At 37.9% G+C, this 72,089-nt stretch overlaps 2 pseudogenes across 1 annotated transcript in view; both read left to right on the top strand.

Annotated features, from left to right (window-relative positions):
- LOC104659692 overlaps window positions 1-225 on the top strand; it is an 854-nt pseudogene extending 629 nt beyond the window's left edge. Inside the window, exon 1 of the transcript XR_004056879.1 lies at window positions 1-225. This exon is cut by the window's left edge and continues 629 nt beyond it. The product of XR_004056879.1 is annotated as a peroxiredoxin-2 pseudogene (transcript).
- Window positions 226-26,843: 26,618 nt separating this feature from the next.
- LOC104659693 lies at window positions 26,844-42,332 on the top strand (annotated as a pseudogene).
- Window positions 42,333-72,089: the final 29,757 nt, after the last annotated feature.

Genomic DNA, 72,089 nt, shown 5'->3' with positions numbered 1-72,089 from the left:
CTAGGTGCCTGTGCTGGCTGCCCACCAGTGCTGTCACCTGGGTGCCCTGTGCTGACCCAGGAAAGGCCTGATCTGCCCCTCCAAAGTCCACAGTCTGGGACCCTGGAAGGCTAGGCCAAGGCCTTCTCAGGCCTCCACCTGGGAGCTGGTGAATAATGATGCTCTCCTCCAAACCCACCCAGCTGCACACAGGCCTAGAGTTGACCAATAAAGTATAAGGGACAGAAAAAAAAAAGGTCGATATTCTGTTATGTATGTTTTACTATAATTTTAAATATCTTCCTTGGTCTTTGGTTTCTAATTCCAAGATGCCATGATGCAATAGATACAGTTTGAAAAGTGAAAATGAACCATTTTTTTGTTGTTGTTGTTGAGATGGAGTCTCACTCTGTGCCCATGCTGGAGTGCAGTGGCGGGATCTCGGCTCACTGCAAGCTCCGCCTCCCGGGTTCAAGCAATTCTCCTGCCTCAGCCTCCCGAGTAGCTGAGACTACAGGCACCCACCACCATGAAGGCCTAATTTTTTTGTAATTTGAGTAGAAAAGGGTTTCATCGTGTTAGCCAGGATGGTCTCGATCTCCTGACTTCATGATCCACCCACCTCAGCCTCCCAAAGTGCTGGGATTACAGATGTGAGCCACCACGCTCAGCTCCACAATGAACTTTCTAAGCTACGGTAAAAATATTGTTGTCAGACCTTGATCAAATAGTATAACATTCAATTAATATCCCTGAACATTGACTATATTCAAGGCACTATGTTAGATACTGTTGGGAGAGGGTGCAGGAGTAGAAAACTGTATGGGACAGAATCTCAGGCACAGGAAAATTATAAATCTACTTGAAAGGATAAAATATATACACTAATAACTACACTTTCATGTGGTATACAAAAGAGGAATTACTCATCATGGGAAAGCACAGAGGGAAGAGTTTGGGGCCTAAGTGATGGCTTCATGGAAGAGGTGATGTCTGATCTGAGTCTTAAAGGCTGGGGAGCACATAGACAGGCAGAGATTTTGAACGGCCATTCCAGACAGAAGGAGCAGTAAGTGGAAAAATACTGGCAGTATTATAAGAACAGAGAACTGTCGGTTTAGGCTAGAGAATAAGAGAGACATAGTAGCCTTTTGGAGATAGGCAGGCAAGGTGGGTTTGATCTACTTTGACCTCATTTAAGGCAACAAGAAGCCTTAGTTAAAATAACCACAAAAATAGAGCATTTAAAAATACATTTTAAACATGTAATCTGCAGTGGTTATCTTAGAAGAGATTTGTGCATGCAGGTGGGATATAAGCCAGGAAGCTATTACAAAGCTGTGTGAAACTTAACAACTACTTGGAATACAAAATCAAATGTAGAAATAAAAGTAAGGGGAGAGGGCAAGATGTTGTAGGAGACATTAGAGAGGATATGGAGCATGGAAGGAGCGCTAGATTGGGAGTCGAGGCAGGTTCTAATCTGATTTTACTAGCCCCTTCTTTGTACAATCTTGGAAAATCATTTGCCATTTCAGAGCTTCAGTTCTCTCAACTTTAACATTTGGAAGTTGGACAGGACAATTTCAGTGGCAACTTTTAGCACTAAAGTTCCAGGATTCCACATTGAACTGATGGTTTGGGAGAGTCATCCCAAGACAAGTAGTGGTGAAAGCCTAAATCATCCAGGAGGAGAAAGTCAAGGAGAAGATATAAGCTCTCATAAATGACTCTTATCTTTCTCTTCTGGGTATGGCAAACAGGCTATATCTCATCACCATTGTGTTGACGAAAGGAATTGACAGATAAAAATTTAAGAAGAAGACAAAGAGAACAGTCATGTGCATTAGGGAGTCCCACATGTGCCCCTCTCTAACACTCAGGCTACACTTTTTCTCCCACAGGAAGTTAATGAAGCTGAGTCCAACCTGACCAAATTTACTTGCGCTTCCCCAGAGAATCTGTCTGTCTCCTGCAATGGTCTGCACAGTTGTGCGGCAACCTGGACTGGCCATAGGTTTGGCAGGACGGCAGCACCGGGGAGGCGAGCAGCTGAGCTTGTGAGGGCATGTGTCTGTTTTTATAGTCCCTTCCTCTTGGCCTGAATGACAGCACCATCATCATTCTGGCAGGCCTGGCAGCAGGTGCAGGACCATTGTTTGTGTTTCCCAGCTCTGCAACAATAAAAGCAGGACCAGGGAAATGGCAGCTGCTCAGTTGAGCAAGGCTGTGGTTTGTTTCTAGATGGCTTTGCAGCTGACATGAGACACAAATCATTATTGTTTATGAAGATGCATTCTCCTGTCATTTAGCATTCCACTGCTGAACAAAAAGATTAAAGACTGAATGAATGCAGTATTTGGTTTGGTACTGTTCTTACCTTTGGTCTAGAACTTCGAGAAAGCACAGTCCAAAGCTGCCTAGTTTGTGCTATGCATGGCTGCTTTTAAGCTCTGCTATTAATGAACTAGACTTAAACAGCTACTAAAGAAAATCCAGATGGCCCTCACATTCATTTCATCCCAATGGCAGTAACACCCTACCTTATAATAGTTTTGTTCCACTGTTATTATAATATTAATATAGACCCTATTACATTTCTCAATTGAGACCTCATATCTATTCCAGTTTATGAAAAAATGTCATTCTTACCGGATCTCAATAAAAAGTGGGTTTATTTCTGCTATTCTTTTTTTGTTTGTTTGTTTGTTTGTTTGTTTGAGATGGAGTCTCTCTCTGTCACCCAGACTGGAGTGCGGTGGCACGATCTTGGCTCACTGCAACCTCCGCCTCCTGGGTTCAAGCGATTCTCCTGCCTCAGACTCCCAGAGTAGCTGGGACTACAGGCACGTGCCACCATGCCCAGGTACTTTTTTTGTTTTTTCAGTAGAGACGAAGTTTCACCACGTTGGCCAGGCTGGTCTCAAACTCTTGACCTCAGGTTACCCGCCCCCACCCCCCGGCCTCCCAAAGTGCTGGGATTACCGGTGTGAGCCACCGTGCCCAGCCTTTCTGTATTCTTAACATCCCTTTTGGAATATTAGTCTTAGGAAGCTGTGGAATTTACAGTTTGGATTGAAAAGGATGTATTGTACAGTAAATTCCATATGAACAGAAAATCATTTTCTATTTTGTTTACTGATGCCTAGAATTGGATTTGGTGCACAGTATGTGCCACATAATTATTTGTCAGATGAATTAAAAAGATGGTTCATGGTAGTAGCCAGGCCTTCATTGCAATGATTGCAGGTCAGAAACCTGTTAACATCTGTTAACATCTCTTGGCTAAATATTCTAATTAGGACCTCTTGTCTCACACAGCAGCAAAGTTCTCTATTAGCAACTATAGTTGTGGTCCAATAAAAGTATGTTTCAAAGGAAATACCCCCAGTTGATCTTAGGACTATTTAATGATGATAACAATCATGTAGAAAAACTAAGGGGAGCCCAGAGAGTTCATGATAACATTTCCGTCTGGGACAGTTTTGCTGGTGGCCTTGCAGACACAAAATAGAATGGGGCCTGGTGTACTTGTGTATACTTTGTGTTCAATGATAACAATATTTACATATATTCATACATAAAATAACACCCAATGAGGTCTAATGTCCATGTGTCCTAATGTTGGTTAGCCATTTACATTCCAAACTGAGCTATATATGAAATACAAGCTATAGATATGGTGATTCATTCTGCCAAAAAATAATTTTTATTAGATTGTTTTGATATTTCCTTAATTTAATATTAGTCTATTCATTTGTTTTATTTCTTCCCAGCACCCAGAAATTCATATCCAGAAGGAATATTTTTATCTGTGCATCTTTACCAACTGGTGGAAAACAATTTTTCCAACTTCACTTTTGGGTGGATTAATATAGGATGTATATATCAATTTAAAGAACAGCTTAAACTTTACATTAAGTGGCATTTACACAACACAGAAAATATTGCAGTGGATAAAATGCCTTCAATGCAATAGGTTTTAGTGGTGTATAGGGCCACCTAAAATCTTCAGTAGAAGTGCACAGGTCTCCAGAAAAGAGATAACTGATATGGGATAAATTAGCATACCAGTTTATGCATAGATATTTCAGGGAGGATAGAGAGGATCATAGTCTTAGTGGCCAAAATATATGTGTTCTTTACATTGTGGAGAATCAAAGCACAAGGCATTGCGGACTGTAACATTACATAGACAGCAAGGCAACCCAAGAAGGAAACTTGTTGGAAGCTAATATAATTGATAATCACTAAAGAATCAAATGTGACTATTGGAAAAGTATATGGCGAACAAACAGGGTCCTATCAGTACAACCACTCCAGGATGAGGAGGGATAAATATGGAAATGAATAAAGTCAAAGCACTGGGTGGAGCATTCATGCATCTGAAAGCTGGATCTCAGAGAAAATGTGACATGAAAGCAAACAGATGGGGTAATTGAGGACCAAAAAAAAAAAAAAAAAAAAAAAAAAAAATGCTGAACTGCTTTCCACGATACAAATATCTTCTCTTTAGCTGAGCAGCACCTGATAAATTAGGGCATAATTTCATCTGTATAAAACGATGTAAATCCCTGGAAGGGAAGCATGAGGATTATCTAGTAAATATGAAGATTTCCAATGTAAAGAGTACTTATTTTGTAATAGGCAATAAAAATCAAGCCAGATATTTTTAAGCAAGTTCTCAGTCATCAAATTACCCTTTTAAAATACTTTATTTTTTCTCTGTGTGTGAAACTTCTAAGGTTTGACTTAAATGGTACATTTGGTATTTTACCTTTACCTTACCCTTGAAAAAAATGGGAGGACTCTTAAATTTCAAGGTAATGTACTTCAGTCTAATTAATTAGTTACTAATTATATCAGAAAAACATTGGAGATCCAGATACATTAAAGAAATAAATGTAAAAATAAATAAACACATACATAAATGAACATATAACTGAATACTTTCGTGATTTTGGAATATAAAATTACTTCCTGTACTAGGTTGAATAATCTGATATTATTTCTAAACATTTGTATCTACCTGTACCTATGAATGCGACGTCATTTGGTCTCTGCAGATTACATCAGCAGAGATTAAGATGAGGTTATATTGAATTGAGATGGGTCCTAAATCCAATATGACTGGTGTCCATATAAGAAGAGGGAAATTTGGACACAGAGTCACAGATATACAGGGGAGAAAACCATATAAAAGTGGAGGCAGAAACTGGAGTGATGCATTTACAAGCCAAGCAATGTCAAGAAGGACCGATAGCACCAAGAGCTCTGAGAGAAGCGTGGAAGAGTTTCTCTCTCACAGCCCCCAGAAGGAACCAACCCTACCAAGATCTTGATTTTGGACTTCTAGCTTTAGGAAGCATGAGAGGTAAATTTCTGTTGTTTTAAGTCACCCAGTTTGTGGGAATATGCTATATCAGCCACAGAAAATTAATGCACTTCCTAAATATAAAAAGAAAAAAGAAAAAGAAAACCTGTACATACAGGTGAGTTATTTGATTTAATAACAAACTTAAATGTCTATATGTAAAAAAATAAATAACCAAAATTAAATGACAAAGAACTGAGGGAAATATTTAAAACATTTATGCCAGATATAGAGTTAATATCCTTAGTATATAGAGCACATAAATAATAATCAAACACTTATTAGGAAATTGTGCTAAAGATGTGAATAGACAATTCGTGAAAGAAGAAATAAAAATGTTTAATAAATATATGAAAATACATTCCATATTCTTAATAACTAAAAACAAAATAAAATGAACTGCTTTTACTTACCAAATTTGCAAATAATAATAGCAAAAATATGCATGACATTGCCTTAAGTACTTTATATACTACGAACTTATTTAACACTTGTAACAATCCTGTGAGGAAATAGGGTTATTGCTAGGTATTATTATCTTCGTTGTATGAATGAGGAACCCGAGGTCATATATTAATATCATTAATGTAAGGTAATATTATCTTCATGCAATAAATGAGGAAATGAGACCATAAAATAACAAAGGTGTACTGAAATAGCCATTCATATAAACTACAGATCGGAGGGTAATTGGGCAAAACGTCTCAGGAGTTTTAAACACTTCATATCTTTTGACACAAGAATTTCTCTTTTAGGAATTTGTCCTATAAAAATAAAACTGGAAGGAAACAAAATGTTAACAGGTGTTATTGCTATGTAATTAAGATACAGTTTATGCTCTTCTTATATTCTTTGTAAGAGTTTTTCCAATTTTTATGTTGTGCTTCCTAATTTTTAGAATTTCTAGCATGTAGTCTGTGAATAGTACTCCCTAGAGTTTGGCAGTGCACAACTTGATGGCCCTAATAATTTTTTAAAAGCAGATGAGAATTTCTGTATATAATTGACACTTTCCTCTGTTACTGAGAAATTAGACCGTGAGGATGGGAAGGTCGGTGGTGGTGGGTAGGGGGCAAAGGGGCGGTGGAAAGCAGCAAGAGTCTTTACAATATAAGCCTTTGTCTTTCCTTTAAAGGAGTCATAGCCATTTAAAAATTATTTGATATTATTTCTATTTATCCTAGGTAAGTATCTGGTAAACATTTTTTCTCACCAGTTTTTAGGTGAAAAAAATGAGGTCTACATTGTTTGGCTTACATAGAATTCAAAAACTCAACTTGGAGTCCAATTGTGAGCTGCTTCCAGCAAGAGTGTGTGCACGGATGGCATATATTATCCTATCTGTTTCCAACTTATTTCCCTATGTTCTCTTTGATTTTCCCCCAATTTATTAAAATGTATTTTATGTTACCAAAATGTATGCATCTTTATAGACCTCCTTAAGTCTTTTCTGTGAAATAAGGCAGAGTGTAAATAAAAAGTTAGTTTTTTAAGAACTTGAATCCAATGCTCATTAGTGAAACTGGGGTGGCGGGGAGATAAACCATGTTTTTTTGTTTTTGGTTTTTTTTACACACCTACATTTTTAAAACTGGGAATCAAATAAAATATAAACTAGTAAATGAGATATAGTGAAAACTAGTATAAATGACTTCTAGATCAATGTGAAGCGAACATTTTTAGTAAAGTGATCACCAAGTACCACTGAAAGGTGAATTGTGTCATATTTCGAGAGCCACTCTGTTTTAAGCCCTCTTAAAATCTGGGTCCCTCGGGTTGTTCCTTTCTTTTAACAGTTACACTTTGGAGACAGGTGATTGTGCGTTCAATCTCCATGGCTAAATGTTTGATTTATTATTGGTTTGGGAATATTTCGAGTATGAAGTCAAAAAGGAACAAATGAAACAATGACATTTGGAGAGCAGTAAAATCTGGGGGTAAGAGTTCAGAAGAAATTAAATATGCCCTAATAGCTACTAAAAACAAATAAAAATTAAAAAGCACAAATGCACTTAGAAAAGTTCAAAAAGTAGAGTTTCACATGTCTAAGAGGAAATAAATCATTTTATTCACTATGGCCTCCATCAGGTGGCCCAGGGTATCATGTATAATTTTCTGCTTACTGAAAAGAAACATCAATACCTTGGCTAAAATCCAGCGGGATCCAAAAGAGGGAAACCAAGATGATAAAAGGATAAGAGAAATCAATCTGTGAAGAAACATTAGAGAAAATTAATGTGTGCAACGAAGAGCAAAAGAGGAGGGGGGATTGAGAATTTTTCTTAAATACTTAAGAAAAAGTACTATAAATGAAAAGTTGGTGACTCTGACAGGAATTAGGCAGAGTGGCTGGGAGCAGTGGCTCATGCTTGTAATCCCAGCTCTTTGGGAGGCAGAGGTGGGCGGATCCCGAGGTCAGGAGATCTAGACTGTCCTGGCCAACATGGTGAAACCCTGTCTCCACTAAAATACAAAAAATTAGTCGGGCATGGTGGCACGTGCCTGTAGTCCCAGCTACTCAGGAGGCTGAAGCGGGGGAATTGCTTGAACTCAGGAGGCGGATGTTGCAGTGAGCCCAGATCGTACAACTGCACTCTGACCTGGTGACAGAGCAAGACTCTCTCTCAAAAAATAAAATATAAATAAATAAATAAATATTTTTTAAAACAAGGAATTAGGCACAGTAAGCACCCTGCCTAGGGTCCAATATACATTAGGGGAACACACAAAATTGCTAAGTTCTTTTAAAAATCAGAAGGAAAAATGAATGTTATATAATAAAATATATAAAAATGGATCAAGCCTGAATTATATTTATCTTTATACCAACACATTTACAAAACATAATTTTTAATATTTTTTGGAGGCAGAGGTCTACAAGAGTAAATGTGCCTAGTGTCTGTGGAAAAGGTGGCCCTAGGGCTAACCCTGCACATTTTAGAGAAATATTAGATCAAAGTAGTCGCCATAGAAGCTTGCTCAGTGCTAAGCACAGATGATTTTGGGGGCCGACAGGGAGACACACTGGGTTGAGACTAGAAAGAAGTAGAGGCTCACCAAAAAAACCAATGAGACCCTGACCACTCTGCCTCTGTGAAAATCCAATGGCACTGTCTTAATGTCTTTCCATGTGTAAAACTCTCACATAATTAATGCTCACAGTAATGCCCTCAGGCAGGATTTGTTATTTCCTTTTTACAGATGAGAAAGTTGGAACTTAGAAAGACTACGTAACTCACCAATGTTACAGGTTAGAACTGGAGGTATAGTCAGACCTGGATCTGTTACTATGAGCAGCCAGTCCTTTCTCTTGTCAAGTTAACTTGCATCACAACACACAACTAGAAAAGCAAATAGGTATCATTTTAACTCACCTCACACCACCCTTACCCAACTCCTCATCACCTCACCAAGGCCCTTCTTAGGTTTGTAAGTCAATGCTCGTTTAATTTTGTAAGTCACTTCTTAAACATACAGTGACATCTTTAATAACTACATTTGCAAATCAAAATTTCTTTGATATTGTAAGAAAAGAGCATTTATCTTTGAATAGAAGCTCTTAAATTGGCTGAATCTGTTCTTTTAAATAATTTAGATCCCCTTAATATAAACTTATGAGATTTAAACTTTCTAAGGCTTTTAAATCTAAAAGCTGGATTTACTCTTAGGGGGTATAGTGGAAAAGTGATGATGAATAATTAAAGGTCATTCTCAAACAAAAATATCTATTTAGAATCAGGTCTTCTAGGCTGACCAAAACATATGTGGCAATGTATACTTTGATATTATAATTGCTTGCAGTTTATTTTAGGAGAGAATTCTCCAGAGAGTTGATGGATATCTTTGTGGATTATCCTATTCCTTGGCATTTCTTGCTGTGTAGTTAAAGGATATTGGGATTGTCAATTAGAAAAGTGATTGTATTATTAAAAGAAATGGAGAATATTTTATTCTACAAAATTTCTCCTAGGGAGAACATCATATATTTTTAGAAAAAGAAACCATTGGTACAAACTTCTTAGTATGGAAGATGAGATCCCTATGGGTTAATTAATCATCCTACAAAGCTTGTGGGTCTTGTCCCTAGAAAGCCCTATGGCTCAGGGCCCTATATGCTGGGTTTGAGTGTACCATGTTGGCGTGGAAGATGGGCAGAGTTGAATGGCTCTGCACAAAAGATGGGGGAGTGATTTGAAGTTTCCAGGAGAAGATCCAAAGGAAAGAAGAATAAAAACTAGCCAGAATGATCAGAAAGAGGGAAGAGTTGGGGGTGTCTGAGAAGGGAACTTGGGAGATATTTTATATATATATAATTTTTAAGTTGTTTTCTATGAAGTTTGCAAAGCAAACCTCCTTCTCTCTCCTCAAGGTCTTCAGTAAAGTCTATCTTAATAATGCTTTTGAGAGGAAAGCTTCTTTTAAGGAACTGCAAAAGGTGCTGAATTATGAGTCAGGGTTGATCCAAGGAAAACCCAGAGTCTGCAGACCTGGAGGCAGGAGCTGGAGGGCCAGGAGCAGAAATACCTTGGTCCCATTTAAATTTTACTCCAAAGGCAATACCACATGTTGGGAAAAGCAAAAGCATCCATTTCCTGGCCCAGCACTGGATATAGAAGGAAATTAGTATTTCTGACAGGGAAATTATTTGAAAGGTCAAGGAACATTTTTCTCTAAAATTCTAAGAACAAAAAACTAAAATATACTAAAGAGATTCATTTTCCCTAGTGATTTTTAAGTCAATATTATAATCATATAAAGCCTGTTGGTGCGACTTTATTTTGACATATGTAAGCATTTTAACTACAATAAATTTAATGTTATGATTCAAGTCAACGTTGTAGATGAATACTGATTTTTGTCCAGTGATTTTTATTGTTATTACTATAATAATAAAGATGAAACATATTATTTTATTATCAATCTTTTGGGAGGACAACTACTCTCAACTAAACACTGATATGACTAGGACAGATGATATGATAATTCCCCGCTAAGTGACCTAGGTACAAATCCTTGGTGTGGTGGACAAATGTTTTCTACACTTGCTTCTATTATTTAGCAGTGTACTCTCCATATAAACTATTTCATAAGATTTAAGTTGTTTATTTAGTCCTTTATGTTTTCCTTTGGAACTTAGCAGATTACTCTGAATAGGTCTATGCTGGCAAAGTAAACAATTATTAGAGATATATAATCTTGGTAATACATATGTCCAAAACCTCTTCTTTTTCCCCATATAGCTGGTCTGTATGAGAATTACTGTAGGTCTCCACTTTCTTTATTTTACAAAATAGGCAAGAAGATAGTTGAGTTTTAGCATGTAATCCCTGGAGCTCTGTTTGCTTTCCTGAAATGGCCTGAAACCACTGGGTTACGTCTAATTAATATGTTGTTGGCAGAACACACTAAACAGAAGTTGTCAAAACCAAGTGATTAGAGATTTAGACTTAGGGTTTAATTACGTATGCGACTTCCCAAGAGTTACTACAAATAGAATATAACTGCTTCAAGTCTATAAGATCCAAGGTTATTTTTTAAAGCCTCATTAGTACATTTTAAAAAAATTCATAGAGTATGCTGCCAGCAAATATTTTCGAATGGAATTTCTTTTAATCTTGTCAAGTAGTGAATATTTGGTGTTTCATAAGTTTGAAACCTCGTCCCATAAAAATGAAAGAGAGGTGTGAGATGAAACATTCTCTCAATAGTTTTTGACCTAAAAGTTTTGATAAGGAAAAGCAAACTTTGGGGCCTGTATTATTCAAATTGACTGTCTACATTAATGAAGCTCACTGGGTAAGCTGGGCTTTTTCACTTATCCAATGTAAACACACTCATAACCCAATATCTTTGCAAATTTCACACTATATTTGCCAACCATAAAATCTCTGCAAACATTGGACAGGATCACCTCTTGCTACCTGGTAACGATGTTTATAAATGTATTTACTCAGATAAGATGACAAAGTGCATTTAAAAATATTTCTCAGAAGAGATTTTAGAAATGTTTTTTAGCAATCTGAAATCTCCATTCCCTGTTCTGCATAGATGCTGCCAATGGCTAGATATGCAAAAATGGGGAAGAGTCTGACATAGTTAGCCAAATAATTTTTTACTATCATCGTTATTTTGCAGAATGCTTTTACAAGATACATGAATGTAACTGAGGCAAAGAGTGTGGTTTTTTTAATCATTAACTTTTGTAATACACATATGACCATACTGTCAATGTGACCTGAGAACTCTGTAAGTTCCTTCCATTTATTTAGGGTTCATTTGAAGCAATTTTGTTCTCCACTCTGTGGTGCTAGCTCCATCTAACTTTTTGTCTGCCTCAGCAGTGGAGTTTATCTGGATTCTGTTCAAAGCAATCCCATGAGATTTTACCAGTGACTAAGGTTCAGTTTTTCCATTTGCCTTATCCTTGGCCTTTATCTACTTGCGGTCTGGAGCTGGGGGTCAATCCTATGTGATTTCTAAGAATTGTTCCTTGACTATGTCCTTGTGAGTGTTGCTCCAACCCAGGCCTCTTTCCCAAACAGAGTGGGTGTCTTCCTGTCCTTCCAACATCATGGCCACAAGACTCCAATAGCCTCTACCCTAGAGCTTGGCTCCCTAAAGGTGGTCACTGACTGAGTCCTCGGTTACTGAATGAGGCAGATCCTGTTTAACATTGTTCCACTGTGGCTAACTAAATGCTGCGGAATGCAATGCCTTCTTTTGAAACTGTTAATATCCTTCCCTAATTCAGATATATGTAATTTAATTCTCTGTTTTTATTGGTGTTGAAACAAAAAGAAAACTCCTTGGGGATGTAATTCAAAGGTTTATGATTTGTAAGAAGTATATATTTGGCATCATGGAATTCTGAAGTATAAAAAGAGAAGTGCTTGAAATAATGCAGAAGAAAATGAAGAAATCAGTTATAATTCCTCCTTGACTAATGAAGGGATTAATCTTCATACTTTTTCCAGAAACTGACATCAATTTCTCCTTCACTGAATGATTTGTTTTGATTAAAGAAAGATATTAATAAACAAAATTTGTATTTTTACAAAAGGGAAGTACAAATGAAAAAAATTGTGAAAGTCAAAACTGTTGCTTACGATGCATAACAAATAGCAACTTTTAGGAAATTTGTAATTTTCAATAAATAGTCATAGTAGATTTATAATTTTATTAGTATCTTTTATTAATGTTCATAGTTTGCAGCTAATCTGGTTATATATTCTTTAATCCATAACTCTAAATTTCATGTACCTATACAATAGTATCAAAAGCCAAAAAATCACACTTAGAAGTAATCAGGCAGTAATTCTACATAATATAAAAGAATGATTTTGACAATCATTATAAGCTATATCTTCCTAGATTAGAACATATATGTTTACAGTAGACTACTCATGAAATTTATTGCAAAAGGATAATTCCATTGTATTAGAATAGAAGTAGAAAGCAGGAAAAAGGGGGCTAAAAGTGCCTGCACCAATCAATCAAAATAAGTGCCCAGAGACTCTGCAGAAATTTTTCATGAATTTTTTCTCAGTAAACTATTTTGAAGATTATTTACAAACTTGAAAGTGTTTTCCTTTTAAATGCCTTAATTTGTGAAAGAGGAATTATGTAAATTATTTTACAACATGAAATAGTACATAATATGTTTCTTTGAAATAGAATCTTTTGGTTGGAAGAAATTTAAAAAGCATCCAATTACCTATTTGATGCATCAGTCCCAACTTTGCCTCTCCTGATCTTTCTGATTCCTTTCTTCTGAATATATTCCAGCTTGTTTTTATTGCAAAATATGGCACCCAGAACATAATCCAATGCTCCAGGTGCAAATTGGCAAATGTAGAGAAGATACGGACTCGTCTACTTTCTATTTTATTTCCTCCCTTCTTTCCCATCTTCCTACCATTCTTCCTTTGGCAAATACTTACTGAGAGAGCCTCATCATGTCTGGCACTGTATTATAGGCTGGAGATAAAAACGAACAAAAGACAACATGTCCCCACGTCCTTAGAGCTTATTGTTTAGTGGAGGATACAGAGAGGTATCAAATAATCACACAAATAGATGTAAAATTGCAACTGTGACAAGTCCTAATAAAAAGTATACAGTCTTATGAAAACCTGTTATAGGAAGATTTGAACTAATCAGGAGATCAAAAATGGCTTCTTTTTTGAGCAGAAGCTGAAGGAGAGGTAGACTTGATAGGTTAAGAAGAAAAAGAAATGTCTCAGGACATGTGCAGTGGGAGTCGCAGGGGAAAACCTGATGAAAGTTTGAGGGATGGAAGGAAGTCCAGTATGAATGGAGCAAAGAACCCTGGAGTCTGAAGGAGGTGAGGTGAGCCAGAGACATAGAAGGCGCCAGAATGTGCAGGATCGTCAAAACCATGTTTTACCTTTAGCCTGACACAACAAATGGAAAAACTACTGAGGAACTTTAAATAGGAAAGAGACAAGTTTTTAATTTTTAAATATTACTATGAAGAGGGGATCACGATTGAAGAGACACCAGAGCATATACACATAGATTAGTAAAAAAGGTTATTGTAGGAGCCTGGGTAAGAGATAATGGCAGGGTCATTGGTGGAGCCAGCAGGGAGAGAATGCATTTGATAAATATTTAGGAGGGAAGTTGATAAGACTTGGTAATGGATCATCTAAGATGGGAGAAGAGTGGACAGGGGTGAGGAAGGATTCCTGGACTTTTGGTTTCTGTCTTATGTGACTGGATAGGTGGTGTGCTATTCACTGAGGTGGGAAACATTGAAGAGGGCCAGATTTGGAAGGAAAAATTATGAGTGCATGTTTGTATGAAGAGTCACTGAAAAGTCCATGAGAAAATATCAATAGGAAGTTGGATTATGTGTGTGGAATGCAGAAGAACATTTAAGGTAATGATATAAATTTCCGAGTCTTCTTCTGCATATAGATGGTAATCCAAATCATATGAAAAAAAAAAAAAAAAAAAAGGAAAGAGGAAAGTTCAGAAGACTGAACCGAAAGAAACTCAACAATTAATAGCCCTTTGGAAGAGGATACAAAGAAAGGCAGATAAAGGAGCAGGTAGCAGGATAGGAGGAAAACCTGGAGGATGCTGGGCCACAGAAGCAAAAGGAATTGAATGTTTCTATTAGGAAAGGGGGCTGGCAGTTAAATATTGCTGAGATGTCAAGGATAGAAAGTGTCTTTCTAGTTGATTCATATAAATTTACTGCCAACTAAAATCCTTAAACGTATTTCAGAAGTAAACAAAAAACCTCAAAATCTTAATGGCTTGATAGAATCACGACTTATTCTTGCTCACATCCCAGCTTGTGAGATTTAGGTTGCTCACTTCAAAGAGGTGACTGAGGAATCACGCTGCTTTAAACTTGTGACTCCACCATCTCGCCACTTCACAGTCTCCTGGCATCATCCTGCTGGCAGAAAGGAGGAAGAGAACATGGAGAAAGGCACACCTGATCTTTAACCACCTCATCTCAGAAGTGACACATGTCACTTCCACTCACATTCCACTGTTAGAACCAGTGTGAACTTAACTGCAAGGGAGCCTGGAAAATGTAAAAGAAGAAAAACTTACCAGTGAGCATGTACAGTCTCCATATATCCCTGCTCTGCCTTTATGTAGTTGAAGTCTGGAGCCCAGGTAAAGGATCTGGAATATACAATCAATAGATCTCTCAGTGTTAAATTCAGCTGATCCATTTCAGCCCACAAGACCTTTGCTCTGCTTGCTAGCTGAAGTGACAAGCAGATCAAGTGAAAATAGACTTGCCTGAGTTCGAGACGTCATTCTTACCAGTGCTTACACATGGACCTACTTTTGTAGTCTGGCATAGTGAAGGGCTCTCATACTTCAAGCCAATGATAATTCAAATAATCTAGCTCACTCTTTTTACTTTTGTCATATGTATTTTGACTTCTTGTAAATTTATTCCACACATACAGAATTTATGTCAGTCGAAATAAGAAGACTGCTCCACCTTTATCATTCTCATTATAAATTAATAATATTGGTAATCTGATCTAAACATTATACTTGTCAGTAGGATTATATTTAGTCTGTCTTTGAGAGAACTGTACTTTCAGATGTGCCAGTCATCTGATGTTTCGGGACATAAGAGCTGAGGATCAGGCCAAGGCCCCTGTAAGGGGCTGCTAAGTGTCCAGCTAACCTCCCCAAAGGCTATCGTTGTTCTTTAACTACAACACTTTCCAATCATTGTCTTTCTATCAGTCTACTTGACACTGTTGGCAAATGTTTTCTTGAAGTTTGGACATACCATGTCTCCTAAATTCCTGTAATCTAAGAGTTTGTGACATATACATTTAGAGCAGCTAAATGCTTCCTTACAACCTTTTTATTCTTCTTTGGCTTCAACTGCCTTTTTCTAATCTGTCTACTCTTTGCTCACATTTCCCAAGAGCCTTGTGGTTAGGCAAGGCCAATTGACTATTTTCATCCAATGAAACATGAGTGGAAGTGAAATATGAGACTTCTGTGCTAAGGCATTTTTTAAGAGTTGATGTGCCATTTCCACGTCCTCTCTTCTGCCAAAAAAAAAAAAAAAAAAAAAAAAAAAAACCCTGAGGTACAGACCCACCTTGGACATGTAGTGTTATTGTGCCATTTTATTTCCACAGCTTAGCCAAGCCTATCCTGACCGGTAATACTATTGCTTGGAAAGTTTCTCTTCCAAGGTGACAGTTTTCTCACACTACATAAAATAACAACCTGAAATAGTCTACATTTGTTTTATGAACAATAGTATACAATGTGACAGTTTAGCCAAATGTAGATTCTGGAGTCAGAATGCTGATATTTGAATCTTGGTAACACCATTTATTAGCTATGTGATGTTGGGCAAGTTAATGACCTTTCTAAAATTTGTAAAAGTGAGAATAGCACCTCCTCTTAAAGTAGTTGTGAGGCTCAAATGAGTTTAAAACGTTTAGAGTGAAGCCTGATCCACAAGGTAAGCATTTGGTAAGTGTTTGCTATCATTACTGTGTGTAATAGGATCTTCATGAATATGGCTATGATTAAAGTGTGAAGCATTTTGATAATCTGATATAAGTGAGTGTTTTTGTTGCAAATAACATATATTTTTAAATTATGTTCATGAATGCTTAATTTTATTTACCCCAAAGAAAAATATTAGACCTAATCATGAAGTAGGTTATAAATAATTTCAAAGATAGATTTCCTCTTCTGATATGGATAATGAGCAGCTGTTCCACATCTGTCATCCTATTTGGAGGTATATATGTGTTCAGCGACTGCACACAATAAACAGTTTTCAGTTTTTTCTCTGACTCTTATCTTTGCTAGATCATATTATGGGCAGTCTATTGAGCTTGTGCACACATTTCAAACATGCATGATTCCATTGTGACTTTAAAAGTTGACTTGATTTATAATTTAATCTCTATTGTTTTTCAAGGGATGCACAGCTAGTAACCAGCATCTTGTCGGTAAGATTTCAATGTTCAATTTTATATTTGCTTTATGAAACGATTAATGAGAAAATGTATAAAAGTTGGACTTTAATCATCATGAATATGAATATGTGAATACTTTTACCTCTGGGGTGGAGTAGGGTGGCCATGACTTCTGTGAAGGCTTCCATTCTAAGAATGGAGAAGTGTTATTAAAAAATATAAATGTGCAGTTTTTTTTTCCCCATGGAAAAGGACTAAGAGTTCATGTAATTTAGTTCCCTGAATAGCCAAAAATGGTCTCTGCCAGTTTTTACCGTCCAACACTACAAGGCTATTTTTCATAAAGTAAACATTCAGCAACAGTTTTCCCAGATGGGATCACACAGCTATCACTCTGTCCTCTCCACACATGGCAAAGAGCTCCATGAAGAAGTGACCTTCACATCCAATGTGGAAAGCAGGTGGGGCATGAATGTGCAAAAGCTCTCCCATGGGCCTAGTGACCAGGATAGTATGTCCTGCCAATGGAAAGCAGTGGCAGGAAAGGGCCAAAGACAATTCAGATAACAATGATGAGCAGCAGAATTTCTGGTTGGTTTTCTCCCAAGATTAGTATTCAGAAACTACCTTATTTCTACGTGTCTATTGTGCTTGGAAATGTGAGCATAATACTAGCCAGCTGCTGTCTACAAATCTTGGCTCTTGGATGTCAAAAACTCTCCAACTTCGCTTTTGCAAACTCACCAACTTACCATAAAAAATAACTCTTGCCCTAACTATGTTTCTCATGTTCAAAAGTTTCCCAAATTGGATCTACAAAATTATATGCATTTTAAAAATTCATCCTTTTTGGTTTTGCTTTCCTTTTTGTAAAGTGTTGAGTTCATTTTAACAAGTATTTTGTGGTATGTATTTCTGGCTTGTTCCAAGCCCTGAAAACTAAAAAATAGTTACTCAAGCCTAGGTTATACTAAACAAATTTTTCTATAAAATTGTCTATCATGAGATTAAACTATTTTGCAAAATGAAGTAATCAAAGATGAGAATCTGCAACATACATTTATTATGTGCCTGATTCTTTCTTTTATATCTCTGATCAGACTCAAGGATATATGTTGACAGAGTTTGTTCTCCCTAGAGAGATCTGTCCACCAGAATTATCCATACCCTTAAATGTGTGTGTTGGGAGCTGGGGAAAAACAAGATACATTCATTTAGTGCCTTCTATGTATAGTTACTATGGTTTACCTATGTAATCGTATTTAGTACCCTCAACTAATTACCGAGATAGCTATAAGTATTCTCCTCTTACAGATGAGGAAATTGACATTTAGAAAGCTGAAGTAATTTCCTGAAGTTTGTGTTCAGTTTGGTGTGAATAAAAGCCTAAGAACTTTTTAACTGCTCCACACTCTAAGCCTTTTACCATTTCATTTTATTATCTCTTTTAGACACTGCAGCTACATGAAGTTACCAGAATATTTATAATGCAAGTATAATACAATAATATAACTACTTTAATTGGGGTAGAGAGTACCAAAAAGTGCAATGGGTTCTTGGGGCATAAGGAGGAATGCCTAAACTCTGCGTGAGAGTTTTCCAATCTAAGATGCAATAGTCTGGGAAACAAATTATAGAATGAGATAGTCTTTGGGCAACACCCCTGCTTTGCCATTTACTTCTCAGCTTGCAAATTTAGGCAAAGTACTTTATCTATTTAACTTTCAGTTTGATATCAGTGCAATAAGCACAATAAAACAAAATTAAATATAGTAAAAGAGTTGATATTCAAAATGTATGAAGACTGGTGCAGAATAAGGCATCCAATGATCAGAACCAGCCAAAATCACCAGAATAGCCCTATATATGTATATAGGAACCACTTTGCCCACTGCCCACAGGCTCTCTCCTACTGCTGATAGCAGTGTGTAAAGTCAGAGGTGCAGCTGATACTGAGATAGATTACTTTCTAGGAATGCCGTGGTTGCAGCCTAAAGCATTTGAGAGGAGACATAGTTGAAAGCTATGTTAGCCTACTTTGACACTATCAATTTCCAAATGGTAAATATAACATAGTCATAAAGTGAATGTCTTCACGTGTTCTGGTATATCCTAGGTAAGACTTGTTCAATTAGACACAGGATGAAGAATCTTCACAGGGCCAAGTGAGATCCAGTGATTTGTCAATGAAGATTTAATTATGGTAGAGAAAAGGAACTTACGTATTTGTGTATTGCCCAAGCAGTATAAAAGACTTCATCCTTTCTCTGACTGAGAGTCAGCCACAATAACCATGTGAGCCTCATTCTTATAACCCAGTCTCATATCCTTTTATGAAAGAATTCTGCTTCAGCCAGCGGGAGGACTCAGTTTATCAGGGCGGACCACTGGAACCAGGGTGGCTACCAGCCCTTGGGATGACTGATATGAGTTCCAGAGCTTCCCAAGGCATATGGTCAATACCACACAAAGGGTAGAGGTCAAAGAGTACCCTAAATAAAAGAAACAAGAACCGGGGCCTACATGATTCTAATTAGGGCTTGGAGTACTCTGTCTGGGTGGCATTGCCAGCCCTGGTTGATCCTAAGCCCCACAGAAGGCCTTATAAACTATATTAGCCTTAGCCAGGTATGGTGACACTGTCCCAGCTACTCAGGAGGCTGAGGCAGGAGAATCGCTTGAACCTGGGAGGCAGAGGTTGCAGTGAGCCAAGATCATGCCACTGCACTCCAGCCTGGGAGACAGAGCAAGACTCCATCTCAAGAAAAAAAAAAAAAAAAAGGAAAAGAAATTATGTTAGCCAGGGTTCTCTAGAGAAACAGAACCAATATGGTAGATAGATAGATAGATAGGATAAGATAATTTACTACGGCAATTGGCTCACCTGATTATTGAGGCCACGACGTTCCATGATGTGCCACCTGCAAGCCAAAGAACCAGGAAAGCATGATTTTGCCTTTGTTCAAGGGCCTGAAAACCAGAGGAACCAGTGGTATAACTCTCAGTTTGAAGTTAAAGGCCTTAGAACTGGGGGAGTGCTGATGTCCAAAAGCAGAAGAATACGGATATCTCAGCTCCAGAAGAGGGAATTAATTTGCTATTCCTTCACCATTTTGTTCTACTTGGGCCCTCAATGGATTGGATACTGCCTGCCCACGTTGGTGTGGGTGGATTTTCTTTACTCAGTCTGCTGATTCAAATGCTGATGGCTTCCAGAAACACCCTCATAGACATACGCAGAAACTGTGTTATACTGGGCATCTCTTAACCCAGTCAAGTTGACACATAAAAAGTAACCACTACAGAAATGGTTCAAGTAGGCATTTCCAAAGTGCAAGACCCCTTGAGCTTGGGACTCTGTGTGAGAGTCTCATGTGCCTGGATCTAAGAGCACATATAAATGGTGTGCCCTGAAAATTAAAAAAAAAAAAAAAAAAAAAAAAAAAAAAAAAAAACAGTATACCTATTGCAGCACTATCATAATAACAAAGATATGGAATCATTCTAAGTGTCAATAAAGAAAATGTAGTATATATACACAATGGAATACTATTTAGCCATAAAAAAGAATTATATCACATCTTTTGCAGCAATGTGGCTGAAACTGGAGTCCATTATCTTAAGTGAAACAATTCAGAAACAGAAAGTCAAATACTACATATTCTCACTTATAAGTGGGAGTGAAACAAGAGGTACATGTAGACATAGAGTGTGGAATAATAGACATTGGAGAACCAGAAGGGTGGAAGAGAGGATAGTGATGAGTAATTAACAGATATAGCGTATGTTATTTGGGTAATGCATACGCTAAAAGCCAAGACTTCACCATTATATGCATGTAACAATTGCATTCGTACCCCTTAAATTTATACAAAACAACAACAAAGTAAGAACTATTATGCATTTGACTATTATGATCATCACCATCATGATCATTCTATCAATATTGTGTTTTCCATTGGAAATGTGTTCCAACAATAAAAGAAGTGAGGTGCTGAAGCAAAAAGTATTCAAAAACAGTTCAGAGTTTGAATTAAAGATGATGGGTTGACCTATTCATTTCTCTTCATCCCTTCTCACTAAAACAAACGCAAGAGGATTTTTAAAAAATCTGAACTCATCAGGACTAATAGAACTGGTGAGGAGCCAACAAAAATAAAATCTTGGAAGCTATAAAGCAGATGAATGAATGGTTAATCACTTAGGAGACTTAAAAATATGGAATCCCGGCCGGGCGCGGTGGCTCAAGCCTGTAATCCCAGCACTTTGGAAGGCCGAGGCGGGCGGATCACAAGGTCAGGAGGTCGAGACCATCCTGGCTAACACAGTGAAACCCCGTCTCCACATAAAAAAAAAAAAACACAAAAAATTAGCCGGGCGAGATGGCGGCGCCTGTAGTCCCAGCTACTCGGGAGGCTGAGGCAGGAGAATGGCGTGGACCCGGGAGGCGGAGCTTGCAGTGAGCTGAGATCCGGCCACTGCACTCCAGCCTGGGCGACAGAGCGAGACTCCGTCTCAAAAAAAAAAAAAAAAAAAAAAAAAAAAAAAAAAAAAAAAAAAAAAAAAAAAAAAATATGGAATCCCAAGTCAAGGAGTGGGAAACTCTGAGAAGCAATCCAATTTCTACTGTCCTTAGGAATTAGGAGCAACTACTTCTGGAACTAGGATGGACTGAATACTGGTCCATCCTGAATATGGTCAAGGACTGGTTGAATATTAGATTCTCAGACCTCCTCCCCACTCCAGAAACATCACTGTTCAACATTTCCATCAACTTGCTCTCCACTCCCAACAGAAAACCGAGTTACAGCTGGGCATGATGGCTCATGCCTGTAATCCCAGCATTTTGGGAGGCCGAGGTGGGTGGATCATGAGGTCAGGAGATCGAGACCATCCTGGCTAACATGGTGAAACCCCATATCTACTAAAAAAAAAAAAAAAAAAAAAAAAAAAAAAAAAAAAAAAAAAAAAAATTAGCTGGGCATGGTGGGGAGCGCCTGTAGTCCCAGCTACTCAGGAGGCTGAGGCAGGAGAATAGCATGAACCCGGGAGCCAGAACTTGCAGTGAGCAGAGACTGTGAGCCACTGCACTCCAGCCTGGGCAACAGAGCAAGACTCCGTCTCAAAAAAAAAAGAAAGAAAAAAAGGGGGAAAAAAAAGAAAACTGAGTTATTTCTGGAGAGCTAGTCTTTGGACTAGAGAATACATGGCATGATAAAGTAAAAGTATTCAAGTAAACAATGAAACACAGTCCCCACTATTAGCACTACCACTAATTCAGCTTTTTTGTCCCATTTAATTCCCAGAATTCTGGCATTCAGACTTATAGCTGTCCAGGCAGGGTTTTGGAAGAATATTTTCTGGGGGATGTAACCAGACTGAGAGAAATCCCCTAAAGGTGTGACTCAGAGTTTTCTAGGTGTCTCCGAATATCTATTTTTCCCTTCTTCTACAATCATATAATTTATTATTAAGCATATGACTACATGCATATTGTAAAAAAAAAATTGACACATTTCCCAACCTCCCTTGCCATGACCTGTGGCCAGTATTTCTGGCCAATGGGATGTAAGCAAATGCTGTATGTATAACTTCAAAAGGTGGGATATATATCCTTCCTTCCTTCTTCTTATTAGCTAGAGTGTAGACATGGTGCGAAGGCTTCTTGGAACACAGAATGCACAGAAACATCCTAGAGACGGTGGAGCAGCAAGACAAAAGATGTCTGAATCCTGGACACTCTATAGCACTCTACTAGCCCAGATTTACATTGAATGGAAATAAGCGTCTTTCTTGTTTAAGCTTCTTTTCTTTCAATCCTCTGTTACCCAAAATTGAACACACATTTTAACCAGTACAGTAATGTAAGATGTTTTCCACATGAAACAGCATAGCCTAATAACCGTACAAAGAGGCATAAGTTGAAGAACTTTGGCCAAGCACATGGAGTTAACAAACAGCTTTTTGGTGCCTCACTCTTAAAGTTAAGAAGTCAACCAAGGATTCCCAAAAACCTGAGGGATTCTTGAACTATCATAAGGACAGAGACCACAACAACTGTAATGATAACAACAGAAGAGAATATCTTTTATAAAAAAGATAACAACAAGAAAGCAATTAGGAGAAAATAGAAACTATGCAAGAAAAAAATCCAAGAATTATTAAATCTTTAAATAAATAAGATAAAATATTGGGCCCATGAAACAAGATAAAGATACCATAAAAATGGAACTGAGATAATTTTTGGTTTTAAAAAGTTTATATAAATTTTTGTGGAGTGGATCATGCCTATAATCCCAGCACTTTGGGAGGCCAAGGTGGGTGGATCATGAGGTCAGGAGTTCAAAACCAGTCTGGCCAACATGGTGAAACCCTGTCTATACTAAAAATACAAAAATTAGCTGGGCATGGTAGGGGGTGCATGTAATCCCAGCTACTCAGGAGGTTGAGGTAGGAGAATCACTTGAACCTGGGAGGCGGAGGTTGCAGTGAGCTGACATAGCACCATTGCACTCCAGCCTGAACAACAAGAGCAAAACTCCATCTCAAAAAATATATATATTAATTTTTGTGTGTTGTTAAAGGTTAAAAATATGCTTACAGAAATGAAAAATGTAGTGAGGATTAGAGAATAAAATGGAAAAATATCTTCCAGAAAGTAGAGTAAAACACAAAGAAGTGATAAATCAGAGAAAAATATTTTTAAAAATAATTAATTCAAGAATTCCAACATCCAAACAATAGGGATTATAAAAACAGAGAACAGACAAAACTAAGGGTGGAAAGTCTTCAAAGAAATAATTTCTTAAAATTTCCCAGAATTGAAGTACATAAGTTGCCAGATTCAAGCCCATTTTGTGCTCAATGCAATAAATCAAAATAGGCTCATATCAATCCATATAACTGATAAATTTCAGAACACTAGAGAAGAAAACAGACCCTAAGAATGTATAGTGGGGGGAAAAATGATAACACAAAGTTCAGGAGTCAGAAATTCATTAGACTTCTCAACAACAGCAATGAATACTTGAAGTAATGAAGTCCTATCTCCAAAATTTTGATGCAAAATTATTTCCAACATAAAATTCTACACAAAGCAAAATGATTTATCCTGTATGAGGGTAGAATAAAAATGCTTTATACCATTTACTAACTAAAATTTTAATTTCCCACCTGCTCAGGAAGTTACAAAAGGTGTCTTTTACCCAGGAAAATACACCAAGAAAGAGGAAGACCTAGATCCAGAAAAAGAGAGAGTCAATTCAAAAGATGTGAAAATGAACCTTAGGGTCGTGGTTGTCTTAGGTCAGGTATCCTAGAAGCAGAGACTGAAACAGGAATTCATGTGCTTGTAATTTACAGAGGGATCACTTTCAGCAGAGAGAGAGAGACAATGGGGAGCAGAATAGGAAAGGGGAAGGAAGCAAGCAAAGATGTCAAGTCAGCTGGAGGATATTTCAGCCTGGTCCCAAGGGCAGCTTTGGTGCATAAATTGCACCACAGAGGTGGTACCACCTAGAGGCAAAGAGACCCAACTTTTGTATTTTTGTGTCAATCCACCATCGACTGTGGAGAGGTTCCAGTGGGAAAGGTGTAACCTTTTGGTTAAGGTTATTCTCATTGGGCTGAAAGTCATTCCTGAAGAAGAAGGGATCTTTGAGGCATTAGCATTCACATCAGTGGGAGGTCATGTGCCCCAGTCCTATAAGGGGATCTAGGTAGGTTACCAAGAGAAGCCACTTCAACAGTGAGAAAGCAGAGTGCAAGTGTGCAACAGCCATTGAGGGCAAGATATTCAGACAGAGCGGTTCTGAAGACTCTGGAAAAGGTATTTCAGGAAAATAAAACTGTGGGAATGCTTAATGTGTTTGAACATATTAAGAAGAGGTCTGTGTAATTGAGAGAGAGTGTGTATAAATTAGTGACAGGTACATAGAGAACTTTGCAAACATAAAACAATAAAATAATTCCAGGAGAAATAAAAAGTTGTGCTGAAGGATAAATTAATCAAAGGATACTATATGGTTCAACCATGAATAGCATTTCAAGTGGTCATAGTACTGAGCAACTGAATACTAATCTAATCAAACGTAACAAAAAACAAACAAACAAACAAAACAAACTCTACTTGGAGGATAGGGCATTGGAAGTGGGGGCAGTAGAGTGAAAGAGTGCTAGAGGATTGCCCACTGGTGAGCCAGCACTTCTCTTCTCTGGTTACCTGGTAACATGCCAATGGGACCAGTGCTCCTCTCCCCACAGGGTCTATCAGAACTGGTTTGCTACTCCCCTAGGCAGCTGGTATCAAGCTGCAAGGTGTTGGTCTCCACTGGCAACAGCACTCTTATGTATGTAAAAGCCCTATTGTCACATTGCCTGCCTTCCCCAATCCCATATGCAAAGAAAGCAACAGAGCTTACAGAGGCATTCCTCTCCTAGAGTACAAACCTGGCCCAAGTATACCTCTCCATGTGATGCCAAGGGTCTGCAGACTGAGGTCTCCATGTATTCTGCCAGTTCTTTTGCCTGTGAGTTCCAGCCTGCAGTGCTTGATGCTTGTGACATTGCCTGAGCCCTTCTCCAAATGGAAGTCAATATATAGTGCCTAAAGCAAAAAAAAGTGGGAGTATAAACAATTGTTTACAGCTATTTAGAGGCATTGAAATAAATGACAACAGAATCAATCAGTGCCTTGGGGAAGAAAGAAATGAGAAGCTGGGGTAAAGGACTGCTATTTTTCATAACACATATTGTAGAACTATTGTGTATACAAAACCTTCATAAAGATAAAAATATGTTTTCAAAAAGGTTAAGAAAGTTGCTTTACTGTTGTACTTCTCAAATACTTAGTTAAATAGAAAAATTCTAAGGGTGGATAGTGTAATCAGCATTCACCAATCTTATTTGATTCTAGAATCTTTAAAAAATGTATTTCTTAAAACAATTACTTGTTAACATCTACAAAGGCAGAAATGTTACCATTTGGTAAACTATCACCGTACAGTAAAGTACACAATTTTATAGAAAGCAGAAAATACCAAGGTCTATAGGAAAAACATCATCTAGCACTTGCTGTGTGCCCACCTGTTCTTGTCCTGGGCATTGTGCTAGAGGTCATAGTGTGTGCTTGCTCATTTAATTGGCTTCTGATCAGATCTGATGCTTTAATTTTGAGTCAGCCTCACAGTTCATTCATTCAAGGGAAATTGAGTGAGTGTCTACTATGTGCCAGGCACTTCTAGGGGAAATTACACAAAATACATGTGGTCCCTGACCTCACCAGAGAGATTCCACTGTACTGAAGAAGAAAAGGAGAATGGATATATACATATTCAGACGATCCATCACCGTGCATCATTTTGCATTTCATTTATGCAATCCATTTTTGTAGGCTCTGAAGTAACTTTTACATTAGCTTTCAGCTACTGCATGATTTGCTATAAGCCAGCTCAGCCCAGGTAGGTTAGAGCCAAACACTATTCTCTTAATTCAACAGGCATGCCCTTTTGCATCCTCCATTCATAGCTTCAAAGATGGAGGGCATCTACAACTTAAGTTGTATTCTCCTTCTTTAGTTCTCTGAAGTATATAAACCACTGCTATACAGTAACGTGACTGAGTTGATTTTACCATGAAAGCTCACAAAGCTAACAATGAGATATCTTCAGGACATTTCAGCTTTAGCTTTTCTCAGTGATGTGCCTGAGTCCTGTTTTCCTTAGACTTTGGTAATAGCTTAAGCTATAAACTCAGATTCTACTGAACTCCTGAAACCTACTGAAAGGCAAGGACTCAAATTATAAAAACATCAACATTCCTTTTTCTTTGTTAGATAAAGTTTACTCAATTATTTTACCTACAGAAGTTATATTTCTTTACTTGAACATATTTTTAAAATTATAGCAAATACAATTAAAATAATCAACTATAGTGCCTCATCTAAAAATATCCATCTTCATGCATTTTCTTGCAAGATTTAAAAAAAAAGTCTTTTCCATGTAGATACTTGTCTTAATTTCTAACAAATTAAGAGAACAATGGCTGTGTGGGAAGCTACTGGTGGAAAAGCTGCAGGTACACACTGGGCCACTTTTCCAGGCCATGACTTACACTGCACTTGATTTCCAGGGAGCAATGCATGCCTCATCACTGTGTTGTTAGAGGCTATGGACCACTTTATGACTGTGAGCATCTTCCTTTTGGATGTAAGTACTGGAGAGAAACAAATCATTAGAGAAAGAGAGAAGCAGATGTGAGTTTTGATTGCTAAAACACACGAAAGACATAGACTGCTGGAGCTGTGCTTTGCTGCATGGAGAGCTGCTCTACCCCAAGAGTTAATAGAGTACAGGGGCAGAGGCGTGCCTAGGACATCAGCTGTCTGTCAGGTGGGGGAAGGGTGCAGAGCTATATGGATTCCTCGGCTAGGGGTCACTAGGCGCCCTTCATATGCTACAGGAGAAGAACGTTTAGCAATTGAAAACAGCTATGCTGGAAAACATGCCTTTCAATATAGTTCTTTGGTTTTTCTCCTTTGTTTAATGCTTCTAACATGTCATTTAATGTATTGATTTTCTTATTCAAACTACAGGTTAAGCATGTTCATCACAATCTGTGTCCATTTCTTCTTGGCGAAAATAACTCACTATATTTTTAAAATAATAAATAAAGGTGATGTTTTGGGGGTTTTTTTTTCACCTTTCACATTTCAAATCATTACAAATGGCTTGTGCCTTTTTCTAGATTACATTTTAAAATAATCATAGATAGCCAGGGTTGGGAATAAAATTATTGTTCTGGGAACTGCTTTACCATTTTTAAAACGTCAGCACCAATGTTAATCTGACTGCTTGCTAAACAATTGTAGTTTATACTATCATTATAGCTCTAGTATAATATCATTCAGTGAAATCTTACTCTTCCAACAGGCATCACTACACCTATAGTGTAGTGATTACACCTATAAAGGTGGTAAGAAAGCCAAGACTGAGAAAGGACAAATAATTTCACCTTGATTGCCATAGAAGGATACCTAGGAAATCCCTTTTGGGATACTATGCAGGGGGCCCTAAAACAAATGCCTCTTTGTTATAAAACTTATTTATTTGGTCAGTGAACTGTGCCTTAAATTAGACGAAGCCAGCAGGCCTTAAATATAATCCAGCTAATGTAACTCGATTACAATGCAGCAGTTTGAATGTAGTCATCAATGCCATGCTTAAAAGATTAGTGGCTTCCATCAGCATAATATAAAAGGATTACCTCTTCCTCAGTGGTCCAGTTCCAGAAAGCATGGCCACATTTCCTACACCAATTTGACACCATAAACAAAAAAAGACCCAAAGGCCATGTCTCCAGTGAAGCTCAAGACAACAGGACAAACACTGGGACAGTGCTGCTATTACCGGACATACCAAGAGCTGCTGGCAAAAGTGATGTTCTACTATCCTGATGAGGCAACAGTTTCCACAGGGACCACAGGTTGCTGGAACAATGCTGACACCTCTTTTCTAAGGGAAGTGGATCGAGTCCTTCTCAGGTAGAATTGCCAGTTAAAATACAGGACATCCAAATATTTCATAGGACATTCTTATACTAAAAAATTATTCATTCTTTATCTAAAATTCAAATGTAAATGGGTGTCCTGTATTTTTCTTTGCTAAATCTGGCAATCTTATTCCTGTGGTAGGGAGAAATTACTTTCCTTTTTGGATACAAATCCTCCATTTTTCTCTTTGCTGAGTTAAGGGAAGACAGGAAGGGATATAAAAATTTTGCTCACAAGTCTGTGTTCTCCACTTGAAGACCCACTTATTCAGAGGAAAAAGAACTTAGAAAAATAGAGTTTAGTCAAACTTGTCCAGAAGTCTAAGAACTTAAAGTGATTGTATAGTCTGAAATCTGAGAATTACATATTCTCAGCATCTACTCTCATCCATAAAATCTAACATTAAATAAATCAGCATAATGGGTCATGCAAATGGGAATTAGAAAGGTTCCATGTTAGCTTTTATTTTATTGTTGGAAAATAACTTCTCCATGCTTCCATTTTATCTCCAGGGATTCGAATAAGGGAAAGACCACCATACTGGATAACAGTCTAAGATGGAGTTGGGTTTTTAAAAAATCAGACCATGGTGGGGCATCTCAAAAGTGGGTAGTCTTTAAGCAAATGTATAATATTATTCATATTGTAAATGTTCTTTAGAAAAAAATATTACCTTTTAAGGGTCAGGCATATTTATAAACAGGTGTAAAAGTTAGTTTTTACATAATCTGAATTGAAGAATCCTAGAAAACTCCTCTTAGGCCAAACTTTTTCCTCTCCCTAAATGCTACAGTGCTTAAAAGATCAGCATCCAGTATTCAGTTTATCAGTTTCTTTGAATCTCTAGGAAGGAATTATTATAGCACTAATACTTTTAAATGAATGATTTTATAGGGAGATTGGAGTTCAGACAGCATAAACATAATTAATTTTAATTCAGGTCACCAGATAATGCAAAAAAAAGAAGAGAAGGTAATGGTAGGAGGTGAGGATCATACCCAAGAAAAACATCAGTTGCCCCATAAATGTGCCTGCAGTGGTCCTGACTCATGCTCTTTATTCCACTCCCAAATGTGTCACGCTTTTAGTTGAAGAGACAATCATTTTTATTTAACCATTCTCCTTTTGTCCCGCTCTCTGAGTACAATTCATTCACTCCTGGCCCTACTCTTGTCCAGTGTAGGCTGCCAGACTGGCCCAATTCAGATAACATAGTAGGGTTCAAAAGAGCTTTCCCTATTCATCACCAACTAGCTGTGTGACTCCATGCAAATTGCTTAACATCTCTGGACCTTGGTTTCAGCATCATACACTGATGAAATGTCATTAGATGGTCTGTCAGTCTTACCAAGAAAGGAAAGAGAAAAACTTACATCCTTGAAATCTTGTAATTGGTTCAGCAGAGGAGATACATTATCTCACCCCACCATTGCTTGACCCCTTACTAGCCATATGTTCTGGGGAAATTTACTTCATCTTTCTTTGCCTCTGTTTTTGTCTTGTTTTATCTGTAAAAACAGGGAAAAAGAATGCCTACTAGACTATGATGTCATGATAATAAAAGGAGTTAAATCAGTTGACATATAAAAGATGCTTAATAAATTTTAGCTATTATCATAACTAATAATAGCTATTACTTTCTCCAAGAATGATTTTTCTTTCAAAGAAGAAAATTAGTTATATCAACAACCCTGAGATATTGTCATCTCTAGAGTGAGTTAGTTTTAACTGGCATTTCAAGAAGATGTAGTTATCTTTGTTTCCAATTAATAATTTTCAATAACAGCTTTGTTTTAATAAGAATTTTTAAAAAGTAAAAATTCATATTATCATCACTAACTGCTCAGGACAAATACTTTTTTTTTAACATATAAGGAATTCAACAAACTGAAAAAATAATCTTAATTTCTGTTCCCAAGTAATTCGCATATTTTAGTACCTAGCCATAACACAGTCCTTATACTATTGAGCAATATACAAATGAAAATCACACCTTTAATTTTTTTTTGTTTTTTTGAGATGGAGTCCTGCTGTGTCACCCAGGCTGGAGTGCAGTGGTGTGATCTTGGCTCACTGCAAGCTCCACCTCCTGGGTTCATGCCATTTTCCTGCCTCAGTCTCCTGAGTAGCTGGAACTACAGGCGTCCGCCACCACACCTGGCTAATTTTTTGTATTTTCAGTAGAGACGGGGTTTCACCGTGTTAGCCAGGATGTTCTGGATCTCCTGACCTCGTGATCTGCCCACCTCGGCCTCCCAAAGTGCTGGTATTATCGGCATGAGCCACCGCACCCGGCCCACACATTTAATTTTAAATTAAATTTTGAAATGACAAATTAAAGTTGTTACCTTCCTAGACTGACATAATAAAAACACATCATTACTTAATGGAGTAGATTGTAGATAGATTGTAAATATCTGTGACATAAACAAAGATTTCAACCACACTTCATTCTTTTCTTCTTTCAACTTCTTTAAGAAGTCTACTGTTTGCTGAGGAGTACTTTTCCCTCTCTGGTTGCGCTTATCTCCACCACCACATTCCTGGTGCTGCTTCTGAATTTATCACTTACCCAAACCATTGTTATTAACCTGAGCTTCACCGGCAGTGTATTAAAACGTTGAAGTATTTTTCTTAATAGAGAATGAAGAAATCATTTATGGTACAAATACTGCTTTGTGTTGTCATGAATTTTCAGTTGTCTGGCATATATCTAATTGTTGCAACTGCATTATTTCATGTTATCATCTTTTTTCTTTTCTTTTTGGAATGTAGAAAATGTTAACCCTGGAAGTGGTTAATGTGACGAAAAGCACATTAGAAAAAAAAAAAATCCACCTCAATCCAAAGTGATGGCATTAAGTGGAATCCAGTGTATTGTGGAGCACCTAATGCACACAAGATGTGGAGCATGTTCCCTGGTCAGAACTTTTAAATACTAAGTAGCAGTGAATGGGAGAAATAAATCAAATGGGAGGATAGCTGGAATAATAAACAGTGAAGATGCTTCATACTCACACTCCAGCAAAGCAAGATGAAAAAATGATCCTGGCTGTCATGAGCTATTACTGACTGAAGAACTTCGTTTCAGCTCTTCTAACTTGAAAAATGGAAAAAAAGAAAGAAAGAAATGAAAAGAAAAAGAAAGAATGCTGGAGGAAAATAGCTTTTTTTCCCTTGAGTCTCTCAAACTCGTCAGTAAAACAAACTGCTATGTATCATCTGTTTAGTGACAGAAAATATATATATTGAGATCAAAGATAATCAAGGTACACCTGGTTATTATTTGTAAAGACTTAACTGTAAGTTTTTAATGATTAATTTATCTGCCACATAACGCTTTAATAGATCATGTGAAACATCAAGGGAGGAATGTGGTACTGCATTTCTAAAGCCTCCTTCTCTGTCTCTGAATGATAATAGGCATGGGAGTCATCATTAGTCTTGTTAGACGATGGTTCCTTTAGGAATCTCTATGTGTTACCTTTTAGAGGGAAGGTCAAAGAAGCCACCCCTGGGGACTCCCCTGCAGGATACAACTAACACAAGCATAAACTGTATGGAAATGGCTAAATTGTCTTTACTGAGACCTTGGTCTTTCGCATCAATCAAGTCCTTCTGAACTAGTAAAACAGATAAGCACCCTGCTGGCAAAAGTGTTACTATCCTTATGCTTGTCATGACTGGCACTACAAATTTAACAATAAACAGGCAGTTATTTGTCTTACTTCTTTAAAAAGCAAAATAAGTGTGCCAAAAGACATACAATTGCAAGGAAAACTCATTTTAATGGTGAACAGAGCGACAAAAAAATTGCTAAGTGGTTTTGGTGTCACTCTCTTTCAGTCCTTCCTCAAAAGACCCTGTATTCAGGAATCCAATTGTAACTGCTGTCAGTGCACATGGAGAAGGTAATATGAATCCGACAAGCCAAAACAAAGCAAACCAGGACCCCATGGCTGCCATGTGGGAGGGGGCAGATTTATCCGCCCTCACGTCTCAGCTTCCTGAGAGTGGAGCCTGTGTCAATGCCTCATCCTGACACCTAACTCATGGGGGAATTATAAGTCATCAATACCAATGACTGTAAAACACTTTGTAAATAAAAATGGCTTAGAAGTTCCAATTAACAACAGAAAGTAACCCTCTGGGGTGTACCAGAGAGAAATAACTACAGCCATAAATAAGCAATGGTGAGTTTAGGTTCACTTCTTATTTCAATGCCGTTAAAAATGGACCTCCTTCCAATCTCCAATCTGAAGACTCAAATTTTTTTTTTTCTCATTTACACTATACAGTGTTATGCTCATGAGTGGGAAGCATTGAGGAAATACAGGATTGGGCATTCCCTGCTATTTTAATATGAGTATTACCAACTTACATACTCTTATCTACCTTCATGTCAACAACAACAACAACAACAACAAACAGCCAGAAGTAGTATAACTTAACTTAGCTAACTGTATGGCCACCACAGATGTGCCATTAACAGGGAGCATAGCAAGCCCAAGAAGTGGCTACAGTGCCCACCCTTAGTGTACTTCATGCTTGCCCCATTTAGAACTTTCACAGGCTCACACAATGGATCATCAATCTGACCCAGGAAGTATCCACTGAGCCTGTAGTATGTCCCAGGCACTGTGCTAATCACCGCCAACATATCTCACTTATACCTGTGAGGAAAAGAGGCTTGGGGAGCAATTTGATATGACCAAATTATAATTAAATTAATAGCCATATAATACTAAATGTCATGAATTATTCTAAATGCATCATAGAAAAATCAACCCATTATTACTCAGAATAGCCCTGCGAAGCAAGTACTACTGTTATCCACATTTTAAGATAAAGAAACCCAGAACGATTGAATAATTTGCCCAAGGTCACAGAGAACCGAGACTTGAGCCTTGGCAGTTGGACTCCAGAATCCATGCTTTTCCACTTCTCAACGTGGAAAAAGAGCCCAAGTTTTTGGTTCCACACTTAGTGTCTAGGGTCTCTGCTTGATTTTAAAAATTAAAAAATAAATAAATATGGTAAGATATGGCAGCTTATCCTTCAGGTCCTCACAAGCCTGTGCAATGACAGACAAACGACTATAGGGTGATAGAAGTCGCAGGAATGTGCAGAATAGTCAGGAAATGTAAATAAGGGAGCATTTAGCTCAGACTGGGGTCTTCAAAGAAATCTTAGAAGAAGATAATGAATCGGCCGGGCGCGGTGGCTCAAGCCTGTAATCTCAGCACTTTGGGAGGCCGAGACGGGCGGATCAGGAGGTCAGGAGATCGAGACCATCCCGGCAAACATGGTGAAACCCCGTCTCCACTAAAAAATACAAAAAACTAGCCGGGTGAGGTGGTGGGCGCCTGTAGTCCCAGCTACTCGGGAGGCTGAGGCAGGAGAATGACGTAAACCCGGGAGGCGGAGCTTGCAGTGAGCTCAGATCCGGTCACTGCACTCCAGCCTGGGTAACAGAGCGAGACTCTGTCTCAAAAAAAAAAAAAAAAAAAAAAAAAAGAAGATAATGAATCGTGGTTTCCATTTCCCTAGAAAATCTAGTTATATGTGCCCCTATTTTTTGGCAGGCATTCTTGCAAACTTTGGCCTAAGTATGCACAGCATGTTCACAGGAATAATTTCAAATATAATATGAAAAAAAAATTAGCACCACCCGTAGCTTCTGTTAGGTCTATTGTAAGATCAGGGTCCATAGTAGCAAAACTCAGGCTGCCATAGCTTGACCAGAATCCAGGGTACTCAGCTGCCCCTCTGAAAACATGTTGGCCATGGGGCATCTCTAGAGCAGCTTTAGCTGTCTGGTGAGTTTGGCTGACTCTCCAATCACCACAGAGGTCCTGATGGGCAGAGGTTCTGACTATCCTTCCCAGATTAAGCATGAGGGGTGGGCAACAGTTGTTCTACCCTGCAGGGACCATCTCTACAGCAAACATCACCTCCAAATCAGAGCTCCCAACCTTGCAGAAAGACCCCACTTACAGGAAGACAACTCAGTGGGGAGACGGTGTTTGGGGAAGATGAATTGTAGGAGGAGGAAGGGAGAAGGGAGTGGCAGATGCAGGCAGCATCCTCAGCTTCTGCTTGGTCCTTGACTTATCTCTGTAGAGGAGACTGACCTCCAGGAAGAACAGACCTCCCTTCCCCCTCCACCCCTTCAGCACAGCAGTGATGCCTGCACAGGGCCTGTCCCTGCCATACACCTATCAAGAATACACCAAAGCCATTAAACATACCAATCTTTACTGACTAAAAGACTGCCATATTTTTAACCTTTTAAAATATATGGCACATGCATACAATGAAAAGCAATGATGTTATAGATTTATTGACATGGAAACATATTCACTATGTATCACCGAGTGAAAATAAATAGGTTATGAGAAATAAATACCAAATCCAATTTTGTAAATGGTTATATACATATAAAAAGACTGGAAAAGTATGCATCTGGATGTTTACAATGAAGGGATTATTACAAGTATTTTTTTTCCTTGTGCTATCTGTTTTCTTTATGAAGACAATGTATTATTTATTTGTTTATTTACTTTTTTGAAAGAGCTATTTTATCTTTTCCTCAGGAAGAGGGAGATTTTTATTTCTTATTTTTTATTTTTTGGAGATGTAGTCTCAGTCTGTCTCCCAGGATGAAGTGCAGTTTTCTGAACACAGCTCATTATAACCCTGACCTCCTGGGCTCAAGCAACCCTCCCACCTCTGCCTTCCAAGTAAAAGGGACCATAAGTGCGCACTGGGACCACAGGTGCACACTGGGACTATAGGTGCACACTGGAACCATAGGTGTGCACCACCATGTCTGGCTAATTTTCTTTTTTCTTTTTTGTAGGGACAGGGTCTCGTTATGTTGACTAGGCTGGTCTCAAACTCCTGGCCTCAAGCAATCCTCCCATCTTGGCCTCTGAAAGTGATGGGATTTCAGGTGTGAGCCACTGCACCCAGCCAGGAAGGGGGAGATTCTTAAATAGGTGGCTGTAGTATCAGTTATTATCAGTCTTAGTGGTTTGATTTGATTGAAATAGCTCAGGCTAAGGAACAAGACTTTAATCGCAGGGAGAGAAGTATGTTGATGAGCTGGATTTGTCAGCTCTTTCCTGATGACTAAAATAAAATGTGAAGTGGTTATTGCCATTTAGCATATCCTCAGAATTCAGACTTTATGACTTCCCTGTCACTCACTAAATCAAAATCAGAGTATCCCAAAGTAGATATGTTAGAAAAAGAAAAACCAAAAGATTGGGTAACTCAATCAATTTGGGAAATGTTGAGCTAACTAGTGTTAAATAGTCATCTTTCTTGCAGTACTTCTAAGAGCCTCGTTATGCTAATGTACGTTGTATATTTCCACAAAATAACAGTCTTTCCAATTTTATATTTATCCATGGAATTCATTTTTGCCAAAGCATCACATGGGACCAGTGACAAGTGAATGCTGCATTGCTTGGCAACACTGTTCTAAGTAGTAATCTAGAAACACCTGTAAAAACATATAGTAACTCCCTCAGGAGAATTTTTAAATAGTTTAGCAAATATAAATCTATTATTTTCATCAATGATGCTCTAATTTCAGAAGTTATGAGATTAGTCATATTAAGTCAGTTCCACCAGGTCGCTTCACCAGCACTAAAAAGTTTCATATCCGTGAAAAAATGTATGAACTCAAAATCTGTGACATCACTTTCAAGTAAAGGGGACCAGTCTCTAAACAAAATAAAATGTACACCTGTCACTGCCATTCTTTTGAGTCATTACAGTTTATAAATTTAGACACCATGAAAAGCTTTGTTTATGTTTGTATGGTGTGAAAATTGCAAGAAAAACTTTAAATTAATTACCTTTTTTAAAAGAAAGCAATTGAAATTTATCACAGACAGTAAGGGAATTTATTTACATGCCATAAAGCTTCTGAAAATACAGTCATGAAATATGAGTTAGGAAAAGTAGCTCATGCCCTCACATGTCCTCAAGATGGAAAAGCAAATTAGCGGGCCATAACTGCAAACCACAGTCTTGTGGTTTTCGTCTCTCTCCCCAGCTTAGATTTTGCAAGATCTCAAAGGCAGACTTGACTCAACAATATGATCTTTTCTTTTGGGTTTACTCAAAAATTTTCCCCAGAATCTACATGATCTGCTCTTAAAACAAGAAGCTGGCCAGTTAAGACAGTTTATCATAGTTTCCCCTCACACCTCAGGAATAGACACCAGTTGAACCACATCTCAGAATCCATTTAGCTGGGGGTGAGGAGGGGTGCTTCTAGGACTGGGTCTTTTTTTCTCTCTCTCTTAGAAGTATCATTTTATTTCACTGTGAAATAAGCTGATTAGTATGTAGAAAAGCAACAGTCCCTTGATTTCCACAAATGCGTTTTGATTTTTTATTCTGGGCTTCAAGCCTTTCCTGCATACGTTTAACCGCAGCCTACTCCGTCAAAGGTACATTTACTGGGCTGAGGGTTTGGGGGGTGGGCTCCTCCCTGGAATCTTGCTTACATTTGCATGTGAAAAGAAAGAAATGCTTTTGAGTAATTAGTCATCTGAAATTCTGCACCATGAGGAAAAAAAAATTGCTTTTGGATATTTATGGAGAGAAAAATCCATATGGACAATGAATACCCTATTAATGCATTGGGGGGAAGGGACAGGGATGTAGCACATTGTGTTGAATTTCATCCAAACAATGATAAAAATAATATTGCCACTTTCTTATAAATAGTAGCTACAATAGAAAGCAGCACAAAGCTGTCTTATTTACAACTTAAATTTCTTATATTTATTCTATTATCTTAAAAAGTCCTTTCTTTTTGACCTAATATGTTCATGCCATATTGAAGAAACTCATGATCAATATGTATTGATTTGATCACTAATTGCATTAATTTTGCTTTAGAAATTAGAAAGGCTCTAATGAAAATGTGAAGTCACTTCAAGATAGTACATTATGGGCAGGCTAATTTAGCTGGGTTCTGTGCATCAGATTATTTCATTATGAACCTTCAATTACCATACAAACGAATGAGATAAATAGCCTTTTCTGAGCAGATTTACATTTTTGAATTCGTCTATAAATTTCAAGAGCTTAAGTTAATTTATAACCTAACATCATATTTAATATACAAATAGTTCAATCATGAATGCATTATCTGCATAAACCCTTACTCTGGCCCTTCACATTATGCTTTGAACAACATTTGAAACAATCACTGTTTTTTAAATACTTGCTTGTACTACATTTAATCTCTTAAAGAAAAATGTGAAATGAATATTTTTGTTAAAATCTTGCATATTACTGCTTAGCAATTGGCGCGATGAAACCAAGTGATGAAGAGGTATGCTGTTCAAGATTTATAAAACCCTATAAATGTAAAATAGTCAAGCTGATTTTGAAATTGAGTGCAGATGCTAAAATAACACCCCAAGAAACAAGAGAACATAGAGCCTTTTACATTCTTAATGTATTTCTGCTGTTTAAAAAAAACCTACCTGTACAATTGATTTAAATAAAAAAGACACCAGAAGTAGATATTTTTACCTTGGGGTGGAGTGGTATTGTGGTAGATGGCAGAAATGTGGCCAGAAGGCAAAAGTAAAGATAATTTTAAGGGGGTGCCAATAATTCTGAGATATCTTGAAGAAAAGCAATGCATCAAAATAAAATGTAGGTAATATTTTGCAAATAAATATTTGAAAGTTCATTCTTTTCCCAGGCTGTGTATTTATATACACTGAAGAAAATGAAATAGCTAGCACTAATGGATATTTCATGTGGTCCTATAAAGTTTTGAAGTAATGCTGATAATAATAATGGACAGAATATGCCATCTACTTTTGCTGTTTAGTATTTCATGATAAAAATCATGAACACACAGTCTTGGCATCTAATTCCTGCAGTTATTATTATTGTACACTTAGGAATTTTAAAACCTCTAAAATAGTCCAATGGTTCAATTTATACCTTCATTCATTATTCTTGTTGAGTGATGTTATAAGACCCTCATAGCATGATAATCAAAAATCAATGAATTATCACATAATTTAGGATAAAGTATATTTCACAAGCAAAGGCCTTAGGAGAGAATATCAGGGCTGAGGGCTCAATAGAGATCAACTAGCCCCTTGGCACTCAACATGCAGTCTTGGATGAGCACCTGGGAACCACTGTGGACTCTCTGGCTCCACCACAGACCTTTGAATCCAAATCTAAATTTAGTATGATGCCCAGGAAATTCATGTGCATGTTAGAGTTTGAGAAGCACTTATTTAGTCTTTTATTATCTTTGTATACACATGGCAACTAAGGCAAAGAAACCTTGAGAACGCTGTTCAAAGTGGCAAAAATTAACTCTTATCTATGGCTGAAAGTTATGGTGGTTCAAGCGTGGTGCTATGTAGATCCCAGTCAAGGGTCAGGTCTACAAAGGTTAACTCTGCTGAACTCCCAGCCAGCTTTGGGAATTGCTTGTAATGCTTATAAAGAACATGTTTGAGAGTATGTTGATGAATGAATACTAGTTCAGCACCATTCCAAGAACAATCATTCTGAATTTCGATTTTTCAGAATCATTTAATCAGGCCAGTCCATGAGCAAGTGCCAACATCCATCTACCCTGAACTACCTTCTAGACAGAAAATTCAAAATAAGAGAGAATAGTTCTATCCTCAATTTACCCATTCATAGGAAAAGTGTGAGAGTCAAGCATGACATGTTTGTCAATATTTCACCGGAAAAATTAAAACAGCAAGGGGTGATAACAAGTGGAGGAATTTTTAGTGTGGCTACCTGCAGCTGAGTATGTATAAAGCAAGTAAACAGTGGCCCAGTATAGACACAGCTGAGGGCACTTAATTAGTGACAATTACTACATTGTTCTAAGCTGCCTGCAACCTTGCTCTGTCCCTTTAGATAAACTCATTTAAGTAAATACAATGTCAAGAAAATGGACAAGCCCTTTGACTTGCTAGAGAACCATGAAAGTGCTGTATTCTACCAATTAAACATGATTATTTCTTTTTACTAAGGGGAATTAGATCTAACATTTGCTTCAAAATTTCATACAGCTATCCACACATGTATATTAGTTCTTTAGTGTTAAATGTGTAGCAAATAGATTTTTCTTTTCAAAAATTTATACTAATAATGATCACACACTAAATCTTAATGGTTGGAGCCTTTCAGAAACTACTTACCTAGAAATACGTTTTAAGAAATAGTTTTGCAACTCACTGTTATAAAATATTTTTAAAAGGGTAAACAATTTGGATGCTTTTCTAATTCATCACGTTAGGTAAGAATGGTGTCCAGGAAATAGTTTGGAAATGCTTTGGAAAAGTCACAAATGAATTACCTTTTAAAAGTTTTTCACTTAACAAACATGTATTCAGAACCTAGTATATAAATCTTTATTTAACAAACCTCTTTTTAGCAACTAGTACATGCTAGATACTGTAAGCAGTAAGACATTGTATCAGCCTTTAATGATCTTATAATCAAAAAAGGCAAAAAGAATAGTGCATAAATAACTGTCATACAAAAAGGAAGGACAAACTACAAGTCCAACTTCTTCAGTCCTACAGCCACAGCATTCTCAAGAGACAAGTTCCAGGCATGTTGTTCTCCTCTAACATCTGCACCAAATAACTCCTATGTGATCTGTGAGTCAGAGGATGGTGACAGCAGCTCCTCCAGCTCCCTGCCTCCTGCAAAAATGAGCAGAACCTTGTGCATTCACCCTGACAGATAAACGTCTTGTATTTGCTGCTTTTTTTCTGGGAAATGTGGTGCATGTAAAGTGAATATACTTTTATTTGGGGCATTAGTCATGGAATGTGGGGGAGTAGGAGATGTTTGACCTACTTAAATATACTTAAGTATACGAGTTAATTTCTTCACAAACGATTTCCAAACTTCTTTTGTTTGACTTGGCATAGACCCCAGGTGACACCAGGCACGCACAGGAGCACGGGAAACAACACTTTGTTGGTGGTGGATTCCCACATGGTTTCACAAAGGAAAGCCATTACAACTCAAGGAAGGTTTTAAGACTCAGTGTTTAATTTATTAAACCACATTTTAAAAATCCAAGCAGAGTAGTCATTTAATGAGTTCAGAGAGTAAGCTGTAACAACTTTAAGCTGGAATTTTACTGTTCTTCTATCACATAAAAAAATGAACATTTTCTGTCTGTTAAGGGTTTGAGATAAGCGCCTTCCACCAGTTGATACTGACACTTGCAATCAGCTCACAAGCAAAGGGTGCTGCATCTAAAGTTAGGTTAACTCTTCATTAACAGCTCAATCTCACTTATCCATGAAGTTCTGCCCATGAAGTTTACAAACACTAGGAATATTTCTCCAATTTACACATGAGAGTTCTGGCCCTGAACCCTAAGTCACATGTGGATCTGGAGCTGAGGAAGGCCTTGAATCTCTGGAATTCACCTTCCTCATCTGCACAGTAGGGGCTGCAGTGCATGACCCCTCACAGCTCCATCATGGCCAGGGCAGAGAGTGAGATGCCCCTGTGTCAGTGGTTACGGATAGTGCTCACTGCTTGCTTGACTTCATTCCTTCTCTAGATTAACCATAAACGATCTCAGGTTGCTGTCTAAGTCCTGGCAGGGCAATGTATTGTGGTTTTCCACAGTCCTCACAACCAGCAGAGGGAGCGAAAGTGCACAGTAAGTAAACTTTAATGAAGCATAAAATCTTTTTTAAAATTCTATTTCATTAAAATAAAATCTGCTAAATGTGTCTGGGTTGAGAAATTTGACATGCCTGGTATATTTGCCTGCTGTCTGTTAGTGTTTGTGCGTGGGAAGTCAGAATTTAAAAGTTACGGCAACTATAGTTAATAACAATATATTGTCTTCTTGAAAATTGCTGAGACTGGAAGCTTCCAGCTGTACTGAGCTCTGCATCTGCCCCAGTGGTTCCTCACACTGCCAATCAAGTTCCTAAGGAACTTGTCTCCTCCAGACTCAAGTGCATTCTGTCCTGAAGAAGTCTGGCTTTGATAGGAGCCCTGTTCTTGTAGGGACAGAAAAGAAAAGGAGTAGAATACGGTCCAGCTGCCAGAAGAAAAGTTGGATTGATAAAAAGGGTCTCCAGTTTTGGCTGCTGCCTAAAAGACTTTGGAAATTGTAGTTTTGCTCCAGTCCCCACAGATGAGCTCTTCAACAACCCAACAGTGAATCTGTGCTCAGTGGCCCAGCCAACCAGCAACTGGCTCTGCTGGTTAGCCTGGCAATTAGTACCATTAGTGGTCATGCCTGGAACTGCCCAGGCCTTTGTGCCACTTGGGTTGATGCCCAGCAGACATTAGTACACCTCTTACCATTTCATCAGGAAATCTCCATGGACTATCAGTTTCATTTCTCCTCAGAGAACTACAGGGAAAGGTACCAGAACTTCTAGGATTTCCCTGGACAAACCTTGTATCTCTTCCCCAAGTGTAGTGTATTCTGGTCTAGGAGATGTGGACCCTCTGGAATATTTTTTTAAAAGAACAATGATATCTAGTATTTTTCCATGAGAGACATTGATCCATTTGGTACCCAGAAGGTCATGCAACAGAAATTTGATCTGCTGATTGGGAAAGACAAAGGTCTGTCCATCTGAGTTTTGATATTGATGTATTTGACTCCACACTGGCTCCAGTCACAGGAATCCCTATTGTAGGGGGACTGACCTTTCAAGAAGGCATCTATATTACTGAGGAAATACATAGTACAAGGTTGCTGTCAGCGCTGGATCTTGTTGAAGTCAATCCTCAACTGGGCACTTCAGAGGAAGGGGCAAAGGCCACAGCTAGCCTGCCAGTAGATGTAACTGCTTTACGTTTGGGTCAGACAAGATGTAACTGCTTTACGTTTGGGTCAGACATTGCCTATGGCCAGATTTTCAGTTTCCCAGTCAAGTCAGAAAATGAAGCGTGTGTGAGAATTTAGGAAAGACTGTGCACCGTTTTGTTTCACAACGGACATTCCAGAACTGTAAGGCATTTGAGAGGACAGGTATTAAGTATTTATCTGGGTTAATATTGCCTTAATGGGAACATTTGCACATTCTCACAATTGTAAAGTTTCCCCTCTCCATTTTGGTAACTAATAATACTACTGTAAATGTGTGTGTGTGTATACACACACACACACATATATTTTGCACTTCACTGGGTATTAATGCATTGTAGTGTTGTGTACATTTAAAGACGCACAGCAGCATTTGCTACCTTGGTATATCAAAAAATGCTAAGAGAGGAGATTTTCAAGTGTTTTCACCACACACACAAAAAAAATGATAATTATGTGAGGTCATGCATATGGTAATTGGCTTGATTTAGCCATTCCACAATGTGTACATATTTCAAAACAATATGTTGTGCCTGATAAATATATACAATTTTTATTTGTCAACTTAAAAATTACTTAACTGGAAAAAAAAAGTAACAAGAGGAAGGAGATTAAGTCCACCCACACCTACTATTCTGCTGTCTAAAGATAAAGGAGGAGCCAGAGAATGCTGGGCCTGCAGGGAAGGAGGAGACGCATATCAGCGTCCTGGTTGGGAAGAGAACTCAAGCCTCTCCACTGGACCCTGCTTTACTTTTTTCACTCACTTACATGAAAATGGGCTTGGGATCAATAAGAATAATTCTGCTCAAGCTTTCCAACAGAAGAAAAACAGAGTAACCAGCCATGTTCTGCAGCCCTCACAGCAATCCTTCCCTCCAGCTAACTTGCTTCTCATCTGCTACTTTTCATAAAGATAATGTGCTCCCGCATCTCATGATGAAAGGTAAAGTCTTTAAAGTAGTCCGCCAGTCACTAGACCTCATGGCCTCCCTTTGCCCCGCGTACCTCTGGGTCTCCTCAATTCTCCCGCAGCACCAATGGCCAGTGTGTCTTTCCTGAAGCATGTCAGGCTGCTTCACACCAAAAGCCTTTGAACTCACGGTCCCCAGAACACTTTTCCCCTAGAAGTCTGCATAGCTTAGTCCTTCTTTGTCTACTGAATGTCAACCTTCTTGATGCCCTATTTTAATTGTAAACTATCTGCTTTTCATTTTTCCTCCTGCCTTATTTTTCTTTACCTGACATTAGATACATATTATATGTCTTACTATTTTCCTTATAAGTTCAGGGGTTTCTATCATTTTGCTCACTGTCATTCAACAAATGAATAAATGAATGAGTGAATGAATTTTAAACTTAATTACATATTCAGTGTTTGAAAGAAAGAAAAGCAAGTTTCCTTTAATGAAGGTATCATTATGTGCATATTACGGTTCTTTCGGCCTTACTCCCAAATAATTTTTTAATCGGTAGCTTCAAGATTGCTACATTGATTGAAATTCTAATTACTTGGCTGTGAGCACAAGTGTGCTCATAACTTTATCGTGTTGCCATAAATATCAGTTATTTGGTAAGATAATGCTGCAGTCACCTCCTCCTACTATAATGTGTAATTATCTTTCTTGGGCTCTCACATTCCATTGTGAAAAACTAACATTAGCTCATATATAATAGTCATTCATAGTCTTTGCATGTTTGGTATGTGTGACCAAATGCCCTTTAATAGGTTCCATACTAATATTATATGAATATTAGTGAATCATCTAGTATAAATTTCTACAGGGCCTCTTAAGTAAATATGTATTTAGTTGGTTATGTTTTATGCATATTTAGAATTTGTTTGCATTATCCAACTTCACATGTATTATTTACCCAGTGGGAATATTTCGCTTTCTGCTGCTCTACTTTATCCTATGTTCAAATTCACATATGTTTTATAATATTCATAACACTAATCCACCAAACAATCTTCATATCTGGTACATTATCATTTTCTTAATGAGGTGTTATCTACAGCAAAGTAGTTGCTTAATCACTCACGTTTTGTTTGCTTGGTTTTGACCATTCCTCACTCAAGACAAGTATCTGTTGGAAAAAAAGGATGTCTCCAGAAAGTCAATGAGTCCTATAAAGAAAATTGTAGCAGACATTTTCTGAAGAAAAACTAATGTGTCAAAGGTAAGTAAACCATAATTAATTTCTTGGAAGTTGTTTAAAATTTTTTTCCCCAGCTTATAAAAAGAAACCTCTCTGGTATGTTGGTCAGGTTGAAACCTAATTGCATAATCTACATTATTTCATTCTCAATTACAGTTGAAACAACTCAAATTGATAAGTGTTTGCTTTCTGTTTTCACATTTTTAAAATCTAATTTTTGTTTAAAAAGTTGAGTCTAAAGGACTAAAATTTGGGACAATTTAGAAGCTAAAGGGAGTGGATTAATATTGGTTACATTTTGCTGTGCAATCAGCATCTCATGGGAGTTTAAAAATAATTTTAGTTATTTGCTTTTAGCCCTTCTTATGTAAGGCTAACACAGTGGACGTGTCATAGACCATTATTCCAACTAGTCTGATGGTTTGTTTGCAGACTATTTCATTATGTTCTTCATTTTTTTCATTAAAATCTTTATGAAAGCTAAGTGGCAATTTCATGTTGGAGAAATGAAGCAGTGAAAATGGCTATCATATATCCATCGTTTAAACAGAGTACTTGGGGTGCCATGTTCCAGCACCGCAGCTTAGTGCACCAATACTGTCTAGTATAAACATCTCTTAATAGGTGCCTGGGGCTGGAGTTTCTCTACTGTGTTTAACCTAAATGAGTACATGGGATTGCTATTGAAAGTGTGTTTATATCTGTGTGGAATACAAATAAGTTTATTGCTATGGAGTCTCTGTCTTAGAAAACAGATATTTAGGGTCTCTAAACTTTTATTTTGAAATATCTATAGACTGACAAACAGTAGCTAAAATAGTACAGAGAGATTCTGTGTACCCAGCTGCTCCCATATAAAAAATCCTACGCAACTATAGTGCTTTATTAGATTTTTAAAAAGGTATTCTTTTATTAGAACCGTTTCAGATTCATAGCAAAATTAAGAGGAAGGTATGGAGATTTCCCATACACTTCTTGTCCTCCTCCCACATGCATAGCCTTCCCCGTATCAACATCCTCCACCAGGGTCATACATTTGTTAAAATTGATAACCCTGCACATCATAATTGCCCAAAGTCCATAAGTTACATTAGGGTTCACTCCTGGTGTTGTGCATTCTATAGCTTTGGGCAAATGTATAATGACTGGTATCCACCATTACCTGACTATTCAGAGTGGTTTCACTGCCCTAAAACTCCTCTGCATTTTGCTTATGCATCCTTTTCTGCTACCTTCAACCCTTGGCAATCACTGATCTTTTGTTGTCTCCATAGTTTTGCCACTTTCAGAATGATTTGTAAAGTGAGGAGACTTGATGGGCCTATTCCTTCTGAAGCAGGATAGCTATAAAGATAAAAAACCAAGCCCCACTGATTATCTCTTAAAACTAGCAACTAAACCCCATGATTCCTTGGGCAGTTCCAAGATTTCAGGTGCAGTATTCTTTATTTATATTTGCTTTGCTTAAATATTATCCAGCCTATAATTTAACAAATCAGCAAAAAGGAAAAGCAGAGAGAAATTAGCAGAGATATCTTCCCCCAATTCCCTCCCCATCTCTTTATTCCTCACCCAAAACAGCACTTCTGGAGAGATGTTTATGGGATCTGTAATTTCTGGGCCTATCAAAAGTATTAATTTGTGAGTTTCTGGGTCTTTGTTTTCACTGTTCTTCAGAATGGGCACCCCAGGAGCATGAAGGCCAAGTCTGTCTCAGTTCTATCATCTAACGAGTGTCTTGAATTTTATAGTCAAGTATTATATAACTGTTTCTGTATTAAAGATTGTGGGTTTTTAAAAGTTGATTTGTATTTTTTTTTTCTTGAATGGAATAGAGAGAGTTATTCTCTCTGAGAAGATGGGTTCTCCCTTGTCTGATGGACTTCAGAGCTTAAAAATAAGGCTGATTTGAAAGTAAATTTGCTCTCCTCTTTTATTTTTATTTTTTTGGTCCCGAGTCCAGGAACCTTTACCCTTTCTCTTCTCTTCCCTCATAACGAACCTGGTCTCTTGTCTCATTCTGTATGTAATCCCCTGGCTGACTCCTAGCTTCAGCTCCAGACTTGATACCAAAACCTGTGAACAGGGGAATTAAAAGCAAGCTGTACTCTCTCACCAACTTTCTCTGATTTCTAGGCCTCCTTCAGATTTGACCCCAGGCTTCTTCTACTTCCTGTCCACGTGGAGCAATTGCACTTCAGCTGGTTCCTGAGTTGCTACTGTCCAGCCCCCATGTCCACGTGCTGGTCTAAGAAGAGGGCAGGGATATTGAGAAAGCAACAGGGAAGGGGCAACAGTGACCATCTCTGCCCAAGTGTGAAGGCCTCCCTGGCCCTCCAAAGAGATGTACAGGCTTCATGAGGAGATGCAAAGGTCCTTCTTGGTGCAGGACTTCAATTATGATCTCTGAGAATCTGCTTCAAAATAAAGTCCCCCATATTGAAAATAACTGATCTCACTTCAAAGGATAAAAGTAATCTTTACTAGAAGAGTCACACACACACACACACACACACACACACACACACACACACACACATACTGCTTCCCTGCCACACACACACAGTGGTAACTATGAGTAGTGATATATGTGTTAATTAATTTTGTTGTAGTCATAATTATACAATGTATATGTAATTAATTCATCCCATTGTATACCTTGAATATATGCAATTTTTATTTATTAAATATTTTCTTAAGGTCTCCTAAAGTATGTCTTTTAACTTTTTAACTATTTCAGCAATATCATCTTTTCTTTCCTTCATGTTCTTATTCTTTCTCATTTAATTTTATTTTTAAGATAATTTTTCTGTCTTTTCAGGAATAAAGGTTCTCCCTTTTTCCTTTAAAAGCAGTGATTGCAGATAAAGAAGCTGAAATTTTTGCTCTTATGATACAAAACAGCATGGCTTGTAAAGAATTTTCCAGTGTCATTTGCCCGGGAGGTGCCCTGTCCCCTCCAATTTTGCTCCAGCTCTGTATTTTTTCTCTGTGACCTTGACAACAATTCTTCACATATTCATTCAATACCTCTTAACTTTCCTGGGTGTCAGATAAGGCACTCAGGACACAGTGGTGACAAAATAGATAATTAAGGGAAGCTTACATCATAGTTGGGGGAAACAGTCCATAAATAAGTAATTGAACAATAAGCAAGATAATGTCAGAATGAAACCAGGATCAGGAAGAAAATGAATCAGAATGATTTCAAAGAGCATTTGAGGGCAGGGGAAGATGGGACTCTTTTAGATGGGTGCATCTAAAAGAGGGAAGGCCTCTCGAACATGTAATGTCTGAGTTGAGTCCTAGATGATAAGACAAAGCAACCATGAGAAGATTTTCTCTGAGAGCATGAGAAACAGGCTACAGAGAACATCAAGCAGCTGCCTTCTTCAGACATCTGTTTCCCCACAAATAGCAATCTATTTTACCTGCAGAGAATTTTGCAGTTGCTCTCCTTCCCTCTCCCTCTGCCTCTCCCTCTCTCTCTGACTTTCCCTCTCCTTCTTCATCCCTCCCTCTCTCTCTCTCTCAGTGTGTGTGTGTGTGTGTGTGTGTGTGTGTGTATGTGTGTAAATCTATGAGAAACAATTCATCTGAGAAGTCAACATACAAGTTAAATTTAAGGCAAATATAGAGGAGAATAAGATTTGAGGGAGTAACAGAGGTAAAATAACCTTATTTGATTAACATTTTATTTCTACCTTAAATAAAAAGAAAAATGTTTCTATTTACAATTATTTGATATGTTTCTGTAAGTGCATAAAAGTTCATTCTATTAACTAAGGAGAACTCTTAAGAGCTATATCTGGATAATAAAACAAATTCATAAATTAGCAATTTATAATTCCCCATTGTAAATGATCACTCAGAGGATCCACATGTCCGCATGGGGACATCTGGCAATCAAATTAAATATTCCCATTTCCAGATGCAAGATGTAACTAACTGGTTAATTGCCTTAAAAATTTTGGCTTTATGGTTTATTTTTTAAAAAATCATTAGAAAATAGATAATGAAAAAAATGTGGTTCCAAAAGTTTTTCATTTTTCTGAAAAATACTTCCGTTATCACTATTTTTAGGAAATTTGATTTAAAAATCTGTTTTTTTTTTTCTAAGCTTTGAGTTAGGGAAAATTTTTAAAGACTATAGGAGTTGGGGAAATTTTAATATCAGCCAAAATGGTTTGAAGCAGAGAACTAGGATAAGAAAGGAAGTGAGGGGTGAGCAAAGGTCTCAAGCCAAATGGGGCAGAAGAAAGAGCCCAAATAGTTGTGACAAATAGAGGGAGAGCAGCTGCTGACCAGCCTCATGACCTTATTTATTACATGGGAAGGAGAGTTGGCCAGTGATGGAAAAGGAGGAAAACCATATCCTCCCTTGGGGACAAGGTATAAAGATCAAGGGATCTGTGAAGTCTAGCATGTCCCACAATGATGATGATGGTGATAATGACCACAGCAGTCCCTAGAGTGTGACACCAAAGTGAAGGGGAGGACAAACACTCACACAGAAATGAGGAGCACTGTGCAGCAGACGGAAAGCCTTCATTTGATTTCAAGCTTTTTTGACAGGAGACCTGTACTTATTGCAGATTGAATTGTCTCTCTTCTCATCACATACTTTGGAGAGAGCAAAAGTTAGGGAATGTCCATGGGGTTTTTGTGAAGATTCTTTGTACTGGGGATGGGAGGTACCAATGCATTGGCAGCTCTTAACTTCCCCCACGAAAATATACTATATCCCTCTCAATAAAAAAAAAAAAAAAGCAGGGAGAAGAAAGTTGTGGTAGAGGTTATTATCATAATGCCAAAATTATTCTGAGGAAAAGAAAAAGCCACTTCAGAAGTATTCTCTCCCTTAACTGTACAAGGTGTCAGAGGAAGCAGATGTTTTGGCTGTTACTCAATCTCCTACTCTCTCTTTCTCTCCTTGTCATCTTCTCCATCACTTCTCCATCATAAATTAATAACAGCACTGACTAATTTTATCATGTTCTGAATCAATTTTCATAGATCCATCTGTTTATTTGAATAAATGTCTCTGATATACATCATCTTTTTTTTTTTTTTTTTTTTTTTTTTTTTTTTTTTTTTTTAGACAGAGTCTTGCTCTGTCGCCCAGGCTGGAGTGCAGTGGCCGGATCTCAGCTCACTGCAAGCTCCGCCTCCCGGGTTTAAGCCATTCTCCTGCCTCAGCCTCCCGAGTAGCTGGGGCTACAGGCGCCCGCCACCTCTCCCGGCTAGTTTTTTGTATTTTTTAGTAGAGACGAGGTTTCACCGTGTTAGCCAGGAGGGTCTCGATCTCCTGACCTCGTGATCCACCCGTCTCGGCCTCCCAAAGTGCTGGGATTACAGGCTTGAGCCACCGCGCCCGGCTGATATACATCATCTTATAAACACCCCAAAATGTAAAACCTTAAGCACAAGAAGAAAGGCACATGGAGAATTTGTGTTCCAGGACTAATTCTATTACCGTGGATTTTTTTCCAGAAGAGGCTGAGCTGTGCACACCTCAAGATAGACTCGGGGATAGGGCTTTATTTATTTTTATTTTTTGGTTATTGCAAGGAAATTAATTATGAAACTGGGTAAAAATTTTTTCTCTTATTTTACAAACAATAATACCCATAAAGCATGCTAAGTGTGAGTAACAGGAAGCCAGTCATGCACCGATGTTTAATAGGGAATGAGGACCCCACAATTCACGCTTCCTATATAAGAGCATACTTGATGGCTGCAAAGGTTTTAAGATCCGAGATACAACTGAGACGAAGAGTTTAAGGAAGGCAGTCACAGCCAGTGTTATAATGGGCCTAGCAGCTGCCACTGCGTCTCTACTTGTGAAAGGTGTGAAAGCAAAACTAAGATTTTAGTTCCCTCAGCCACAGTCTCCCTGAAGGGCAGTAGTTGGCATCAAGAGTCACTTTTGCAAATGAAGTGACTCACACTGAGTAGAAACAGCCAGCCAGGGCAGGAAGGGCTGTAACTCTTCATCAGTATCTCAGGGACCTTGGTCTCCTTCCTTCCTCTCCTAAGGTAAACCATTTGGAAAAGTCTAGATGTTTTCTCAGTATGATAAACTATGAAAATAAGCACTTAACTTATATTTCTCCTAGCATCATTCCACTTACTCTTACAGACTCTTAAATTGGATGTTACATTACTGAAGCAACAAAGAGTCCCTAAACAGAAAATGCCTTTGAAATAAGGCAAAAGTTAATAAATACCAATTTAATTCAATACTAGTCAAATTTTGCTGTCTTCCCTGCAAGATCATTGGATTAGAGAAGTCAGAAAACATTGGTTTTATTTTAGGATCCCTTATTAGACAAGTGACCTTGAACAATCACTTTAACCTAAGTCTCTGCTTCTCATTTGTGATATAAAATTAGTCACATTATCTCTGATTACCCAACAAGGCTATTGTCAGTATCGTATCAAATAATGTGTGGAAAAATCACTCATTATTAATAAAATACTATTTAAATCCAAGGCCCTGTTTTTAAAACAAGTTCTCAAGCCAAACCTCACTTTTCTTGCAAATCCTTTGTGGACCTCTCTTTTGCCCAGGGTGGTAGAGGTTCACCTCTCCTTTAGTAGCACTATCCTGAGCTGGGCACATCACCACTCCACTGAAGATGACACCGCTCAGCCTCTCCAGTATGGCTGTGTAATGAAGTTCTTGCCAGTGGTACGTGATCACAGGTGCTGTACACCACTTTCAGGTCATTTAAAGGATGGCTCTAGTCCTCCCCTTCCCCACCTCCCCTCTTGCTCACCGGATTATAGTCATTGTAGAGGGAGCTAAACAGCCATCTCACACCACAAAAATAGAAGCAACAGATGAGGCTGGCAAAGCAGTAGGACTCAAAGAACCTGAGTCACCCACACTGTGGAGTGGTTATTAACAGCCTCAGGGTGTCTTGTTCAGTGAGAGAATAAACTTCTATTTGTTTAAGCTACTGTATTTTGGACTTTATTATAAAAATGTCTTAATGGATGTGTTCCAATTAATTTTGTCTATCTGTACTGTAGTACTCATCACTGTATATTATTTTACTATTATCTTCTTAGCTTACTTGTTAAGTCCTTTAGCTGAACTCTGAGAGCAGGGACCATCCATTCTTGTGTGCCCAGCACCGAGAACAACATCTAACTCAGAATAGACTCTATAACATTTAAATGAATTAAAAATCATTTAAAAAAAATTAAGGATGAACAAATAAGGCTTTTGAAGGAAATCTACAACTTTGCATTCTAGTTAAAATAGTAATGAAAAAATTTCAGGACTTCAATGCTGTTCATTTTCTGCCATTTAATTTTCATAATAATGCTACAGTTTGATGCTTCTTGAAACCCAGTCAACTGTTTCATATTATATTTCCCTATTTCACTAATTTTAATTTTGACAAAATTTAGTAGTTATCTAAGAATAATATTTCCAGGAGAGTGATAGGAACTCAGTTCTCAGTGGGGTAGGGAGACAAGTTTGTATAGGGTAGTACATAATATAATATATTGTGAAAATGCTGCAGTAAAGTTAGGTATAAATTAGTTAGGATTTATCAGTTAAGATACTACTATAAGAAAGGTCAAAATAATAGCATCTTAAACAAAAAGAACGCGTAACTACAGTGATATGACATTGGTAAAAACCCAACTATTATCAGTGTTTAGGGAATAGGATGTAAACGTTCATTTTCTACTTATAACTAGATATATTCATACAATAATTACCTGTAATAGTGAAAGAAATAAGGGAGACTGGGAAAGAGGGGGAGAGAGAAAGAAAGAGAGAGAAGGAAGGAAGGAAGGAAGGAAGGAAGGAAGGAAGGGAGGGAGGGAGGGAGGGAGGGAGGGAGGGAGGGAGGGAGGGAGGAAGGAAGGAAGGAAGGAAGGAAGGAAGGAAGGAGAGAATGGAGGCAGGGACAGAGGGAGGGAGGGAGGAAGGAAGGGAGGGAGGGAAGGAAGATTCATTTAATAATAGAGAAATGGTAGTGTATCTATTCAATGGAATATTACTCTGTCATTTAAATCTAGCCGTAGAGGAGCTGTTCTTCCTCCTGAAGCCAGTTCCTTCACTTTTGCTTTAGATTTGGCCCCTTTTCCTCTCTCAGAAGTCATGCATTACCAACTATACCCTTTCTCCTTAAGTTGCCCACTTCCTCTAAAATGGATTCTTTCTTTGGCATTTCAAGTCTTATTATCCTAAAAACAGCCCCTCTGCCCAAGAGCCTCCTCTAGCTCTGCCCTACCTCCTTAACCTTAGCCAACCTTACTGAAGGTGCTCCACACTCATGGTCACCATTTTCCCATCAAGTATATGCTTCCAAGTGACCTAGGAAATGAAGCCTTCAGAAATCATGAGCTCTGCACCTGCTTTAAGAGGTTCTTCCCAGGCTCAGCCATAAATTTCTTCAGTTGTAAAATAAGGCAATTCAGAGTTAAAGCTGAAAGGGCTTTCAAAGAGTCTACCCCTCAGTATTACTCAGTGGGATGATGAAGGTGATTAGTTCAGTACTAGCCACATATTCTGAGTTTCTTGTATGTTTGATCCTTGGAACCACACTTTGACGTGATTGCATCCAGTCCCATGGCTTTAAATACCATCTACATGATGATCTATATGATCATCAACCACTCTCCTTAACTCTGGAAGTGTGTATTCAGTTTACACCTCTTCTTTGTTGCTCCAGGCTTCTGAAACATAACATGTCTAAAACTGAACTCTTAATTTTCTTCCTGAAACCTGCTTCTCCTGCAGTAAATGGTAACTCCATCCTTCGAATTGATCCACCCCGAAATCTCGGCATCACTCTTGATCATTTCTCATGATTTCACTACTATTGACCTTGTCTAAGCCAATATCATCTATCTTGTCTACACTATTGCAATAACCTTTTAACTGGTGCTCCTGTTTCTGTTCTTACTTTCATCCCTTTCAGTATCTTCATAGCAACAATTAAAAAAAAAAAAAAAGTCATGTCACAGCACTGTTCTGCACAAAGTCTTTCAATGTTTTTTTTTTTTTTTTCACATGGAATAAACTCTAAAGTTATTTCCTAAAGGACCCTCCATCACATTGGACAGTGTTTGATTTTATCTCTCATCTACTCTGCTTTGGTCACTTGGATATGGCTATTCTTTGAAAACAGCCTCACACTCCTCTGACTCAGAGCCTTTGTATCTGTTATTTCCACTTCCTGGAATCTCTCCCCAGATATTGGCATGGCTTACAGCTTTACTTTCTTCAAGACTTTGCTGAACGCTGTGTAAAACATCATACCTATATCCTGTTTACTCTGTAGGCACCATCTTATTTTTTTCATAGCACATATCACCACCTGACATATTCTCTATATTGATTTATTTATGTGATTTTTGCTTGTCTTCTTCCACTGGAATGTAAAGTCCCTGACAGCAAGGAATTTCTCTGCTTTTTAGTTTTTAAATAACTGAGCACATAAATATTCTTGACTGAATAAATACATTTCTATTCATCTAGGGTTCTACTAGAACTGATATGTACATCACCTCATCTGACAGTCTGTTTTACACTTAATCGTCTTAATATATAAATATGTTCATCTTATTTCAAACTGTAGCAAAGTAAAAAAATAATAATACCTTGAAATAGTTGGTGTTAGAATTCCTTTGAAGAAAATAACTGTCTTTTGTTTGGGAAAATACTTGATAAACTGGTTGTGTTGAAAAGTGAAATCATGACAGCAAGGTTTGGCAGAAGGCAAGCAAAAAAGGGATTAAGTTGCTATGCAATTGCAATTTGGAGTGATGAAAAGACAAACAAATAGAGTGGGGAGAAATAGTAGAGTATAAATAAGGAACAGTTGGGTGAATTGGGAGGCATGGCAAAGGGTTTATGACATCTAATTGTTAAGTTTACATGGCTTGAGTTCTTCTGGTATAAACCATTATCTCCCCCCAAACCTTCTACAAAGTCTGCTGCTTCCAAAAGAGTCTTTCATTAATGGCGTGTGTGTGTGTGTGTGTGTCTGTGTGTATGTGTGTAAATAATGAAACAGATTGCACTGTGCTTGGGCCATGCCAGGGTGAGAGTAGAGGAAGGACAGGGTATGGTGGGAGAACAGAAAGCAGTGTGGGCAGGACATAAATGCCATAGATGACCCTGAGTGATTGAGCCCTGCTGGAATCAGCAATTATTTTCATGAGAACATTGGGGTCTGAGCCAATCTTCCATCATACTTAGGGGGCAGAAATGCCTGAGAAGCCCTCTGTGTTCCTTGATGAAAGTTTCCTTGCATTTAAAGACTCTCCTTTTATTTATGCTACTCTTTATAGAAATGTAGTGTCCTCAGCCTGGGGACTATAATTAAGAGATAGCATAATAATAATATTGATTTTAAAAATTATAATAGTATCTCTCTTGACAAGACCTGCAAGACAAATTACCAAAACTCCAGACGGTTCTTATTTTCCCTTTCTTCTGAGTAGATTTGATCATGAAGATCACTCACCCATTATCAACTCTCCATCTCTTAGAAGCTTCAGGAACATGCAGTGTGGCTTTCCTGGCCACCACCTCTTCAGCAGTGTTCTCTTTATGCTGTGACATAGCCAATTGTTCCCGTTGCTAATCCATCTTTCCAGGAATGGTTCTAGAGATGCTTCCTCTCCATTGGGCGCTATCCTTTGGTGCGGATAAGATTCTTTCTTCAACCAGAGGTGAAATTCTCTGCACCAGAGGAAAACATGGAGCTGACTTAGGGGTCCCAGCCTCCAGCAGAAGCCCCAGCATTAAAGTCCTTTTTTTTTGAGTCATTATTTCCATGTTTTTTTACAACAACCCATCCCCCTAAAAATATATATAGTCTTCTGCAAGGGTTATATGAAAGTAACATTGATTTGTTCATTATTTCTTCATTATACAACGTTGATTTAGAACCTACTCTGTCCCTAACTCCTTCTCACATCATCGATCAAAACAATAAGCTCTCCAAAAGCTTATTTTCTAATGAAGGGAAGCTGGTAGGAAAAAAATTAAATGTATTAAGTGATCCAAATAGTGACATATCCAATGTAGGAAATTAAGTATGGAAGGAGAACTTTCAAGGGAGTAGACATGCAGTGTCTTAGAATAGGTGGACAGGGAAAGCATCTCTGAGGCCCACTGGTGCTGAGGCCTGGGGAAGGGCAGGTGGCAGCATGCTTGCTGCTTTCCTTTGAGTAGCAGAAGGTAGGTTAGTGTGGCTGGAAAACAGTGAGGCAGAGAAGGTCAAAGGAGGTCAAAGCAGTCCAGACCAGGGCTTAGGAGGCCATAGCAGGGAATTTGATTCTTGGTTAGCAGTAGTGTGAAAGAAGAATAACCATATCGGCTAAATCAATGATTATATGACTAAGTCATTTGAAAAGAGAATTTGCCAATAGGTTTACATATCAATGCATGGATGGAGCTAATCCCACATCTGAGCAATTGTCCACCTTAGCAAATGCCACACCTTAACATTTCTTATAAAATGTATATAGAAAGAGTTTCAGGCACAGGTCAGCTGATGTTCCTATTAAAAAAAAAAGAGCAAGAAAAAATAGAAATAAAATTATATCCTTTTTCAATACATAGGGCAAAAAGATAATATAATTTCATTTTTCAAGAGCAAGGTTACATGCATCAGTCTATGAATTGATATAAGAAAGTATAGTTTCTACAAAATGTGTCACATACAGTAAAAATTTTCATTCATTTACGCAATGCATGTCAGTATCACTGAAAAACACGTGCCAATGTGCAATGCCATGATGTACCCTAACCAAGAAAGCCCTAGGTTAAGCTATCTTCACAAAGGAATAAGTCACAGTTTTGACTAACAAAAAGAACGTTTTTAAATAGAGCATGTCATTGGGCAAATTTTGTTCCATTAACTACTACTTCTGCCTATGAATGACTGCTTATACAAAAGCTGTTCTTCCAACAGTTTGTGGTGATTGGGGAAAGGGATCTAAATTTTGAATTTTTTTTTTTTTTTTTTTTAAAGATGGAGTCTCTCTCTGTTGCCAGGCTGGAGTGCAGTGGTGTGATCCCGGCTCACTGCAACCTCTGACTCCCCGGTTCAAGTGATTCTCCTGCCTCAGCCTCCCAAGTAGCTAGGATTACAGGCATACACCACCAAGTCCAGTTAATTTTTGTATTTTTAGTAGAGCCGGGGTTTCACCATGTTGGCCAGGATAGTCTCGATCTACTGACCTCATGATCCCCCCGCCTCGGCCTCCCAAAGTGCTGGGATTACAGGTGTGAGCCACAGTGCCTGGCCCGAAATTTTACTTTCTCCATCACTTCATTACTATTTGGAAAGCCGAGTAACAACAAATATTCTGAAGCACTCTAGGAGCTTGCTTGCAATGTTAAACTAATGAGTATTTAGGGAGAGAAATATAATCCACATGTTCCTGATTGACTTATAATTAAATCATTCGTAAGAGCCATTTGATGTCCAAAATGCCTTGTAAAATTTTTTATAAGCTTTGTTTCCTTGAAGCGAAAAGATCTATTATTGTCAAGAGTACGCAAAGCTTAAAGGCACATCTACTTTAACAACAACAACAGCAACAAAGCCTAAAAAACAAATAACCAAGCAACCAAACAAAAATCAACAAAAACAAAAGCCATTCAATAGCATGATGAAAATGCACTGTACCTCAAAAGGAGACAATATTCCGGCTCCAGAGCCATGCACATTGACAATCCTCTAAATTTTGACCCAGATATAAATTGCTGGCCAATCTCATCTCATTTACCCTTTTATGATTGGATGGGTAGGACATGGAACAGAAACTTAACTTTAAATGCAAACAGCTGCTACAACTGACCTAACCCCAAACAACTCCAGAACGCCTACTCTCAGACCTTGCCTTGATCTTGGACCATTAACAATAAGACTAAGAAATTTTTGACAGTGAGACAAACTGAAATTTTCCCACATATGTAATAAAAGCAGAGTTCTTTTTTTTTAACTATACTTTTTTTTTTTTTTTTTTTACTTTGTTCCATGTAGGAACAAAGTAGGAAGGAAGTATTTATTTCACTCCGTATGGAACTTCAGAGTAGATTGTCCTAAGCAACCCTAAAATTTAATAATCTTCTTGTGACCAGCTTGCCAATAGAAAAAGCATCTTATAGTTTGGCCTGTAAGTGAACTTGGGCAAAGAAACAAATACAGGGACAAAGATTCAGCAAGAAAGTTGAATCTTTTTAAAAAATAAAGAATATGATTGCCAAATATTTAAAGACTCCACATTTAGAATCGAATCATTGAATATGTTTTTGGTAGAGGGTATATGTAAAACTTAACACTAAATGTCCCATGTTTTTAAAATAATGTATACAAAAACACATTTTTAAAACTAAGTTGTTTACTATTCATGCTCAAAGTATTTGCAATTCACTAGAAACCTAAAAATACTATTTTCAAAAAGTATTACATAACAAATTCCTATTCATTGTAGAAAATTAGGAGATACAAATAAATTTAAAGAAATAAATTCAGATCACCTGTATTTCCACCATCCTGTAGTAACTATTATTAACGTGTATATGTATGTGTGTGTTTATACGTATGTGTGTATATATACACATATACGTATATATGTACACATGTGCATATATAAAGACTTTTTTCCACCCACACTTATAAATGTAGTTTTTCTTAACAAAAATAAGATGCCACTATAAACGTTTTTGTAATTTAATTTTTTTCCTTCAGTCCATAGCCTGTCAACAAATATTAAACTTTCCCTTATTTATAAGATGGTGTCTGAGTACAGGGGTAGCTAATGTATTCAGATAGCTCTACAACCCATAGAGACCATCTTTCTGGTCTCTTGTACAAGTTTGAAGTCATGCATCCCCACTTGCCAAGTCTGCAGATGATAAACCCTTGATCTATTTTCTGGCATGGGCCACTCCCAGGGGTAGGTCTTGTGGCTTGATGATGCCCTACCCTTGGCACACTGATGCTTACCTCTGAGTCCAGCTTTGGGCTGCCTGTTTGCCTGGTATCACCTCTACTCCTTTGAAGATACAAAGTCTTTAAAATTAAGACTTTAATTCTCAGTTGTGTCCACTGTTCTTCCCTGGGCCTATGACAATCTCTGACTCTTTGTCAACCACATACAGCCTATGGAGCCCTGACCCTTTTTGCTTTAAACTAGCCATGTTGCCATTTCTACTCTCCTCTTGGTGCGGGACACTCTGCAATTCTCCTGAAGGGGTAGCAAATGAGAATCAAAGCACATGTTTTTGGCTTCCCATTCAAAACTGTGCTCTTTCTGTGGTGTTCAACCCATAAGGGTGGAAAAAAGGACATTCACATTTGACTCCTTGCCACCCCTCCCTTTGTCTCTGGGTCCTCCTCTCTGGCCCCAGGGAAGTCTTATATAATTTTCCAGATTTTTTTCTGCTTTGTCATCTACTCTGTGGTCAGTCCTTTAAGCTCTGACTCATTGAAACGTGCAATTTTTCCCATTTCTCATTAAAGCATGGCTTTTGAAAATCAAAAGTATTTGCTTTTAAGTTATTAACTCTCTATGGATTTAATAACCTCTGTTTTGAAACTTAAAGTCAAGCAATGATTCCTTTATTCTTGGCAGTCCCCCACCCACTTACACATGGCAATGAATTCATCTGATCCATTCGGTAGGGCAGCTGCCAAACAACTCTAAAAGGGAATTATCACAAAACACATTGGTTTGATATCTCAAAAATGGCATCCCTTATATCATTGGAAGTGAAATTGTTGAGTCAAATAAAACGTATATTTTAAAGACTTTAAGTAGATGTTAATTATCCTCCAGTAGACTATTATGAGTGGCCTTTTAAACCTAAAAAAGTTAATATAAAAAATGAGTATTAGCATATTTTCATATTTGTCAAATAAAAATGATAAATAGTATCTTATTATTTTAATTGCTAAAAGCATGAACAAATTTGATAGACAACTTGGTAGTTATATTAACTCAATCATTTGATAAATATATATAGGTTCCATATGTGTGTTAGGTAATGGGAAAAAAATCTACAAGACATATTCCAAGACTCACATTCAAGAAGCTCACAGGCTAATGGGAACACAGCTATAAATAAGTAATTTCCTCTGAACATCAAAATGAAGAGTGATAGGAATAAGCTTTAACACATTCAATGTTTTAAAAAATTCCATGAGTCATTGGGCATGGTGGCTCGTGCCTGTAATACCAGCACTTTGGGAGGCCAAAGCAGGCTGATTGCTGGAGCCCAAAAGTTCGAGACCACCCTGGGCAACATGGCAAAACCTCATCTCTACTAAAAATACAAAAAATTAGTTGGGCTTGGTGGCACGAGCCTGTGGTCCCACATATTCAGGAAGCTGAGGTGGGAGGAGCACCTGAGCCCCGGAAGTCAAGGCTGCAGTGAATCTAGAGCATGCCACTGTACTCTAGCCTGGGCGACAGAGTGAAACCCTGTCTAAAGAAAGAAAGAAAAAGATATTCCATGAGTCCACATTGATACTTATAAAGGGTTTTTTCTTTTCCTTTGTTTTTAGGGAGGGAGAAAAGGAAAAGTTTTCTTTATTCTTGTAAAATGTCAACTAATAAATGTAGAGGGAATTAAAGAAACAGGAAGCAATTCATTTAATAGCATTTAGCATCATAACAATAATTGATTCAGTTAGGAATCATCTTTAGATGCTCTAGTTATGGGATGGAAACGTTGAGGCAGTATATGGAAAAATTGAGTTGAGGGACACTCCATTATTAAATTACTAAATTTAACATCAACAGTAATGGGAAAAACCTGACATTATGTACCTTTGATGTGATGTGATAAAGAGCATAAAATATCATGTATGTATATTCTTGCCAAAAATGTTTAACCTAAATTAACCATAAAGAAACATTCAAGTCACACAAATTCAAATGGAGGCACATTCTGTAAACAACTGCCCAGAATTCTTTAAAAATGTCAACACCACAAAACCTACTCTGTGTCAGTCCATTTGAATTACTATAAAGGAATACCTGAGACTGAGTGGTTTATAAAGAAAAGAGATATATTTTGGCTCAAGGTTCTGCAGGCTGTACAAGCATGGCACCAACATCTGCTCAGCTTCTGGTGAGACCTCAGGAAGCTTACAATCATGGCAGAAGGCCAAGGGAAGCAGGCATATCACAAGGCAAAAAGGAAACAAGAAAGAGAAGGGGAAGCTCCTAGACTCTTTTAAACAACCAAATCTCGTGTGAACTAAATGAGAACTCGCTCATTACTATGGGGAGGGCACCAAGCTATTCATGAGGGATCTACCTCCATGGCCCAAACACTTCCCACTAGGTCCCACCTCCAACATTTGGAATCACCTTTCAAGATGAGATTTGGAGGGGAGAAATATCCAAACTATATCACACTTCCATTATGACCCCTCCCAAAAGGCTATGAAACTGTTCTAGATCAAATAAGACAAAAGATATATACCAACAAAATACAACAAGTGACTATTGATTGGATCCTGAATCCAAAAACAACTTTAAAAGAAAGTATTGGGCAATGGAGGAATATTTAAATAGGAACAAGTATATTAGATAATAGTTTTGTTTCAATATTAAATATTCTGAATGTGGCTGTGAAGGAAAATGTCCTTGTTATTAAGAGATGCACTCTGAAGTATCTAGGGGTGAAATAGAGTGATATTTACAAATAACTTTCAAATGGTGGAGAGAGAAAAAGAGGAGATGGAGGGAGAGAGAAAGCAAATATAGCAAACTATGTGGATCTAGGTGAAGAGTATATCCAATATACTATTTGGTCACGTCCCATACTTCTGAATTACTTTGAAATAAATCCTTGGGGAAAAAATTAAATGATTGTAAAAAAAGTAATTCCCGTACACCATGAAAATGGCATCAGAAAGGCAGTAATTACAAACAGAGATGGCATAAACCTTTCTCCTCTTTTCTTCTCCGGGTACCTCTACTTCTTGGTGACAGTACACTATCCTGTGCCTGAAACACCATCTGATGCCAATGACTGCCAAAGTGATATCTCTAGTTCTGTCTTGTCTTCTGAAGTTTTTACTGCCAAATCCCCATTGCCTGGCACCTAGTAGGTCAAATGCTTGAGAATGAATGAATACATTCTGCTTGGAGGAGAGAAGGGCAATGTCGTTGAGTAAGAGATTCTTTATCTTGATCTTTAAAAGTGAGTAGATGTTAGTAGTAAGGTGAATGGGAAGATGACCTGTACATCCTTAGTTGACTCTTTCTCCAATGCCTTGGTTTAGACAATAAATGATCAACACAAGCTAAGCCAGAGAGGTGGGGCAGGGGACGAAGTGGAGCGTGCCCATCCTGCATGATAGTAATGACAGATCCTCAGCTAGTTGTTTTCTGTGGTAGAGTAGACCAAGAATTTCCAACTGATTTTAAGAAGAAACTGAAAGTCTACAGATTTCTGGGAATTTTCTCAATAATTAAAAGTCTTCTTTTTAAATTTATTTTAAGTTCTGGGGTATATGTGCAGGATGTGCAGGTTTGTTATATAGGTAAACGCGTGCCATGGTGGTTTGCTGGACCTATCAATCCATCACATAGGTATTAAGCCCCTCAGACTCAAAAAGAATAAGTATTCTGGATGAATGACATAGTTTGTAGTCCCAGATCTGAAACATGATTAGTAGCAAAAGATATGTAGGACCAGCAGAAAGAATAAATCTTTGAGACTCTTGTGAAAGATATGCTATAAGAGATAGAATCAGGTTTTAGTGGAAGATTAAGTATGTTTGATGAGAAAGACAGAAAAAAAATGGTCACCAGTCCAATCAGAAGAAGGGAGACAAGTCCTAAATAAGACTTTTTAAAAAAACCTGTTAGTCATTGGGGCACACACAAAAAAACATAACCTCAAAAGAGGGTCACACACACATACACAGCAAGATAGCATCACCTTTAAAAGTGAGCCCAGTTTAAGTGTTAGCTTCCCAGAGTCCCTCTGCTCTGAAGGGACCTGGGAGTGCAGTGGAGTCTGGCAGAAGGGGTGTTTGTAATAGGAATTGGAGAGTGGGGCCTGTCCAACTGGAGCTGGAGCAAAAACTTCATGTTGAATCTCCCTGGGTTCACACAGATCGTTCCAGGAGTCCTGCTTCCACTGGAGAAGGCAAGAACTGAAAAGCAGTGGGCACGGGCACTGGAGCTTGACAGCACATTCCCAACTCTGTAATCGTTCCTCAATCACCCCCTCACTAATTTTGCCTTTTGTTTTCCCTAAGAAACATAGAAATGTTTGTCTAACTGAAGGAAACATTGATAGCATATGTAATTTACATTATTTTGCTTTTTTGGTCTCCATATTTGCAACTATTCAATAATTGTTTTTGAGCATGTGCTTGGTGCTAGACACTGTAGTAGGTACTAGAGGCACAGCAAAGAGCAAGACAGATCATTAAATAAAAATATTACTTGTATATAAAAATAAATCTTATAAAAGTCAAGGCATGGTTTTTTCAGGAAAAAATAGAAGTGTGCTTAGACAAAATCTATAGGACAAGAAGATTGCAGTGAGTTAGTGTCAGAGAACACCAATTTAAATTTTCATTCAATCATTCACTATTTTTACAATAATTTATTGATTATTGACTATTGCTCAGCTGTGGAAGATACTAGAGAGAAAAAACAAATTTTTACTCTTTAAGAGTTCACATTCTAAGGAGGAAGTTCAACATTTATATAAATAAATAATTATGATATGTATAATAAGAATAGAGGTTTGAGCAAAGTGTTCAGGATCTCAGTGAAGGAAGAAATTAATTCTGCCTAAAGGTCTGAGGAGTCTTCTCTGCAAAGTAGAGAAGAAATCTGGATTTGCTTGGTGACGTACTAAGAAATGATCGTAAATTGTAAATACTGAATAGAAAATACGTTAAAGAGACCTGTAGAAATTAAGAACTGAAGGGGAGTGGTCTCGGGAAGAAGTTTTATGAAGTGGGAAAGAGGACCTGTGCTGTACAGTACTAGGAAAGAGACAAGGTTGACTGTGGGAACTGTACATAAATGGGATGTCTGGTTTACTCTTCAATCACATGTGAGGCTTTTAGAACAAAATGTTAATAGAAGATGTGGGGATATTGATACAAATTATATCCTGATAACTTGGGAAACAATTTGCATCTCATCATTTTAAAATCCCCATAATCTTCTCAAATCAGGCTAAGAACGCTCAGGATCGATTACACTTGTGTAAGAAGGTGGTGGGATAAAACTCCCTGTGATGGATTCAGGCAGTGTTTTCCTACACTAAGTGGAGTACCAAGAGTAAAAGGCAAAACAGCCTTTAATACAGGCAGGAAGAAGCTGCATTGTAGATAATTTTTTAAAAAATAATAAAGCTGGCTGAAAATTAGTTTACTTTTTGTTATCACCGTGAGTGCACAATTCTTACCCATGTCAGTGATAAAACACTTCTTCCCAAAATATGTTCTTTAAGTTCCAAGCAATTATTGTGATTGCTGTTTGAGTTCTAATGCGAAAGCTATAAGTGATCATATTTTTTGTTACTCCTCTTTTAATAGGCATTATTTTTGACATGGAAGTTAACACAGAGTTCCCAGTTTTACAGCTATACTACAACACACACACAGACTCATCTATACATGTTCATTTAGAAAGTTGTTCGTAACAGGTTAAAATTATTTGAGCCTGTGTAACTTGTGTCTGCAACCCCTAAGATACTACAAAGTCTTTCATTTAAATAGTAGATATGAACTAAACAGGGATAGCTGTGTGGATTTTTTCTTCTCTGATATTTTTTTCATTACAAATGGGGTTAATCTCACACACACACACACACACACACACACACACACACAATTTGCAAATAGCTAGCGTTAGTCTTGAACGATGAGCAGTGAAAACCAAGCTTTAAAATCCTTTCTTGATTGGCTCACAAAAATTGTGAAATATTCCATTTACTATTTCATAAAAAAAGAGAATAAAATTTTGAGAACAAAATTCTCTTCATTGTCTGTGTTCATTTTCTGGCCATGAGTTATTGTTTATTTCTTAATTATTCTGAAAATAATTATGTTGTAATGAGGAAAGCTGTTCATAAATGATCCCCTCTGAGTGTCAAGAATGCTGGGCACATTAGTGAGCTGAAGCAGCTAGAGGAAGTTTAAGCCAAAGAAGCAAAAGACAGCTCTTCCCCAAATGTGGCTGTCTTCAGACAACTTGGTTTCCTAGAACTCATGGACTCAAAGGTGAATGTGGTTGGGGGACTCACAGTTTTAGTGGAAATTGAGTATTAAAATTTTCAAAACAGTTGAAACTCCATTTGTAAAATTCTCACAGGTAGACATTCCATAAACAAAAGATGTTAGTATATTACCATAAATAACTCAAGTTATTATGATTACTCAAGTTGTATTGTATGCTGATTTTATCGTAGAAGAAAAATAAAAGATCTTTTGCATCAATGAGAATGCTTGAACAAATCACTCCTGTGAATTAACATGTCACAGAAGAGAAGCAGACTCTGATATAACAGATTCAATGGATAAGGAGGAGGGACACAATTCTGCATCACCAGTTTGAGATGTACTTCCAAAATCCACCTTCTAATGGACAGTAAAAGCAAGGCCATGTGGAAATAGTCTATAACACTATTTAAGGGATATTTTCTGTCATTGGTTACATTCAGCATTGATTTGTCATTTTGATTTCATTAGTGGTCCCTATGACTTGGATGCTCACATTCTGCCTGATGAACTATAATTAAATTTTGTCAACCAAGTTAATCTGATTTTTGCATGCACTATAACTTCCAGATCTTACCTACTTCAAGAGTCCTATGCCGTTGCTGCTGCTTCTATTGCTACTACTACTAATAATGATGTGTCCCACAACTTAAAAAAGTTTTTAAAAGTATTTAAATAAATAATTTCTCCCCAAGTTTCTTAAAATTAGAACTGGGGGTGATATAAAAATAATCAAATCTGGAGGTATACATATTAAGTGCTCATGCTGGCACTTCTCTTCCCACACTAATGCAGACATTACTAACCACTCTTTATCACTAAGCCTAGATGCCCCTCTGAGTCTTTCACAATTATCAGTGGATGTCCAGGCAGCCACTAACCTATCATTTTGTATTGGCATTACAAGAGAAAATATAGTTTCTATTCTTGATGTAGTATAATTTATAATTTTACAGATAAAGAAATACTCAAAAATGACTGCACAGCAAATTAGTTGCAGAGTTAGGACAAGAACATATCTCTTCTCCTGACTCTCAGCCCAGTACCCTTTCTACTGTGTCACGTGCAGTTTTCCATAACATAACACCCAAATGACTAATCAGATTCTGGTTTCAAAATTTAAAAGCTCACAATGACTTTTAAATTTCATTATTCAGAAAGCTGTTCTAATAAAGAGACTTTGGTCCAATATATTTACTACCTCATCTGGTCACCATTCTTTACACAGCAAGTATAATCAGTTATCTCCAGGGGGCAGAGGGTGATTTCAGCAGTTGCTGAAATACATGCATTTATAAAGACTGCTAGTATTTTTACATCCTACAAAAATGCATAGAACCAATCCCAAAACATCACCAGCCCTCACATGGAAGGATTCTAGCTATACGTGAGGGGTAGCTGATCAAAGTCAGCTGAGACTAATAAACATGAAAAAGAAGAGCTGAAGAGAAAGACAGATGCTGATGAGTACTTTTTACCATTTAAGACAACTTATAATTCTAACCATTCTGCTAAAAACAGACAACGGACTGATTGCTATTGTTTTACTGATTAACTATTCTCTCTGCTTTTTTCCCAAAAGGCACCCTGGCAAACTTTGCTTAGTAAATATTGACACCTGTACACCAAGCTGGCTAATGCCATTGGCTCTTCAGCAATCTTCCCATCTGTTGCCTGAGAATTTTAAGCAACGTATTTTGGGACTCTTGCTCTCTTTCCATTGTAAACTGTAAAAAATGCTACCCAGAAGCTAATCCGAAAGCCACATGGCCCTAGAGGGGCCTGTAGTAAGTAAAGGGAAATGTAGTCTAATATGTAAAATGCATATCCCACTGGCCTCCGTGGCCACCCCGTCTTTAGTTAACAGCATGCCGGGGTAATCTGCTTAGTTACCAAGTGGGTCTTTTTTCCCTCTTCCCCATGAGATCACCCAGACCACGATCAAAGCCCAAACACACTCTCTGCCAGCTCTATTGTTCCCCAGAGTGGGATTAATGACTAATTATGTCAGGTCACTCATCCAGATGGCCTCTCAGATGTTCCTTTGTCATTGTCTGACCTTCCATATGCCCCTTTGACCTTGAGGTTTATTTCCATGGAAACATGAAGCCTCAGTTTCCTTGCTGAGATTGCCAAGAATTGGCCAAAAGGAGGGATACAGGATAATCTACCCACACTTTGTATTCTGCTTCCATCTCATGCCTTGTTAAATCCAATGAATAGATAAAAAATGCTATCTGGTCCCAGCTGAGTGATGACCATGGTCATGATTCTATGTTACATGCTATGTTTTTTAAATTAGCAGACAGCTTTGTACATGGAAACGTGCATTCAATTTGAAGAACATCAATCGCCATAATGTGATCTTTTTATCTCATTAATGTTAAGCAAGGGTAATAGAATGGAATTACAAAATATCACTGTGAAAGGAATACAATTCAGAGAATTATAGATATCCTCCATTAAAGCCCCTAGAGATGTTTGGATAAGTCAACTTGTTCAGTTTCATAAATTAAAGATTCTTTACTCACTACCTTTTCTGGGGTTTAAATTCTAGCCTCAGATGTTGATCTTAATCTGAGGAAGGATTTTAAGGTGGTTAGTAAAATAGAGAAAATTTTCTCAAAACTACCAAATAGGTAAATAAAAATAGAATAGGAGACTGACTCATGAACTCAATTAAATAAAAAAGGTTGGATATGTATTTGCATGGGATAAAATGTATTTCACTTCATAGTTTAAAGAAGACTAAGGAATAATTTAAATACCTAAAACAGGGAGGCTAATTCATCTCTTCCAAGTTCATCCAAGAATAAAATGTCTGTCTCTTCTATACATGAATTCATACAAGCTCCGAGGTCTCACGGAGAATGCAAACAGAGTGGGAAGTACTCACATGTGCCCAAGTTTCCCTGGCAGGGTGGCAATTTATTAATCTTCCCTCACCAATGGTTAGGAAGCTGCAGATTCCAGCTGAGAGTTTTCAGTGTATTTAAGAAGAAAATTAGAGAGCTAGGTGAAAGAAAGGATTTTGTTCCTTTCATTGTTCTTGAAGGGCCATTTTTGCTTTCTGAATCCAGAAAGGAAGACTGGGTGAAAAGAAAAAGTCACCCTGGTTAACAGCAACCAATCCCCTCCACTCCCCTTCCCAGGGCTCTAAGGCCCTTTGGAAGCAGTGACAGTGCCTTGCTCATTGCTAACTACAGTCATCTTTAATACTTCAGTGCCCAGCACAGTGCGTGGTGTAATCTAGATTTCTAAGAGCTTGCTGAAGGAGTGAATGTGAGATAAACGTTAGTGCCAGACTAGGTGGACCAGAAAACTTGACCTTTCTCTTCTTTTTTATTCCAATAACACAATCATAAATTGTCTAATTAAAAAATGTTTTGTATATCCAAGTTTAGCCTAAAGGAATACAAATTCAACATGTCACAGAGAAATCCTTTCTTTCCATTAAAAGAAGACAACTTTGCTTAAAGAATGGTAACTATACAGTAGATTTCCTCAAAGTATAAAAGGACACTGTGTTCCTAATCATTTGAGAATGTGGCCAGGAAACTCCTGCCGTGTTTCAGACCCCATGCTTTAGGCCTATGTAATGTCCTCATTCCACATGAGATACTCATTATATCTTCTGGATATGTCATCACCACTCCCAGACAAAGATCCTCTCCCTTCTCAGAATAGCACTGCTAGCTACATGGCTAACCAAGAGCCTACACTATGGACGTCGAGTGGTGGCAGGTGACCTGGAGACAGTGGCACTATAAATCTGCTACCTTCCAGATTATTCGATAATGTAATTAAGTGGTGTTTATTATTTCCAATATGTGGAAGATCGATTCCCTCACCCCACACTGGGACCATATCTACCAAAGTAATTTTTTAAATTCCCAGGGAGAAATGCTTTGTCTTTCATACGACTCATAGACAAAGAATAATATTAATAAGAAATATGTCCCAAATGTTGACATTCTACCTCAGCAGAATCATTACATGAACATAATTTCAAATCTCCCATTATCTGAGGCATCAGATCTGACACTTGTCTAGGTCCCAGTTTCTTCATCTGTAAGTCATACAGACGTACCCTGCTAGTCCTTGCAATAACTACAAGTTGAAATAATTCTCTCAACAGGTCTTAGAATTCTTATGTACTGGAACTAAAATACTCATGGTTGCCTAAAAGATTCATGTGAGTCAGCTAGTCTATTAGAATATTGCATCAAAGGGGAAATTACTGTATCAAGGAATAAGGAACTAGAGATCAGTATCATCCAAGTATTGCTTGTTTGATATTTATGGTCCTTGTAAGTTGCCTTGTAAGCAGTTTTATATCAACGAATAAAAAAAATACTTGTGAAGTATCTATAACGTGTCAGGCACTGGCTTAGTTTCTGGAGATACAATAATGACAATCTCAAGTTGCTCTTAGCCTAGTAAGGAAACTGAGACGTAAACCCAAATGCCTTGGGAAAACATGGGACAACTTCCTGGAGGAGGTGATATCTAAGCTGAGTTGAGCCCTAAATAAGGGCAGACATAGAAAACGGGAAGAAGAGTGAGAAAAAGCATCCAGAAAGAGGGAGCTGTTTATGCCAAATTCTTCAGAAAAACATGGCAGGCCAAATTTAGAGATTTGCAAATAGTTCAATATAACATAGGTAGGGAGTGATGAAGGTGAGGATGGGGAGGTGTACAGGAGTCCCATCATCAGAAGCCTTATCTTAGAGAATCTGCAGCAACAAGAGATCGATGCAGGCTATGCCAGGGTATTCACAAAGGGAGTGAACTGTCATCAGCTGGAGTGCCTCAGACCCCTGGCTGGAATTCAAGAGAAGAATTTCAGTCCAGAGAAAGGGATAACTGGACCAAGTCAGGGACCCAGTCCTAGAAGGCCTAGATTACTAGGCTTTCCAGGCAGAAAAGTGGGGACTCTGAACAAGAGAGTAAAACAATGAAGAGTAATATGATGAAACTCTGATCTCACCCACTTCTCCCAGACAAGCACTTGGAGCTGAGTTTCATAGTGCTGAGCTAGTTTCTTCTCTCTCTTTTTTTTTTTTTTTTTTTTTTTGTTAAGATGGAGTCTCACTCTGTCACCCAAGTTGGAGTGCACTGCCATGATATGGGCTCACTGCAACCTCCGCCTCCTGGGTTCAAGCCATTCTCCTGTCTCAGCCTCCCGAGTAGCTGGGATTACAGGCGCCTGCCACCACGCCCAACTAATTTTTGTATATTTAGTAGAGACGGGGTTTCACCATTTTGGCTAATGCTGGTCTTGAACTCCTGACCTTGTGGTCCACCTGCCCTGGCCTCCCAAAGTGCTGGGATTACAGGCATGAGCCACCACACCCGGCAAGCTAGTTTCTTAAATCTCTCCTTTCTAGGACGTGAAGAGACATTTCTCAAAAGACATACAAGTGATCAACAAGCATATATAAAAAAGCTCAACATCACTAATCACTAGAGAAATGCAAATCAAAGCCACAATGAGATACCAGCTCACACCAGTCAGAATGGCTATTATGAAAAAGTCAAAAAATGACAGATGTTGGTGAGGTGCAGAAAAAAGGGAATTCTTATACACTGCTGGGGGATGTAAATTAGTTCAGTCACTGTGGAAAGTAGTTTGAGATTTCCCAAAAAACTTAAAATAGAACTACCATTCAACCCAACAATTCCATTACTGGGTATATTCCCAAAGGAATATAAATAATTTTGCCAAAAAGACACATGCACCTGTATGTTCATTGCAGCACGATTCACAATAGCAAAGACATGGAATCAATCTAGATACTCATCAATGGCGGACTGAATAAAGAAAATGTCATACATGTACACCATAGAATGCTATGCATCTATAAAAAAAGAATGAAATTACGTCCTTTGTAGCAGCATGCATGGAGCTAGAGGCCATTATCCTAAATGAATGAATAGAGGACAGAAAACCAAATATCGCCTGCTCTCACTTATAAGTGGGAGCTAAACACTGAGTACACATAGACACAAAGAAGGAAACAATAAACACTAGGGCCTACCTGAGAGGGAAAAGTAGGAGGAGGGTAAGGTTAAAAACAACTACCTATTGGGTACTGTTCTCACCACCTGGGTGATGAAATCATTTGTACACCAAACCCCAGCAACATGCAATTTACCCATGTACCAAATGTGCACCGTACTGGCAAACCTAAAAAGCTGGAAAAGAAAAAAAAAATCTCTCCTTTCTAGAGATGGGGATTGAGTGAGGTTGGAGAGAGCATAATGAACTCTTGAGAGTCAAGTGAAGGGGGCCATGGCTGTTAAAAGAAGAGAAAGGCAGAGGCAGGGACTTACTAGGTTTGTCTCTTGCAAGAGTGTGAGACAATGGAACACAGACAGTAGAGATACAGTTTGAAATCCTGGATCTGGAGCTGATTAGCCATGTGATTTTGAGAAAATTACCTTCTTCACCTTTCTGTGCCTCCATTTTCTCATGTATAAAATTAGAATAATAATACTTTCTTTGCTGGGTTATTGTGTATTAATAAATCAAAGTAATAGAAGCAAAGTGCCAGGCATCTGGAAGGCAGTCCATGGTGGTAGTAAATAAGCAGCAGCTTTATTACGAGAGTGTGTTAATAGTTATTCTCGGCTGGGCGCGGTGGCTTATGCCTGTAATCCCAACACTTCGGAAGGCTGAGACAGGTGGATCACCTGAGGTCAGGAGTTGTAGACCAGCCTGGCTAACATGGTGAAACTCTGTCTCTACCATAAATACAAAAATTAGCTGGGTGTAGTGGTGCGCACCTGTGGTCCCAGTTACTTAGGAGGCTGAGACGGGAGAATCATTTGAACCTGGGAGTTGGAGGTTGCAGTGAGCTGAGACTGAGCTATTGCACTCAAGCCTGGGTGACAGAGCAAGACCCTGTCTCAAAAAAAAAAAAAAAAGTTATTCTTTGGGAGATATTGATTGGCCACAATGAATTATAACTAACAATTACCTTTACACTTTATCTGGATCTCTTTCATAGCATTTTCATTCCACTTTTCACTAGTAATTATGCACATAGTTTGATAATTCAGTTACTATTATGTTTTATATTATGCTTTATCCATTTTATTATCTCCTAGAGTAGATATTACAGCTTTTCATGGGATGGGTGCCTGGTTAACCCCTTTGGGCCTAAAATATGTAGTAATCATAGGGCCATTTGTAAAAGCTGCTTAAGTTATTGGTAGTTAAGTATTTATTTCTCTACTCCTTCAATACCCATTGTTATTTATTGAGTAGCAATTTCATGCCAAGCCACCCCATCCATCACTAATTCCTACTTTTTCTTTTTACCAAACTAGTTAGGATTTGTTTTTCTTTTGTTTACTTTCATTAATATTATGGTTCTAAGGAATGATCAGTTTATGAATTTTGTAGTGTGCATTTGTTAGATACATCACAAATGCA

This window comes from Rhinopithecus roxellana, chromosome 4 (assembly GCF_007565055.1).
Source record: "Rhinopithecus roxellana isolate Shanxi Qingling chromosome 4, ASM756505v1, whole genome shotgun sequence".
Classification (NCBI taxonomy): domain Eukaryota; kingdom Metazoa; phylum Chordata; class Mammalia; order Primates; family Cercopithecidae; genus Rhinopithecus; species Rhinopithecus roxellana.
Note: the sequence above shows the minus strand (reverse complement) of the source record. Positions and strands in the feature narration are given on the sequence as shown.